Raw genomic sequence first — 70,746 nt, forward strand, 5'->3', positions numbered from 1 at the left:
GATTGGGCATGTGAGGAAGGAAGACCAGACTGTTGGGTAGGAGGAGAAGTTGAGGTAGAGGCTGACTGGCTGGTGGAGAATGTGCTGGAAGCATTGTCCGCCAGCCATTGTAACACCAGGTTCAGGCCTGGTTAGGGTTGTACCCTGCACCTTACTTAATGTGGCCATCAAGCCAGGGACTGTGGGGAAGCGCAATGCTTGCTGCTGCAGAGCAGTAGGCACAGTAGACGCTGTTGGTTGAGCGCAACCTTGCTCCACATCTGCATTTCCACGCCCCCGTCCTCGTCCCCATGCCCTTGTGCTAGCCTTATGCATTTTTCGCATTTTTTGATGTATAGTAATGGAAGATTATATAGATAATCTGTTTTCCCTTAGCCCAAACAGCAGCACAAGATGGGGTATTCCTGCCCCTGTGTACTGTTAGGACAGGTGGAACTTTTAATAAACTAACAAGTTCCCTCCCATAAAAGGCCCAGGAGACCTCCCCCTCCCTGTGTTAGTCTCCAAGTACCATATAGCATAAGACCGCATATAATTTTAACAAGCCAAGGGAGGGAGCTTTGTGCTGCTGTTTGGGCTAAGGGAAAACAGATTATCTATATAATCTTCCATTCCCCCTACGCCCAAACAGCAGAACAAGATGGGGATTTAACAAGTAATACCCCTTCTAGGGAAGGCGATCCTGACAGGCCGAGGTCAGGATTGAGTAACCAAAGGACTTCGCCTTGGAGGTATGCCAGTCCAATCTATAGTGCCTGGCGAAAGTCAAGTGGGAAGATCAAGATGCAGCCGCACAGATCTGGTCTACTGAGAGGGACTGCCTCTCTGCCCAAGACGCAGCTACCGCCCTGGTAGCATGGGCTCGCAAAAATTCTGGGACCGGCAGCCCCTGTGTCTGAAGGGCCACTGAGATGGCTTCTCTGATCCACCTTGACAGAGTAGCTTTGGACGCCTTATTACCCTTGTTGTGACCAAAAAAATTGACAAGTAGGTTTTCTGACCTGCGGAATGGGCCTGTCCGGTCCAGGTATATCCGCAGTGTTCGCACCAGATCCAAACTGTGCATTTTCTCCTCCCACTCCGAGGAAGGAGAGGGGAAGAAGGTAGGTAAGGTTATAATCTGGTTTATGTTTTCCACTGAGGGAACCTTAGGCAGAAAACCTTGAATAAACCTGAGCTGGACTCTGTCCGGAAAAAAAGTTGTGTATGGCTCTGATGCCACCAAAGCCTGGAGCTCTTCTACTCGCTTGGCAGATGTGATGGCCAGAAGAAAGGTTACTTTCCATGAGAGGTATTTGAACTCCACCTCTGTTAAGGGTTCAAATGGAGGGCCACATAGCCCTTGTAGGACCGCAGCTAAGTCCCATTGGGGGGCCGGGGGCCGTACCGGGGGTCGGAGCCTAGAGGCCCCTTTCTGGAATTGCCTTATGAGAGGATTCTGAGACAATCTAGTCCCCAATAGAGCGGATAGCGCCGAGACATGCACTCTCAAGGTGGCTGGGGACAATCCTTTGTCCAACCCTTCTTGTAAGAACTCCAGGACTGATTCAATGGACGATGTATCACACTGTCTCCTGGCCCCCCAATCCTTAAATACTTGAGCGATCCTCTGGTAACTGCGATTGGTTGAGTCCGCTCTAGAGTGGGCCAATGTCCTTAAGATGGCCTGGGACAATCCTCTGTCTCCACGTACGGTGCGGTCAACCTCCAGGCAGTGAGGTTGAACCTGTCCATATCCTGGCAGAGCTGACTGTTTAGAGTTACCAGGTTTTGGACACACGGAAGCCTCCAGTAGGTCCCTCGACTCATTAACATGAGGTGGGTAAACCATGCCCTTTTCGGCCAGAACGGCATGATGACAATGGCCGATGTCTGGTCCTGCCTGAGTTTCACCAACACCCTGGGAATCATTGGAATCGGAGGAAAAACGTATGCTAGTTTGAAGCTCCAGGGTATTGACAGGGCATCGATCGCCAAGGGATTGCCGTCCTGATACAGGGAGCAGAATTGTCCCACCTTGGCGTTGTGTTGGGTGGCCATCAGATCCACCTCGGGGAGACCCCACATCCTGGTGAGCTGTTGGAAAACTTCCGGGGACAGAGACCATTCGGCTGTTGTTATTAGTCCCCTGCTTAATTGGTCTGCCAGGACGTTGAGGTGGCCTTTGATATGCACCGCTGACAGCCGGGACAAGTTCTTCTCCGCCCAGGAGAATATCAGGTTGGTCACCCTCATCAGGGAGGGAGACCTGGTGCCTCCCTGTTTGTTGATATATTGAACGGCCGTTGAATTGTCTGTCCTTATTCTGACAGCCTTCCCCTGAAGGTGGGGAGTCAGAGTCCGTAGTGCCAGATAAATTGCCGTAAGCTCTCGCCAATTGGAGGAGCGAGTTTTCTCTTGTTGGTTCCAGGTTCCTCGTATTAGGGTCTCCCCCAGATGCGCTCCCCAGCCTGTAAGGGAGGCATCTGTGGTCAACAGGGTCCAGGAGGTCTGGACCGTGGACCTCCCGTCCTTGAGATGGGACCACCATTCCAGTGATCGACGGGTACTGATGGAAAGCTGGATAGGCTTCTGAAGTCCCGAAGGACTGTGGTTCCATACTCTCAGGATCTCGAGTTGTAAGGGGCGCATATGCCATAGTGCCCAAGGAACTGCCTCGATGGTCGCGGACATGAGACCTAGGACCTTTATAGCTGTCCTGATTGTAACCTTCCTGGTTCGGGATAGGTAGTGAACCGCTCGACCAATCTTCTCCTTCCGAGGAGAGGGCAGGGAGATCATCATACTGAGAGAATCCAAGTTGAACCCCAGGAACTGAATCCGGGTTGATGGAACCACTACCGACTTTTGCCAGTTTACCAGCCAGCCCAGCTCGCTCACGAAGGCCACTGTGATACCCAACTGTGTGGCCAAAACCTCCCTTGACTGAGCTTTTATCAGCCAGTCGTCTAAATAAGGGACAATAAATATCCCCTGGAGGCGCAGGGCGGCTATGACCGGGGCCACTACCTTTGTGAAGGTGTGGGGGGCTGAGGATATACCGAACGGGAGAGCTGTAAACTGGAAGTGATGTAATCTTCCGTTTAAATACGTGGCAATCCTTAAGTACTTCCTGTGTGGAGGATAAATGGGGATATGGAGGTATGCGTCCCTCAGATCCAAGGTGACGAATAGATCTCCTGGCTGCAGAAAGGGGAGAACCGACCTTATGGTCTCCATACGGAACCGGACCTTGCGGATGAATTGATTTACATACCTCAGGTCGATAATCATGCGCCACCCTCCGGTGGACTTTGGTACTAGAAACACGGGTGAATAGACGCCTTGACCCTGTTCGTCTAGAGGGACGGGTTCCAACGCAGCCTTGTCCACATACTCCTGCACGGATCTTTGAAGATGAAGCTGTTTTGTGCCCTGAAGAGGGCGGGTCCTCCTGTATCTGTCTGGAGGGGGGGATAGGAAGCTTATTTTGTAGCCTTCCCGTAAAAGCTGGAGAACCCATGGATCCTGGATATGATGGTGCCAGGCGGCTAGATGTAAAGAAAGCCGACCCCCCACCTTGGCCCTGCAGGCGAGGGAATCGTGATAGTCAGAAGGTGGATCTTTTCCCACCACCACGGGAGGAACCTCGACTGCCTCTTGGGCCAGAGGGACGCCCTCGAAATTGGCCTCTTGACATGCCTCTCGCGGGGGCGTAGCCACGAAAGGATCGTTGCCTGGATCCTGTTGACTGAGGCAGGTTCTTACCTTTTGAATCGGCCAAACCCTCCATTATCCGGTCAAGTTCACTCCCGAATAGCCTGCCTGGCTCAAAGGGCAGGGCGCATAAATTGAATTTTGAGGCATTATCTGCCTTCCAGGGCTTGAGCCAGAGGGGGCGCCTCGCAGCGGTAGACAATGCCATGGTTCTCGCTGCCAGCTTAGTCTGATAGAAAGCGGTCTCAGAGAGGTAGTCGGACATGAGGCTAATGGTTGTCATAGCCTTTAACAGATCGTCCCGATGGACACCGGAGTCGATGTCCCTCTCCAGATTTGAGACCTCCGATCGCAGCCTAGCGACTACCTCACTAGCCGCGATGCCCACCGAGGCTTGGGCTGAGGAAGAGGCGTAAATACGCCTCAGGGACCCCTCCGCCCTGCGATCCATCACATCCTGGAGGTTAGAGCCATCCTCCGCTGGCACTACCGTGCGTTTAGATAGTTTGGAGACCGCTATGTCAACCTTGGGCGGGGGGCCCCAGGAGCTGGACTGGGCCTCGGCCAAGGGAAAGAGCGCCCTAAAGCGCCTAGAAGCATTGAATGGACGCTCAGGGAACCTCCATTCAGCTTCAAACCTCTTGACCATATCAGAGTTGGCCCTAAAGGATTTGAGGGAGGTAGATGGAGTCTCCTCAGTAGCCTCCTCTACCTCCTTGGCCCGTAAGACCTTAAGCAACTTGGGCATCTTATCCACCGGGAAGACCGGCTTAGTTGGGTCCAGGTTGTCCTCTTCTGAGGAAACCTCATCCAAAATTTGCAGCGCCTCCATTGATGGAAGAGAAGGGGGTGATGACTCCATACGCGGTGTCTTGGACAGCTGAGAGATTGAGACCTTCATCTCTCTCATTGACTCCTCAACAAATTCTCTCACCCAACCAACCACGTCACGGACCGAAGTGTGAAGGGGGACCTCGGCACCCGCGACAACACTGGTAGGCATAGCCGTCCGGTAAATGCACCTCACACTTAATACAGGCAAGGTGACGACGTTTGCTAGAAGCTTTCCTCCTAGGATTCTCCGCAACAGAGGAGTAAGATGACATCTAAAGAGAAATATATTGCTCATTATTTCTCTTACCTTCAAGCTTCTACCCTCAGGCCCCACCAGGGGGCATACATCACCTTGGTTATGGTTCAGAAATCTCCAAACGTAGGGAAATTCAGCCTTCTGGTTCTGGTTGCCCAGGAACAGTAGGAACCTGCAAGCTAGAGCTGACAGGCAACCTACACTGGGCAAACCAGAGCTAAATAAGGGAAAGGGGGGGCGGAGTTATGTTAGCTCCGCCCTCTCCACCTCTCTTGCCCCCTACAACGGCTGGGGATTACAAACCCCCCCCCAGCCTAACATAATCACAGACTGAGGCAGGGGGGGGGGGGACCTGTCCCCCTGAAACAGCCTTCTAAGGAGGCACTGGGCGCAGAAACGAAGCGGCCTGGAGTGCGCATGCGCGAGCCGGCAAAGCCGCGCATGTGCGAAGCAAGTTCCCCCGCGCATGCGTGGTGAACAGCGGAAGTCCGCGGCGCACCCGATAGTGCCCGCGGCAGAAACTATAGAGCGCCGCAAGGTTCCTCTTCCCCCGGCCGCCGGCGCATCTCCACATCCAGGCGGCGGGGGAAGCGCGGCGGGCCGGAAGACCGCAGGACACAGTCCGCAGCACAACAAAGCATGCGCCGCAAGCCCCACTCCCCCCCCCCCCCCCCCAGCCGCCGGAGCATCATTACCCAGGCGGCGGGGGAGCAGAAAAACGAGCGGAGCAGAAAAGGATCCCCCTACCCCAGGTAAGACCCAAAGGGGGAGGGGGGGACCTTAGGAATCTGAAAAAGAAAAGAGATCTTTTAAATTGTGGGAGAGGAAAGGAGACCTCTCCCTCCACCTGTCCTGGTAACAGGACAGAAAAAAACACAGGGAGGGGGAGGTCTCCTGGGCCTTTTATGGGAGGGAACTTGTTAGTTTATTAAAAGTTCCACCTGTCCTAACAGTACACAGGGGCAGGAATACCCCATCTTGTGCTGCTGTTTGGGCGTAGGGGGAATGCCCTTTCATGGTCTATACTAGAGATGAGCGAGTAGTACTCGATCAAGTAGGTATTCGATCGAATACTACGGTATTCGAAATACTCGTACTCGATCGAGTACCACTCGCTATTCGAATGTAAACGTTCAATGCAGAACCAGCATTGATTGGCCGAATGCTATACAGTCGGCCAATCAACGCTGGTTCTTCTCCTACCTTTAGAAGTCTTCTCCTTGCAGCGTCCCCGCGGCGTCTTCCGGGTCTTCATTCACTCTGCCAGGCATCGGGCCTGGGCAGAGCCGACTGCACATGTCCGCTTGTAGTGCGTACATGCGCAGTCGGCTCTGCCCAGGCCCGATGCCTGGCAGAGTGAATGAAGAGCCAGGAGACGCCGTGGGGATGCTGCAAGGAGAAGACTGCTCGGAGGATCCAGCCCAACCCTCACTCGTGGACTTGGTAAGTATAATTTGATCGAACGTTGCCTACCCCTGAAATGATCATTTTCCCCCCATAGACTATAATAGGGTTCGATATTCGATTCGAGTAGTCGAATATTGAGGGGCTACTCGAAACGAATATCGAACCTCGAACATTTTACTGTTCGCTCATCTCTAGTCTATATGCCTCTGAGAAAAGCTGTTTTTCACGTATATAGCAAGAAGTAACTGCAAGATTCCTGCAATTTTTGGGGGGAACCCCTGAGAAAAGCTGGTTGGAACGTATATAGCAACAAGTAACTGTTCTGTATCCCTTTTTTCCACCGTCCATGGAAAGCTGGACTCTGAAGCTAATGCCTATCTCTCCCTATCTCTGACCGCACATCTGGCGAATATGGCGGTGGCCGTTCTTATAAATAGGAGGTCACGTTTTCGGCAGCCAATGGGTTTTTCAATTTTTTTAACTGCCTCCGTTGTCGTAGTTCCTGTCCCACCTGCCCTGCACAGTTATTGGTGCAAAAAACGTGCCAGGGAAGGTGGGAGGGGATACAAATTTTTACTGCGTATGCCGCGTGGTATTTGATTGGGAACAAATACCTCGAACGGCCTGATATTCAATCGAATATCTATTCGATTGAACGGTGTTCGCTCATCTCTATTTATTATTATTATCATTATTTGCACTGCGCACCGGCACTTTTCACTTTTTTTCTTTTTGTTCATTTTATCACTATGTCTATTATAATTGTATATGTGCACTTTTTATAATTCTAATTTTTTTGTATTTATTCAAATGATTCATTACACTTTGTCATCACATATTTATGCAATCTTTGATTATATTAGACTTCATATTTATTAAGCTTACACATCCATTTGTATTTTTTAATATGACCTAAATCGACATTGGACTATGTTCACATTGTGCAATTTTTACACTCCTTGTTATTTATGTTTTTATTTTGGTGATTCAATTATGGAATCATATATATATATATATATATATATATATATATATGTTTTTAATGCCTACATAACTACTTTTTGAACTGTTTTAGAATGTTGTTTGTTTTTACAATGCATTTTGTTTTGAGATACAGGAGCGTTATTTCTCTTTCTCTCTTCTTATCAATCTCCCCTTTGTCTCATACATACTGTGGGGAATCGTTCAGGTAGATGCTTGTAGCAGTGCAGGAAACAGACACTAGATTGCACACAAGTTCAGGCTTTATTCACTTGTAGTGCATACACTGCTTTTGCAAGGCCACAGGATAAACAAAACAAACCCCTTCTCGGCTGAGAAACTAACTTAAATGTAAGGAAACTTTTCCCTGACTATACAGGAGACTGGCTACCAGTCTCCCACCTTGGCAACAATAAGAGGTGGCACAGTACCTGCTTTGGAGGTCCGGTCTGGACAGTTCAACTCTGTCAGTGTGGTGCCACCCTGCTAGTCTTCACACACAGACTGTCATTAGGCCCAGGACCAAGGAGTTGATGATCCCGGACAACCACTAAACTTGAGGTAAGATAGTTGTATCCCCCATAACTAACCCTATTCACCAACCAACATAAAACACACGGTCAATAAAGACCTACACATGTACACTCTCACTCAAAAAATGTAACAACTGTAGTCTGACGCGTTTCAGCTGATTCAACAGCTCATCAGAGGCTTTAGAATATGTACGGTACGGTATGTCTGGACGAGCGTCTCATGCCCGCGGCCGGACGGCTACAGGCTGCATACTATAGCCGTCCGGCCGCGGGCACGAGACGCACGTGTGTCTGGATGTAAATATCTTTACACCGTCCAGTCTGTACACATTCTAAAGCCTCTGATGAGCTGTTGAATCAGCTGAAATGCGTCAGGATACAGTTGTTACCATTTTTTGAGTGAGAGTGTATATGTGTAGGTCTTTATTGACCGTGTGTTTTATGTTAGTTGATGAATAGGGTTAGTTATGGGGGATACAACTATCTTCCCTCAAGATTAGTGGTTGTCCGGGATCATCAGCTCCTCGGTCCTGGGTAGCTTTGTGTGTATGTGTGTGCTGGCGGGCATGTATCTTGACTAATGGGAGTTGAATTATCTAAAAGGGGTGCTTAGATGTGGAGATTATAGTAGTGACTAGTCACCCTAATGCACATTCATTACCGATCCCTTATGAGTCTAAGAATATAGGTATAAGGCCCGACTAGCTACCATTTACCGACCATCTCTAATGCCCTAGATTCTCAGGCTGGCAAGTATCAGCCCAGCTGTTGTTTCCTTTTTAAAGTATATCAATAAAAGGTAATTTTTAAGTATACTATTTTATTAGTTGTTGGTACTTTGCTGGCTCCAGGAGTGAAATGTGTGTTACTTATCTAAGACAAGTAGGTAACCAGGAAGAGACAAAGCCATAGGTGTGCAGAGGTAGCAGTCATTTCCAGGCTCTGGACACTGAGAGGGGTCCTAAGGCCAATAAAATATACCAGTATTCAAAAGGGCACAGGGCAAGGATAGCGGATCTCACTTTGTGGTGTAGACCCTATAGGTTTTAAACCCACAGCATGCTAATTATTGCTGCAGGTTTAATGCTGGACTTTCAGCCATTGCAACACAAAGTGATTTTTGTGATTTTTGCTATGACGCCTTGGAGAATATGCTGCTGATTTTGCCAGAAGGTAACACAGCAGTTCGTTCAAACATTCACAGACTAAGGGGGCGTTCACACTACCGTCGGTGTCCGACAGGTAGTGTCCGCTCAAAATCTGTCACAGACATTAGCTGTGTCCGTGACACCTGTCATTCATTTTAATGGGCATCGGGTGTGTTCTTTTGTACTCCATGCCCGTCCTTCCCTGTCCGCAAGTGAAGATGTCCGACTTCTCAAGCGGACAGAAAAACCCTACATGTCGGGTTTTTCTGTCCGCTTGAGAAGTCGGACATCTTTACTTGCAGACAGGGAAGGACGGGCACGGAGTGCAAAACAACGCACCCGATGCCCATTGAAATGAATGACAGGTGTCACGGACACAGCAAGTGTCCGCTTCTAATGTCCGTGACAGATTTTGAGCGGACACTAGGAGCGAACACTACCTGTCGGACACCGACGGTAGTGTGAACGCTCCCTAAGACTGGATTCAAATGTTGCTGCTGAAACTTGTGCAGTAGAACTGTGCTGCTTGTGTGCAGCAAGGTATGTTTATTAGATTTACAAAGCTTTACACTTTGTATTTATTATCAAGTAAAATAACTATAAAATTCACAAGATCTACGTGAATACTGTAAATAAGTAGAAGAGACATGCTCATTTCTTAATTAAATTGTGCTAATATTTTATACGGTTTCTTTGGAGAGCTCCAGGGTAAGCCCAGTGTAAGTTAAGGCTGCCATCTAGTGCCTGACACGATACTTCTAACTTATCAGATCAATTAAAGAGGTTTTCTGGCCCAAGTTGATTTTTTTTTTTTTTTTATACTGGGGGGCGGCATTAAACAAATTTTTAGACATTATTAGTAAATCTGGGCCACTGCATCTGCCACCAGGAATCTAGAGGAAGCTTTGTCACTTTTAATTAACAGTTGTGGGTTTCAGCACTGCTTTGGACAAGCCTAAAACTGGGTCCTTTCACTAATTTCACATTATGACATCATTCCTGGGACATTTGTGATTTGCACTTTTGCCCTAAAGGGAGAACCAAGGCTCATACTTCATTATCAGAAGAAAAAAAGAAGCCAAAAGGCAAAAGAATATATATATCACACCAAAAGTATAATATAAAATATAATAAATATTTATTTGAAAAATATAATCATAAAAGTATAAAGGGGATTATACAGCGGGGCAGATGATGCAAACTGCCAGACAGAAGACACAAAAAGACAAAAATGCAAGTACACCAACAATGTGTCAAACCATGTAATTATATAAAACAAGTTATACTGACAAATTTCCTACCCATATAAATATATGAGAGACAAAAAGTAATGCTGCAAGGTATCAGTGTAGACAACCCCCACTGAATATCCTACTCTAGTGGCATCTACATATAGCATACATAATAACTAGAAGGATTCAAGAAAGTGACTAAAAAGTCATATAGGTAAAGAGTAAACTACCAATACAGAGGATTTCTAGGTTGTCATAAGTGGAATTTTATAGGTGAAATACCTACACTGTACCAGAGCAAAAAGATAAGTATAAGTATCTAAATTACAGCATAACTAGTTAAATACCTGCGGTCATAATGGTAGGCACAAGTGAGGCACTTGCAAAAGGACAGATGCCCGAGACACCCTCAACGCGTTTCACCGTGTAGGCTTCTTCAGGAGGAATGTGCCAGGTATGTATAAAATAGCCTATTTATATATCCAAGGGGAAACGATCTAATGAGCGCAAACTCACATTGATGACGTCCTGCGAGTCCCGCTGGGCCCGCGCGCATGCGTCGGCAACGTCATTGACTTGCCGATCACATGACCGCAGAGTCCCTCGAGAGTCACGTGAGGCCAGCGCAATGTGAGCATGCGCGTCTGTCGTATACTACCTATACAGAAGTAACTGTATATGGCCAAATATGTAAGAAGAAAGAAGTGGCTAAAGTGCGATGAAAAGTGTAAGTGCAAGGGAATAACTAATTGTGGTAGCAAATATAACAGCATACAATAAATAATCTGTGTATAAAAAACATCATATGAATACATGAAGATTCATTACAAGTGAAAAAAACACAAGTGATATATAGCAAACATTAAAAAGTGAGTAAAAGAAAAAAATTTTTTTATTTATATATAACTAATACTATAAATAAATAATAAAATTGACTTCTGTGCTTCAGTAAGAAACTGTGAAGATAATAGAAAACCACTCATGGCCGAAAAGTATTTCCATATACGAAGAGAAGTGATGAAAAACTTCTAAAATGGGATACATCAATGACTTGGACCCCAAAATTTCAACAGGATATCGATGGAAGTTCCCCAAAAGAGGTAAGCTATTTATAAATACAAACAAAAATTAGAACATATATACAACCAGACACATAGGACAATAATAAAAACAATGGACAAAGAACAGTAAGAATAAAAGAAAAAGAAACGGGATCTGTTATAAAAAAGCACCAAAGTTGACTGATTCATTTAACCCATAAGGTGACGCAGTGTTTAAAGTAACAATCCACCTAGTTTCCTTACGGAGAAGTGCCTTTTTAAGATCACCTCCACGTGAACCTAGATGGATCTGATCAATGCCCCGGACTTTAAGTCCTGCTGGATTACAATTGTGATAATCCCTAAAATGTCTGGGGATAGGCTGTAATTTTTCCAAGTCAGATACTGTACCTGCTGATTTAATTTTACTGACATGCTCAGATGTTCGAATCTTAAGTGCTCTAGTAGTCATCCCAATGTAAATCAGATTACATGGGCATGTAGCGTAATAGATGACTCCACTAGAGTTGCAGGTAATATTATGTTTAATCTTATAAACATTTCTAGCAGAAGAGTCAGAAAAATTACATGTTCTTAACATATAAGGGCACATTGAACAGCTACCGCAAGGGTAGAAGCCCCACTTGGGGCCTTTTGAGCCAAAGGGACAAATTGGTTTCGATACATAATGACTCTCTACTAAGATGTCACGCAAATTTCGGGACCTTCTCCAAGTAATACTCAGAAATTTTGGAAGGATTTTAACTAAGTCTGGATCAGTGAGCAATATAGACCAACGAGATTGCAGAATCTTACGAATTTCGTACCACTTAGAATTATATGTGGTAATAAAACGAGGTTGAAGATCTTGTACATGACTGTCATTCGCCCGTGTCGTTTCTTTTTTACTTACCAAAAGCGAATGGCGTGTGGTGTTCCTTGCTCGGAGGTATCCTTTCCTTATATCCCTCCTCTTATATCCTCTGTCTTGAAATCTCTTGGTTAAATCTGCTGCCTGACCCTCAAAATCAGAGTCCTTAGAACAAATGCGCCTTGCGCGCAGAAATTGGCCCGTCGGAACCGCTTCCACTATTTTATGATAGTGAGACGAAGTGGCATGGAGGAGAGCATTTGTGGCCGTTTGTTTCCTGTGGATATTTGTGGAAACATAGCCATTAGACTCACGAAAAATCAAGAGATCCAAAAACTCAACTTGGACAGCGCTGTACCTCCAGGTAAGATGAATGTTCATATCGTTCTTGTTAAGGTCACTTAAAAAAGTTTCAAGCTGCGACGCCGAGCCCTGCCAGATGAAAAAAATATCATCAATGTACCTCGACCACTGGAGTACGGCGTCGAAACCTTGGATCTGTGGGACCACCTCCCTCTCCCACAGCCCCAGGAACAGGGGCTTCTACCCTTGCGGTAGCTGTTCAATGTGCCCTTATATGTTAAGAACATGTAATTTTTCTGACTCTTCTGCTAGAAATGTTTATAAGATTAAACATAATATTACCTGCAACTCTAGTGGAGTCATCTATTACGCTACATGCCCATGTAATCTGATTTACATTGGGATGACTACTAGAGCACTTAAGATTCGAACATCTGAGCATGTCAGTAAAATTAAATCAGCAGGTACAGTATCTGACTTGGAAAAATTACAGCCTATCCCCAGACATTTTAGGGATTATCACAATTGTAATCCAGCAGGACTTAAAGTCCGGGGCATTGATCAGATCCATCTAGGTTCACGTGGAGGTGATCTTAAAAAGGCACTTCTCCGTAAGGAAACTAGGTGGATTGTTACTTTAAACACTGCGTCACCTTATGGGTTAAATGAATCAGTCAACTTTGGTGCTTTTTTATAACAGATCCCGTTTCTTTTTCTTTTATTCTTACTGTTCTTTGTCCATTGTTTTTATTATTGTCCTATGTGTCTGGTTGTATATATGTTCTAATTTTTGTTTGTATTTATAAATAGCTTACCTCTTTTGGGGAACTTCCATCGATATCCTGTTGAAATTTTGGGGTCCAAGTCATTGATGTATCCCATTTTAGAAGTTTTTCATCACTTCTCTTCGTATATGGAAATACTTTTCGGCCATGAGTGGTTTTCTATTATCTTCACAGTTTCTTACTGAAGCACAGAAGTCAATTTTATTATTTATTCATAGTATTAGTTATATATAAATAATTTTTTTTTTTTCTTTTACTCACTTTTTAATGTTTGCTATATATCACTTGTGTTTTTTTCACTTGTAATGAATCTTCATGTATTCATATGATGTTTTTTATACACAGATTATTTATTGTATGCTGTTATATTTGCTACCACAATTAGTTATTCCCTTGCACTTACACTTTTCATCGCACTTTAGCCACTTCTTTCTTCTTACATATTTGGCCATATACAGTTACTTCTGTATAGGTAGTATACGACAGACGCGCATGCTCACATTGCGCTGGCCTCACGTGACTCTCGAGGGACTCTGCGGTCATGTGATCGGCAAGTCAATGACGTTGCCGACGCATGCGCGCGGGCCCAGCGGGACTCGCAGGACGTCATCAATGTGAGTTTGCGCTCATTAGATCGTTTCCCCTTGGATATATAAATAGGCTATTTTATACATACCTGGCACATTCCTCCTGAAGAAGCCTACACGGTGAAACGCGTTGAGGGTGTCTCGGGCATCTGTCCTTTTGCAAGTGCCTCACTTGTGCCTACCATTATGACCGCAGGTATTTAACTAGTTATGCTGTAATTTAGATACTTATACTTATCTTTTTGCTCTGGTACAGTGTAGGTATTTCACCTATAATATTCCACTTATGACAACCTAGAAATCCTCTGTATTGGTAGTTTACTCTTTACCTATATGACTTTTTAGTCACTTTCTTGAATCCTTCTAGTTATTATGTATGCTATATGTAGATGCCACTAGAGTAGGATATTCAGTGGGGGTTGTCTACACTGATATCTTGCAGCATTACTTTTTGTCTCTCATATTTATATGGGTAGGAAATTTGTCAGTATAACTTGTTTTATATAATTACATGGTTTGACACATTGTTGGTGTACTTGCATTTTTGTCTTTTTGTGTCTTCTGTCTGGCAGTTTGCATCATCTGCCCCGCTGTATAATCCCCTTTATACTTTTATGATTATATTTTTCAAATAAATATTTATTATATTTTATATTATACTTTTGGTGTGATATATATATTCTTTTGCCTTCTTTTTTTCTTCTGGTCTTGTTTTCTTGTTTAGTCCAGTATATGTGGACAGGTTGTTATGTTTGAGGCAACTTTCTATGTGATTACTCATACTTCATTATCCCTGGTCATATGTGTGGTATCATCACAAACTATGGAATCTTTCTAATCTACCCTTTGTATACGCACTGAATTATATGTACGTACCAAAAAACAAACACAAATTATCAATCAGGAATTTAATATTAGAAGGGACAGAGCAGTGCAATAAAAGTAAAATTTCATTTAAAAAAAAAAGTCAACAAAATAATTAAAATACACAAACTTAACAGTAGAGACAAATTCAACTGCAAAACCTTGTTCACTTGTAAAAAGTCTTAAAGAATAGAAGATTTGATGATCACTTTCAGTGGAATCCCAGTAGTAGTTTCTATTAGTCCTACTGTCATTAGTGTAAATGCAGCTTAAGCACCAGGTCATCATAGCATTTATAGCTAAGAAATTGCTTTCCTTTCCTCAAAACCAAATGGCCAAAATAAAATGTCAGGGCCAGGATGCACACAAAGGACATATTTAAAGAGGTTGTCCCATTAAAGACACTTATACCATATCCACAAGATGGGGAATGAGTGCCACATCGCTGTGCGTCTGACCACTGGTTCTCCCATGCCTTTTCCATGTGTGCAAAACACCACAACACTTGCGTGACCGAGACTCCATTCACTGCTATGGGGCTGCCGAAGACTGTAGTCCCAACAGCCCCTTTGCAGTAACTGGAGCATCAGTCATACAAGTGTATCAGTGATCGCTACTTCATTCACATGGAGGAGGCACAAGATGCTTCTCAGTCCCACAATCTCCTGACCACTGGAAGAACAAGAGGTGAGAGCACCGCAATATGACACTTATCTCCTATACGCTATGGGTAACTTTTTTTTTTTTTAACTTTTTGTCCTTACTAGCCGATTAGGTACCGTATAAAACAGTGCCAGAAAAAAGCTCTAGGCATAATGGACATTATCTGAACAAGTTGGCTACTTCTAAATATACAATACAATAAATCTATCTGTACCAAATACTGTAAATCTATGAACATTGGCTAAAAAGCATTTTTTTAGGGTTTTATTAAAAATACTGCACCATGTTTCACACTGCGTAACAAGCTGCAGAATCTGGTTCACAGTGACCTCCATATTACCACTTGGTCTGTCTTCACAAAATCTTACTGCATAAATGCTTAAGGGGATATTGTCACTCCTTGGGGAGAGACCACCATATAGGTGTGTGGAGACTTATTAAGCCTTTAGCACTCCACTTCGCAAGGGACCATGGGAAGAATATGCAAATCTGTCTTCCATGATGTAATTAGGAAGACAGCTGCTGCCTCAGTGTTGCAAACCAATAGAGGGCGCTCACTGGAATGTGCAAGCCTGTCTTCCCTGACGTAATTAGGAAGACAGAATTTCAGTAAAGTAACCCAATAAAGGTTTGCTCCCTTTAGCATCATGCCCGACCTTCCAAGAGGCCTTTGTTTTGCAATGACGCTGGGATTATTACCAGGTATAGTCTCTCAACCGAGGACGGCCGTTTCGATGTACTTGCATCTCGTCAGCCCGATGTAGAGAAGACTATACCTGGTAGAGGTGAGAGGCTTAGACAGGGTTAAGGGGATATTGTCACTACCTGCTTGAAAAATAAAAGAAACATAGTGTGTAATATTATATTGTATAACTGTTACAATAATAATAAATCAACAGGTAAAAAGGAATGTTCTGGAAATATTCCAGTACTCATGTCAGCAAGCAAAAAGGAGTATACCATAGCAATTGTTCAGAATCCGTTTTTCCCCACATACTTTGACTTTATTTGCCCTTGATGATATCCCTGAGGACCAGTATGTAGTGATCACATAGAACTACTATGTTTAGCATGGGATACTGCAGCCTCAAAATTTATAGAGGAGAGGTAACCTCTACTAATGACTATGTCTATATATTACTACAAAAGTAACAAAATGAATTGACAGGTCTCTACTGATGCAGTCAAGGTAGTTAAATCATGTAAAACTTAACCTTTACTAAAAAAAAAACCCAAAAAAACATTAACTGTCTGACAATTCCTTAGCTACTTGGGTATATGTAAACCCTCACATCTGAGTGTATACCAATACAAGCCCCTCTGTATGTAGTTTAATAACAGATACGCTTATTAAAGGGCTCAAAAACAATTTAGGTGTGAAGTAAACCAACTAAAAGGAATGTCTAAATTGGTCAAAGAAATTACTGACCAAGACCATAATAAATGTATGCAGTGCCCCATTTCCAAAGGCAAATGGCTTTTAGGACTGCCTTGCTGCATGTCACACAGCTCAAAACTCCCCGATATCCGATTATACAATACATGGGGGAAATACATTGGTAATCGCTGCTGTGCACTCCCTTGAGCTACACTCAGTGTTAGACATATTTAGACTCCGGATGCTCTTTTTAGGGCACGTGTCTGTTTTAAATAGAGATGCGTATATACTTCTGCCCCCTATATCTAGTTAGATGTAGTGCTGTTCATGTGGGATTTCTTTGATCTGTGTCAGCAATTTTTTTTGACTATAGATTGTTTATTTCAGGGAACCCCCAACTTTCCACAGGCTTTTTTAGTATGGGCATGCAAGAAGTGGGAATCAATTGTTATACTCATCCCCGACTTTAACTACAGTAATTGTCATATTTGGCGTTAGAAATGGGCACTACATACACTTATTATGGTATTTAAGTTTTACACGAGTTAACTTCTTTGACTGCATCAGTAGAGACTTGTCAATTCATTTTGTTACTTTTGGCATGGTTTTATTGCAATATAATTACAGTTTACATAACATATCAACTTTAAATTACAATTTTATCAATATTCAAGTGTAATTTATTGACCAATTTTTCTTAAAACAAAGTTGGGCCCTTACATATTAATAATTTTCTCATCACAAAGGGTCCTTCCTTTTGAAGGAACTCGCAATGATCATCTATAGTCTGTGGAGAAACCCTGCAGTAAGGCCATGCACACAACAGAGGCAGATTATAGAGCGGATCCTATCCAGCTCTGTGTTAGCAGACCAGAACAGACTCTTCCCCCCTACCCCCCATTGATGTCAATGGGGGAAGATAAATCACTTGCATGTCATCCAAGTATAATCCATTACAAAAATAAATCAATAAAAGAATCAGCCCTCATTCGGTTCTGTGCTTAAGGCCTGAGAACCCACCACTATGAATTACACAATGACCATTTACATCAATGGATGGACATGACAGGTCCTCCAGAGAGAGACGCCTTGTTGCAGCGCTATACTTTGCTCCAGTTTAGAAATAAAAAGAAACAAAACTAAAGTGCAATGTACAATCCTAACAGTACAGTGCACAATTTCTGCAAAAAGGAAAAATCTGAAGCAATTTGTTGCTTTTATACAAGATTCTTGTCCTTTGACCTGAAAATGATGTAATATTGCAGACCTCTGCTCTTATTTGCTTTCTGAAAATAGTGCCGAGAACAATTTTGCTCAGTTACACTATAGTACTCAATGACAAAATAAAGTGAGGTGAAGGTAAGTCACAAAAGGGTCCAAAGAAACTTTAGCTTTGCTTTATACAGAAGGACTAAAACTGGTCATACACATAACACTAGGCTCACACTAGCACTGGTTCTCAGTTGTTCAGGTCCATCGGTGGGGAAGACACACAAATATCAGAGAAGCAGACTGCTAAAACAGCAGTAATATGGGGAGCATAGCAGACCCCATTGACTATAATGGGGTATGTCAGGTGTCGTTTTTAAACTGAAACCTCCATTCAGGATTTTTTCCCTCTCCCGATTTTAGGGGAACTTTGCAACAGAGACTGACACAGATGTGAACCTAGGCTTAGATGATTGTTGAGACAGGCCAATCATGTATTGTGTATGGTGACCTCTAAGCCCTCCCCAACAGCAGATGTCAGGGGAGATAATGATTGGGCAATTATATTGCAATTACCCTATTCTTTTCTGCACAGAGATATAAGCCACCCCCAGAGGTGCATGGCAGTGGCTTTATCCCTTCTTACACTCAGCACAAATGTACTGCTCATTCGAGCTAAGTATGCAAGTGTGTCAAGGGTGAGACAGCTAGCAGCTGAATGATCATTGAGCTACTAGAAAAAAAAAAAAGACATATTTCTTCTTTTCGGCTTAGTTAGAAAAAATGCAAACAATATGTCTTAACACTGGATATTCGGAAAGCATTCATCTGCTTTAAGCTAATTGGTATAGCTGGTTCTTTGACTGCCTAATACTATTCAGACGACTGTGGTACAAAATGACAGTTTAAAAAAAATTAAAAAATATATATATATATATTTTATATTGTGAGAAGGTGACAGGCGGAGTGGTGGAGTCCCGTTATTTAAGCCCCAGGTTTCTGACCTCTGTGTGGTCCAGGGTGGGTCTGGAGTAGGCTTCAGCTCAGGTGTAGGTCAGAAGCTCATTACTGGCCCATAAAAGGCTGCACTTCAGGGCAGATTCAGGGAGTGAAAGGAGGCGTCTGGGTCTGTCCTGTTACTCTGAGCCTGGTGAGACTGCATCGTGCTAATTTGTTTGTTCATGTGGCTGGTAGTAAGCGACATGTAGTTTATTGTTACTGTTCAGTTAAGGACTCAGACGAGCAGGATTTTGTTTCAAAGCCTGGCCATAGATAGCTTGCTTAAAACCTTGGTCGAATGTGCATGGGTTTTGAACAAGGAAAGCTGCTCCCAGACTCCTCTGACAGCAGCTTATCTCCCTGATGAAAGAAGAGTCAGTAATCCAATTGACCTACCTTTATCTGCACCAACATCTGCTACTGGGGGAGTGTCAGCTCTGACAGTCAGCCAACATACATCTAATGTGTATGGAAGGCCTCAATGTAACTGACAGACAACAGCTCACTATTCTTTTTCCAAAAGTCTTTTTGGCTGGGTACCAGATACAACAGGTTCTGGCAGCTTTTTGCCACTTTGATCTTGGGAGTCAATGACAATGTTATGTTTATAAATGCCATAAACAATAACAATGACAGCTTGCATGGTAATACATTGATCCCTCGGCTAGATGTCACAGGGTCAGGTAACAAGGGTTTAGTTGCCATACATAGTTTAGTTGCCTGTCTACAATAAAAACTGAAATTAGTGGCAAAGAAACAGTCACAAAAGTAGAGATGTTCTACAAAATTATATTTTATAATATATATTTTTGGTGAAATGTCAGTGCCCCTGCATCATACCTGTTATATAATATTACAACACAGATTATAAATCTTGCAACAAATATTTAAAAATCTGCATAATTTTTTTTGCTATTCGCACAGAACTCACCAACTCTATTTCTCATTTATAAGACAATTCAACAAAGATTTGATCTTAATGTAGCACATAGAGAATGTCCAAAATGTATGAAGACATTGGTGCACAAATTATAGTAAATGGTAAGACAAGACACACATACATGTAAATAGATTTAGCCAGCTGGATTTCTGTACCTGATATTACCTGAATTATTGTTGCCTGTCAATGAACCATAAATAGAATTAGACTTCATTATAAAATCACTCTAAAAAAAAAAAAAATTTTACAAAAAAAAAAAAAGCAATCTTATTTACAATCGTATTAAAATTTGCAATATCCTATGAAATGGCTAAACCAATACAGCAGCTTCAGAAACGTGCTCAGTTTATTACATGGTGCTATTTACACTGTGCAGCTCACTATATTGTGCCAGAAGCTCAAACAGTCTTGTTTAAATGCAGGACCTGTCGCATAAACTCATAGGTGGTGAAGGCTACAGCCTGAGATGGGATACACCGGATGTAGTTGAGGGATAAGCCTCGGTAAATTCCTCTCCTTATGCCATGCTGTCTGTAGACATACTTAAGGGTCTGCAACATGGTCCTGGAAAAAAAAAAGAAAAAAAAAAAAGGCAACAATATTATTTTAATTGATTTATTGGGAATGGTTACAGTTTATAAGTTTATACAGATATATAAGACAGATAATAGTGATTGCAAGTGGCCAGGAGGTAGTCCATCAGTAATGCTTAAAGGCGTTGTCTCATCTCAAGGATCCTATTTATACTGCTAGCTTTTTTGGATTGAAGACTTTTCCTAAATACATTGCTTAAGCAAAACCACTTTGTTTGGCCACTAACTGAGATTATTCATTTCATAGTTTACACTGCATTTCCATAACCACAGACCTGGGGATGATATTATCACTCCGCCCAGGAAAAGTGACTTAGCTCCCTGCTCTCAGGAGGGAGGGGGAGCGGAGTGCTCAGGACTCAGCTTGTATTTCTGAGCTGTTTATCTCCCAGTTATCGGGTTGGCTAATTGAATTTTGCTGATAAGGGCTGAGATAGCTAGCCCGTTACCTCTGTATGTAAACACAGACCTAAAACAGAGTTTATTGCAAGCTGACTCTTGTTCCTGTAGCATGTAAATTTGGGATTCTCATCAAATCCAGGTCTGCTACATCAGCTTCATATTGTGCATGTTCCAGTGATACTGTGCTAATTTATTTACAACCATCCCTCATTACTGACTGCAAACATGTACTGCTATGAAGAGAAATAGCAGAGCTGGCTTTGTCTGGGAGACAGCAAGTGAAACCCCGTCCACTAATTCACCGAGAAAACCAGGAAGTGAACAGAGCATACAGCATGCAGGTTGGTGAACAAGCCAGTTGGGAATACCCCTTTAAAGAGGACCTCTCTGGGGCACATGCGGTGTGATACACCTCTACAAAGCCGACAGTGCGCTGAATTCTGGCTTTCCTGTCCTGTACCCCATGTGAAGAGCTATCAGTGCCGGTACCATAGCTCTTCACTATCAGAAGGGCGTCTCTTACAGTGAGTCAAGAATGCCCTTCCTCACAGTAGCGTCTATTGTGCTGTACTGTGAAAGGAGTACTATCAGGAGGGGGGGGGGCGTTCCTCACCCCTCTCACAGTACAGTGCTATAGACGCTGCTGTGAGGAAGGGTGTTCCTGACTGACTTTAAGAGACGCCCTTCTGACAGTGAAGAGCTACAGTACCGGCCCCAATAGCTCTTTGGCAGGGGCACAGAGCGGGAAAGCCAACAGTGCACTGAATTCAGTGCACAGTTGGCTTTCTAGAGGTGTATTACACTGCATGTGCCCCAGGAAGTAAAAGGTCCTCTTTAAAGGGATTTTAACATTTCAGCAAATCCATGTTATTGTTTGTATAAAGAAAACTTATACAATTTTCTAATATCTGGTTGCTTGATGTCATTCATTGTATAGTTTCAGTGGATTTAAAAAAAAAAAAAAAAAAAAAAAAAGTGGGTCCATCGCATGTCCAAGACCGATTTTTATCCACCAGAAGTAAACAAAGATCAACAGTAAACAGAACCCCTGCAGATCTAAAATTGATGGCCAATTCCAACTGCACTAAACACTCTCCAGCCCCCTTCTGTATATTTGGCTCTAGTAGACTCCTAACTGAAGCAGAGGGGAGGGTCTAGAGAGTAATCTGTGCACAGATCTCTGGGCACTACACATGAAAGGTCCTCTACCTGGCCACTTGCAAACATGGCACCAGGAACATTAAATATGGATGTTTTGGTCATAAACCCTGCATTACTATTGGATTGTCAGGTATGTTTACCTTGCTCTCCATATCCCCTATAGACACCTGTCAACAGTTCTGAGAAGTCAAATAGGTTACACTAGACTGCTGTCACATAAGTCAACTACAGTTAAATTAAACAGCAGTCACATGTGACCAATTTAATCTTCATCGGGAGCCCTGTACCATGCAAAACCTGCCAGTCAATGATGAATAATATTATAATTCAGACATTGATGCTCTGGTCCATGCCAAGAAAATTCTCACCATATGTACATTTAGGAATCTCCATAGAATAAGCTACTGTTTTACTGCAACTCGTGTAAACACTCACCGGCACTTCTCAGAATCTGGTAGAATAGCTGCCAGCTGCATTCTACGCCTTGTAACGTCCAATGGATAACTGCAGGGGACAGTCAAAAGAAAAAATAAAAGTTAAGGTCAGAACATAAAGTACAAAACCTTCAAATATTTAGTGCAATATTGGACATCCAACTTGACTTGTAGCCAAAGGCTGCTAACTTCTAACCAGAGCCAGGAAAGAGGCATTCCCGATTTTAACTGGAACATCAGTAGTGTCGATAAAATAAAACTATATAACAGTGCATCCCATAATTGGCAGCAACAAGGGGTTGTGTCATCATAGACATAGGTGCTGAAACTTGATCATATGTTGCCAATGTTTCATATACTGAGGTCTGAAAGCTGTGACCTCCACTGATGGCTAGAATGAAGTGGCAATGGCAAAACACTTTACCTTTAGTTGGCTCACTATGCAAAATCAGACAGGATACAAAGTAACATAATGCTTCATTTTGTTCTTTGTTCCCCAATCAGTGGGGAGTTACAAAAGGAGAACATATTTACCCAACCCCTACCCAACATCTGATGTACAAGTATGTTATAATTTCAGGTGGTGTATGGAGCTCGCAGCGCTCGTCCATAGACGAGCATTATCAGGGAGGGAGGGGGCGTTCCTCCCCGCTCCACAGCACAGCGCGATAGGCGCCGCGAGGCAGAAGGACGTCTCTGGCTAATGGTCAGAAACGCCCTTCTGACCATAGAAGAGCTACGGTACCGGACTGTAAGCTCTTCACACTGGGCACAGATCGGGAAAGCCGACAGTACGCTGAATTCAGCGCACTGTCAGCTTTCCGGCAGTATATAACACTGCATGTGCCCAGATATGGTGAAAGGTCCTCTTTAAGGCTGAGGCCCCACATTACTGAAATGTTCCTTTTTTGTTGCAGATTTTGCTGCAGTTTTTTGAGCCAAAGTCAGTAGTGGCATGAAAAAGAATAGAACATATACACAAAGCTCTGACACATTTCCTTTTTGTTAAATTCAGTCTTGACATTAGCTCAAAATAACAAAAATAAAACAAAACACAATCTTCAACTAAAAAAACGCTGCGTTTCCACAACGTGGGACCTTAGCCTAGAGGACTTTTCATGTCCTCTAACATTGTGAATGTAATATATCGCTGCAAATTCAGTTTTGTCATTATCTGCCCGGGTTCCAGGAGATATTGGTGCTGTTTGTTTCGATACCATTATAGCTGCACTGTCAGAGGGGCTGGTCTCACAGCTCATAGTAATCACTGCATCGTGAGGAACAACCCCCTGACAGTACAAGTCTATAGATGTGTACCATCCGGGTGGCATTCCTCACCATCTGGTGATGACACGGTCAGGCCAGCCCCTCTCTGTCTGTGCACTATTGGTAACGAAACAGCAGCAATAACTCTGCTACCAGGGCAGATACTGACAATGTGCTGAATTTAGCTTTACAGCGGTACACAACATGTACAATGATTGAGGCCACGGAAGGTCCTCTTGAAGGCCAGGGTGACACTGAGAATTTTTGTAGCTCTACTAATAGGTTTTAACTATCAAGTTACATCTGCAGTTCACATACATGAAATACGGTTGGCTGCAGCTGTCACTCAACAGCCAAAAACCAAAAGGTCTCAGTATTGTTACCCTCGCCTAAAACTGAATCTGAGATGTCATGCCTAAGGAAGTCAATTAGCTTTGTTACTACATGTTCAGTATGGCACTGCTTAGATGGCACTTTGAAGTAGAACAGAAACTTACGAAATGGTCTGGGCAATGGCCCCTGCTATTCCACCACATAACAAGCTAGCAGGGGTTTTCAGAACCATAACATCTGGATTGTCTGAAGAGGGCTTGCCTAGTAGTTCTGAAAAGTGTCGGAGTCCTGTGGTCTTCAAGGTCTCAAAGGTAAAGAATGAAAATCCTAGAAAATAAGAGATATTTACACTGTCAAAAGGGCAAGCAGCGACTATACCTTGTGTTATGGCTGTCTGAAGATGAGATGCATATTACTGAAATGACAGGCATAGTCACTACCAAATCATCCATGTGCTAGTTTAGTCACCTGTACAGGGTGCTAGAAGTCAGATCTGATATTAATGATCTGATATTAATGGCCTATTGTAAGGATAATCCTTATGAAAGTCAAGGTCTAAGCAGTCAGATGTTATTGGACATACGGTATATAGCCAACGCTAGCGTTGACCTTTACTTCAGTGTTATTTGTTTTCTGTTTTTGTTAGTTCGTTACATTTGTACACATGCCTAATTTTGTGTTTCCAGCTTTTTGCTTATAGCACTCTGCCTTCCGCACAGTAAGCTCTTCTCTTCGGCACATGTGCACTTTAAGCCTTGGATCGTTATGATAGTTTAACATCCCGTCCTCTTGCGACGTGCGATTTTTCTTTTGGTGCACTAGTATACTTTGGTTCTAGTTGCAGTCTCCATTGCCACCAATGAGTATGGCGCTCGCAGCTGTTCTGCATTTTTTAATTAAAGGCATGATACTATTTAAAGCTCACAAAACAGTTAAGTGTTGTCCCCTGATGAAGCCATCCGTGGTGAAACGCGCGTCGGGCGTTCCGGTCTTTGGTAGGCATATGCATTATTATTTTTGCAATATATTGTGTTCAAAGTCTTTCATTTGTTAATCTTTGTGTCATGCCATACTTGTAATGTCTTTTCAGCCTTGCACTCACTTCATTATTTAGCTACCATGCTTTCACTTGTGTATATGGCTACATGTGTGTATTCCCTTATGCACCTACACTGAGTTCTATCTCTATCAAGGGATATTGCTACTATATTATTTTTTTTCGTGCATATATTTTTCAGCTAGCTGACAAATTATTATAATATTATTGTTTTATACACCTTGTTACACTTTTGCATGTTTATATTTTACTGTTTATTGTTGCCTGCCACTCACCGTATTTTGTGGTGTGTTGGTCCTCCTACGTTATATTTAGCCAGTATTTTTGATATTTATATGAACTACAATTTTGGTGTTTTTTTTATATTTGATTATTAATAAATACAATATTTTTATGGTGATCCTGTCTTTTGACAATTTTTTCTTCAAAAGACAAACTGGCATGACGTAACAGACACAGAAAACATGTTCCAAGGTAATGATAGGTAATGTTCCAAGGTAATGGCCAATATCTAAAATGCAATGAAATGTAAAATCTAACAATAATAGTGCTTATAAAAAGTGCAGCAAAATAAAGTGCAGAGCTATACTGGGGGACTACAACCCTACTCATATAATAGACAATGAATAGTAGTATAATAATGATAATATATCCAAAAGTGTAAAGAATAAAGCGCCAGTTTTATTAGGGGAGTATAACCTCACTATAATATAATAAACAATAAATAGTAGCACAATAATGAATTAATAGTATAGTACAAAAAAAAAGACTATAAAACCATCAATAAAGAATCAATACCTGCGGCCATAGTGACAGGCAAGTATCCTAGGGAACAAGCGACCCTTGACGTACATTTCCCTCCTATAGAGCTTTATTCTTTACACCTTTGGATATATTATCATTATTATTGCACTAGAATTAATTGTCTATTATATGAGTAGGGTTGCAGTCCCCCAGTATAGCTTTGCACTTTATTTTGCTGCACTATTATACTTATAATAATACATTATTTATATAGTGCCAACATATTCTGCAGCGCTGTACAATTTGTAGGATTCAAATACAGACAGAAAGATACATTACAAAGAAAGTCATTTCATACAATGGGACTGAGGGCCCTGCTCGCAAGAGTTTACAATCTATGAGGTAGAGGAGGTGACACAAGAGGTAGCAGGGGCGGCATTCCTTATGCAGAGGTCAGACACTTTCGTAATAGAGGTTACTGTCATTACATAAACATAAGACTTTATGAGCCGTCGACAGTCGTGTCCTTTAACATGTGGATGGAGCTTGGACCTATGGAGTTAGCATGAGATGACATCATATCATGTGGGGAAATGTGGGAGTGGGGACAGAGGAGGGTTAAGGGTTTATGTTAGAAATTGTGATAGGCTTGTCTGAAAAGATGTGTCTTTAGTTTGTGTTTGAAACTGTAGAAGTTGGGAGTTAATCTGATTGTCCGGGTTAGAGCATTTTGGAGAACTGGTGCAGCTCGGGAGAAGTCTTGTACACGAGCGTGGGAGGTTCTGATAATAGAGGATGTAAGTGTTAGGTCATTGAGTGAACGGAGAACACGGGTTGGGCGGTAGACAGAGATGAGGGAGGAAATGTATGGAGGTGCTGCATTATGGAGAGCCTTGTGGATGAGGGTGATAACTTTATATTTTATTCTATAATGAATAGGCAGCCAATGTAACGACTGGCACAGACCAGAGGCATCGCTGTAGCGTCTAGCCTGATAGATGAGCCTGGCCGCTGCATTCAGAATAGATTGTAGAGGGGAGAGTTTAGTGAGGGGAATACCGATTAATAAGGAGTTACAGTAGTCAAGGCAAGAATGAATCAGAGAGACAATAAGTGTCTTTAGTGTATCTCTGGTGAGGAAAGGGCGTATTCTGGAGATGTTTTTGAGGTGGAGGTGACATGAACGTGCGAGTGATTCAACATGAGGGGTGAAGGAAAGGTCTGCGTCAAACATGACCCCAAGGCAGTGGGCCTGCTGCCTAGGAGTTATAGTAAGGCCTGAGACTACAATGGATATATCAGGGACAGAGCTGTTAAATGGTGGAAACAGTAGTAGTTGAGTCTTGGAGAGATTTAGTTTCAGATAGAGTGAGGACATGATATCTAAGACAGCAGAGAGACAGTCGCTGGTGTTCTGAACGCGTGCAGGGGTGATGTCACGGGAAGATGTGTAGACTTTACCATCTTCTTGCATTCTAGATTTTCGCCACTGTCACTAGCATTACCTTGGAACATGTTTTCTGTCTTTATTCAATTAAGCCAGTTTGTCTTTTTGTATCATATTTTATTTATTTTACTATATTTTGTCGATATTCTCAGATTTCCCCCTCCTTTTTTATTAGGTCCTACTGGTTGTTGTTAGTGAGACCCAGTGCATTGTATGTGAGGCATATAGGTTTAGTATTCTATATCATTTACTTGCCCAGATCAAAAAAAAACCTTTAGAAGTTTCCAGAGTAACATACCTGCATAAGGAGTCATTCCCACAATGGTAGGTAGAAGTCCTCTGTAATAACCACGAAGTCCTCCTTCCTGTAAAAAAAAAAAGTTACAAGATTTGGTAATACAAGCACTGCAGGGGTTTGCTAGGATATACCATACATTTACAGTCATAGCTATGGCTGTCATGTACAGGATATGAATAAGAGAAACTCTAAAAACTTGAAAGAAAGGGTATAAAATCTCTAAAATTTACATGACAAATGCTACAGATAAAGAACCCCACCCCCCTTAGTTGAATTGCTGGAGCACACAGACCCTCAATGCTGGTTTGTTGGGCACAAGCTTTACTGGAGAGGACAAAAGGTAAGGTAACCCTCACCAAAGGTAGGACAAGAATAAAAGATAAATAAAACAAAAAAATAAATAAGGTGAAGTGCCTCTTTAAAGAACTGCAGCGTAAGAAAATGGAGTACCTTTGTATAAATTGTTTTGAAGGTGTGTATAATGCCATTGTATCCCAGCTCTCCTTTTACTTGAAATGCTAGACGTGCTCGGACCATATCAAGTGGATAGGTGAAAATGACAGCAGTGATACCTGAAATATCAACAATGATAACTAGAACAATGTAACATACACAGATCCATATGCTCGTGTCTTAAAGAGGTTGTCTGGACGTATTTTTCTTATGGCTTATACTCAGGATAGGCCTTAAACTTATGATTGATAGGTGGCTAGCACCTGGCCCCTGGATCGATTATCGGCGACCATCCAGTACACCAGTGGAAGCAAAAAGCTTAACTGAGCATAGGCAGCAAATAAAAAAAAAAAAGCCTGGACAATCCCTTTAAGTGCATTGCTAGGTTTACATAGAATATATTGATATATTGATACTCTACCTGCCATAGATCCAGCCATTAATCTGTGCAAGTGTTCTGATTTCCCAATTTTTACGCGCAGGAACTACAAATACAATAAGTTAGTTAGTTTTCCATAAAAATAATGGATTTTGGAAAATCTAAAACTGGTTTAAGAACGGCTCATCTACTCTCAAAGCAGGCTATTCAGGACACAGCCACACATTGATAGTTGAAAGATAAAAAGCCTTATGTTTTAGGGTCCATTCACACGGAGTAATGTGCCACGTGACCTGGCACGTAAAAGCTCCCATTGATTTCAATGGGAGCCTGGATCGTATACGCCGCATTATTTTGCAGCCACAAAATCAATGGGAGCTTTTACGGCGCTCAAAATCTCACACGCCGTATACGTGCCAGGTCACACGCACGTTACTCCGTGTGAATGGACCCTTAAGAGTATACAAAGCAGACATTAGGACAAATTTATCAAGAATCTGTACCACTACTTGGTGAAAAATTTGCAAAGTAGCAGTGTCAAACTTTTTGATGCAACTTGCGCCTATTTTACGCTGCCTTTGCCACCTTCTAAAAAGTGAGCAAAGGCACCACTTGGAGAGAGCGAAGCTCTGTATGCTAGGAATTCAAAAGCTCTGAAAGCTATGAATGCATACTACCACGATATTGTTGTAGGAAAGAGATAGCCAACCTTCGGCACTCCAGCTGCTGTAGAACTACAACTCCCAGCATGCATATTTGTTCTACTGTTCTTGGAACTCCCATGGAAGGAAATGGAGCATGTTGGGAGTTGTAGTTTCACAGGAGCTGGGGTCCCGAAGGTCGCTGACCTCTGATTATAGGGGCAAGGTAACATATCTCGTTGACGAGAAAATAGTATTTTAATCTATATGCAAATGAGCAGTTTGGTGCACCATGGGCGTGACGGTCCTGCTCGGGTGCACTAAATAGCTCATTTGCATATTGATTCTAAGTTGAATTTTTTGACTCCACCTTGACAAAAACAAATGTATGTTCACTTTGTCACTAACAGCCCCTACAGCAAGATACAAGATAATTAGAAGAGATTTTCAATGTCAGACCTAAAAACATGATAAAAAGTGGCACATTTACTTGAACAGTTACTCAATAACTGCTGCATGTAGAGATATTTCTAGATTCACTCTAGATTTCAGCTGTATATGAGGAGGAGGCAAAGCCTGCAGTAATGTTACAGAAGGTTTATCATAAAGTTATGAACCGGCAGATTTTATAGTTACAAGGTTCACCACTGTGCAGAAGTTACGCTGAACAACAGTCAAACAACAAGCAACCTTTAGTCAATAACATGTTTTTATTCTATGATAAAGTGCTTAAAGCATTGCTACAATAATAAAGACTAATAAAAAAGGTTTTGTTTTTTTAAAAAACATGTTTTTTTCCCCCCACATTTTTTTAATGTTTTTTGAAGTTATCTTTCACAGTTTACTTATAAAAAAGTAATGTCTAAAATCTTACAGCGGCCTGGGAAAAGGCAGATAAATAAGGCAACATTAATATCTGTATAGTTTAATCCGCTCTTCTGTCCTGACATAGTAATAGCAGAATGGATTAAACAATAAAGACTGATCCGCTCTATAACGGACAATAACAAATGCCAAGGGACCCCACAGACTATAAATGGGGTCCGTTGGGGTCCTAAAAGTTAGCTCTTCGCATTTAGGCACTACTCCACTGATTTGGTGCCCAATATGCCATGTAGGCTCTGTACTTTCAGGTGGGCAGGGCAGTCTGCACATTGTGCACTTCTAGCATACGCAGCCATCATGTTGCTAGTTCACACTGTATAGTTTTCTGACGCTCCATGCTGCTGTGTGATTCCTGCTGGTGCTTTTGGTTCATTCCATGGGTTGGCACTCCCTACTTCTAAGTAACTTAGGCTCACATATGAACTTGTTAGGCTTTCGTGAGCTGATCCCTGGCTGCCCCTGCCTATTTACATCACCTCTGCCATTAGTTTTGGCTGTGCAATGTACATGTCTGTCTGTGTTATACTGATAGGTTTCCTGTTCTTGATCCATATTTGTATCTGATCTCAACTTGTTGTGGTTGTTTTTATTCCGTTACCTATACCTCCTGGACTCCTGTAGCCATTTGCCTCCAGTTATATGAATTTGTCTTGACCCCTGTGTAATTTTGGTCCATTTTACCTAGTTTCTGTGGTGCTCTGCACCACAGTACTGTCTGTCTTTTGAGCTGCTGCCAAAACTGGACCACCTCAAGAGGTATTGACCTGGTAGACATTCCTACAGCAAACTGTGTGTGTGTGTGTGTGTGGGGGGGGAGGGGGGGTCTCACAAGAGGTGGCTCCAAGCCAAACCAGTTTGGAAGCAAATCAAGTCCATAATCTGCTGCCGCTGACACAGGCAAGGGAGAGTGATTCTGAGCTGACAGTTTCCACCTCTGACTGGAGCTATGAATTTGAGCCCCTTACTTGCTCATTCCTAACAGTACAGAAACGAAGTAGTATATCAGGCCCCAAAACTGACTGTACTTATTCCTCTGGAACAATGAGAACCAGAGAGAAAATTCTAACTGTGCCAAAATCAGTGGAGCAACGACTATTAAGGTTAGGTTCACATCTGCACCTGGTCTCTGTTTGGGAATTCTGTTCTGCATTCTGCTTTTAAAATGCGGAGAGAAAGGACCTGCAAGGAGGACTTTTCTCTCTGCATTTTTAGGGCAAAAACCCAACATACCTCATTAAAGTGTTTTTAAGCAGATTAGGTTTCCGCTTGAGGTGTCCCCAAGCGGACCACAAAAATGGAAACCTGAATACAGGTATGAATCTAGTTTAACAAATGATAAGCACTGGAGCTGGTGAAAGGTCCTCTTTAAAGGTAAGTCCAGGTATGGTTATTATATAGAGTTTACATCATCTTATGGTGAACTTTACAGAGTTCTCCTTTGTCTTTATCAAAGGAACAGGTTAATTCATGCATTTTAGGAGAAATAACAACAACACAGAATTCTAAGAAAACATGCTTTAGAAGGGGTATTTCATAAAGAATAGAAGCATTTTTTTACAACACATGCCAGGAGAGCCGAAAGATCCTCTATTTGAAGCTTCAGATCACGGGTATTCAAGGCATTAAAGGGGATGTCCGGCTTTTTAACACTGACCTATCCTTACACTAGGTCATCAATATCAGAATGGTGTGACTCCAACTCTCAGCTGCTTGAAGGAGCCACATTGCTTGGGTTTTTTCTGCACTGGTCATTGCTTACACTGGTCCAGACACTGATCGTACTGTTTATCCCTAATTTTAGTGGTTCATGTTTGTCCCACTGTACACTACAGCTAATAGAAGTAGTTCAGCAGTATGTACCAGTGTCCAGATCAGTCAACAATAAAGAGGTTGCAGCATCAAGGTCACTTGAAACAGGTGATTGGTACAGGGGTAGGATGGCCTACAAATGTAAAATTGACAGCCTAATCTTTGGATAGTCGGATAAACCCATTAAAAAACATACAATACAAAGGTAATGGGGCATCAGTTACATTGGCCCTCATTGTGTTACACTGACATCATTAAAAGCTGCCAAATTGTTACATCATTAAAATGAGAAAATACCTTTTTATACTTGTCAAATGCCATAAACTGTATGGCACCATAGGGAAAGATCCTGACCATCATGGCTCCATTTCCTTTGTACAATCCCAAGAAGCCTTCATTCTTTTTGACAGCAAATATCGTGGATACAACTCCTACAAAAAAGTAACATTGTAAAAAGTAAATAAACTGATATATGGTGAATCTTAGGGCATCTCTTTCTGTTAGCTTCTGTTACCCAATGTCAATGAGCCCATTATGGTGTTCTTACCCAGGTGTCTGTAGTGGACATTTTGTGCTTGCAACAAAATCTTGATCCTGTCTAGAGGTGCAATGGTAGTTTTCGCACAGCAGCTTGCAACACCTATGTTAAAACAGACATAATAGACATGGAGAATATTGCTATTACTGAGAGCTGAGAGACCAAAGTTTACTACAATGCTTCATTTATGGACACGTGATCACTGCAGGCAACACCACTATGGACGACAACAACACTACTACCAGGGTCACATGTCCATGGACTGAACTTTTGCCATACAGTGACAATACATTCTACAACACATGTATGAAAAGATCATTAGGCCTACAATTGTTGCAGATACGAGGATCTTTGTGATTAGCACCCATAAACCCATGTCTTACTTCTTCTAAAGGAGAAAATAAGTGCCGCTATTTCAGTTATGTGGCTGCCTGACTGACAAAACAGGATACAATGATATGGTTCCAGTGTGGATAGAAAAAATATTTTTGTCAAATGGCTGGTACCTAAAAAATTGTTAAGGCTTATAATGGAAGCCATAACATATTGCTGGATCTGTTACAATAATTCTACCAGCACCCAACAGACTCTACTTGCTTAAAACGGTGTATGCAGGTACATGTCTCATCTGAACCTAGACCTTGGTGTGAACAGAGGCTAACGTAAAGGATATTTTATTATTATTATTATTATAATTTTTTTTTTTTTTAATTCAAAAAGGTTTTTAGTAAAGGTTTTTAAGGTGTACAACAAATATAAAATGCTGCAATAGACAAGGGGGGGGAAGAATAAGGGAGCAGGGGGGTACATATGATAGGAGCGAAAAGTGGCAGAAAAGACAAAGGTATAAGAAAAAGAAGACATAGAACACGTATAAAGACTAGAGAGGGAAGTTCGTCCTTAATTCCGAAGGCTTGATAAACGGCTAGGTCTGGCAACCTAACCATGGGGTCCAGGACTGTAGAAACTCTTATCATGAGTTCTGTTTGACCAACTGAGGAGTTCCTCAAACCTGGCCAAGAGGTTTACCTTGTTCACCCATTGTGAAGAGGTAGGAGGTGTGGTTTGCAGCCATTGCAGTGGGACAAGTGCTTTTGCTGTGGCTAGAAGATGTGAGACGAGGATATGTTTGGATGGGTGGTACTCAGGCGAGGGGGCAGAGAGAAAAATCATGGCAGGTGTAATTTCAAATTGTGGATATCCGAGCGACTTAATCACGTCACCAATGTCCTTCCAAAAAGGCCGAATAAGGGTGCAGTCCCACCAAAGATGCTGGTAAGTTCCTTCAGCACCTCCAGCATACGTTCATGGTAGCAAGCCCCTGGTGGCAAGCCCGGAATACTGATGGATCCTATTACAGCAAAAGAGGTCTGTCAGACTATATTGGTGTCCATCATATGATGGATCAGAAGCTGCTGTTATTTTCCTGCCTTATATGATAAATGTACTGGAGCACCTCCAGCATACGTTCGTGGTGGCGAGCCACTTAAGGTGCAGCAAGGAAGGGGTGCAATACCATCTCGACAAGAGCTTATAGTGATTCTCCTGCAAGCGTATGCATCTGGACGGGCCATGTGAATATTGTAAAATAGTGTCAATCACCGGATCTGAGAAGTTCAGACCTAATTCCGCTTCCCACAGAGCTATAAAACTTGGTTTATTGTAATGAATCAGATCGATGTAGCGTTGGAGGAGGCGAGACGTCTTCCGAAGGAGGGTGGTTTCAGAAACCATCAGTTTCTCAAATTCTGTTAACTTGGTCCTGAGTGCAAATTCCTTCAGCAAGAGATCTAGGCAAGCTTTCAAATGTCGTTCATGAAGGAAGGACACAGTAAAGTTTGGGAGTAAGGTGAGTATATCCGTAAGCGGAAGGAGGAGGCTCTCTGGAGACATGATGTCTCTAAGTGTTATATTGGCGAGCCTGCCGTATGGGGTTCTGTCAAGGCACAGCAGGTTGGGTAGAGCTTCCAGTGGCATGAGCATGGCAGGAGCATGGCAGGAGCATGCGCGAGACTGTTCCCAAGTTCCGCCCAGATGGACATAGGGTGTGTAAAAGGGGGTTAGATAGAAGGGAATTTCTTGACTCGGAGGTAGGGATCCAAAGACCGGGCAAAGGCGAGGGTAGTGTAGGTAATGTCAACAGGGTACCCTGTTGGTAGACGTGATCTAAGAGGGGCGGTTAATTCCAGCCACCAGGCCAGTTGTAGTATTTCCGAATGTCTGGAAGGCCTATACCTCCAGAGTGCTTCCTTTCCGTCAGTTTCTCCCAGGCAATTCTCGGGGTCTTATTTCTCCATATGAACTTAGAGTATGCTCTTTAATGAAGCAAAGAATGCGGAGGGAAAAGAAATCGGAAGTATCGCGATTTTGTATAAGAGTTTGGACAGAACGTATGTCTGTATTAAGCTTTTTCTGCCAAACCAGGAGAGAGGCAACATTGTGTAGGATGCTAGGGACCTAGTAACTTCGTCAAAAAGTGGGGGAAAATTTTGGCTATGAAGGTCACGAACATGGGAAGTCAGGTAGATACCGAGATATTTCAGACTGGCATTAGACCAGGCAAAGGGAGTGACAGCTTTAAGTTTCCTTGCCCTAGATGGTAGATCGCAAAGGACATATAGGTCGATCGCGGGATGCAGGGATCCCCGGTGTCTGCTTGTTCACAGTAGAGGCTGAGAGTCATCTCCGGACACTGGCAGGCGGGACTGCCGCAGCCCCAGCCTGCCAGTGTCCAGAGATAACTCTCAGCCTGCGCTGTGAAGAAGCAGACAGCGGGGATCCCTAGGCAGCCACAGAACGCTGCTGTCTCTTGCTCTCACAATCCGCCTGGCCCCACCCACATGTCCGACCCCTCCCAGACACGCCCACCTGTCCCCACCCACAGGCCCGCCCCAGCCCCGCCCTAATAGATCTTTTGCCTTGGTCAGCTAATAAAGTAGCTCACACGCTGAAAAAGTGTGAGCACCCCTGATGTAGAGAGTGAGACATTCAGGACTTCGACAAGTTGGCCTTGTATTGGGACACAGTTCCAACATAAAAGGATATTCACTCAAAGATATCAATTTATTTATGCTCATATTAAGACAATTAGACCTCCATTAGAGTGATAAATGGCACCTTCAAAAAGCATCTCGGCATAAAAAATATATTTGGTTAGAGCATTACAGGTTATTCGTTTTTACAGGTTATCGCTATTAGATTTCTAGAGATGGGTCACTGATCCATGGATTCTGCCAGTTTTGTGGCCGAGAAGGAATTTTTCATCTAAGTTGAAAAAAATAAAAAAACTATTTTCTATCTACCTGATTGGGATTTTGTCATCCTCTCCATATTGAAGTACAGTAAGCTGAAAAGGATGGACATTGGCCTTTTTTCATCCTTTCAAATCATGTAACCAAACCAAGTGGCTTTTAACAATCACACTATGGTCTCATGCACAAAGCATTGACATGTACATGGGGTACAGAGGGTTGTTGTTCTGTGCATGGTGCCTGCCTGAGCAATAACTTGAATACCCTTGTAATACAACATGTAATGGGGCATGGCACATTTTCTTCCCTTTGCACTTTCAATAGCATGAAAGGGTATGTTCCCATCTGCATTGCAGGCTTAGAAGTCTGACACAGATTCCATCAAAAAAGACAGACTAAATAGTATGGCAAAATGTGGGACATCATGACGGAATACTGATGGATCCTATTACAGCAAAAGAGGTCTGTCAGACCATATTGGTGTCCATCATATGATGGCTCAGAAGCTGCTGTTATTTTCCTGCCTTATATGATAAATGTACTGGAAGGGTAGTATGCCCGACATGGGTCAATAGCATGTCCTGTCCTCAACTCTGTTGAGTTGGTATGCATAGTACTTTTATTTCTACTATATAGAGAAGTTCAGGAGACTGTTCTTCCCTATACAGACATCTAGCACAGATTTTTTTTATTTTATTTTGTTTTTACAATGGAAGCCTAGGGGTGCCATATGCCATCACGTCTTTACAGTAGCCTATGCCGGAAGTGAATATGTCCAACAGAACATAGGAACACTGGGTCACAGAGCCTAATTTTCTTAGGTCTACAAAAGTGACCTAGATATAAAGATATCTATACAGAGAGCTGTATTTATAGCAATAACTACTGTATATGTACGAATTTTGTAGTAGCATGCAGGTATTTTATACTACAACTGCATTTCTTTCAGTGTTTCAGACGTTTGTTTCTGGTTTAATAAACTTCTATTTAGCCTCATATAAAATATCACAACTTATTCTTATTCTTAGATAGGAAAACTTATTTTACCTCCTGCCACAAAAGACCGAACCAAATAGAAGTCTTTGTATCCAGGGTTTTGAAGCCGGCTTTTAGGCGGAGTAATAGCTGCTTCAGACGTCATCTTTATCAATAATGCATGTTTCCTTTATCGACAATATATTGAAGATTACTGGAAAACAAGATGGAAACAATGTTAATATATTTTTCAAAACAGAAATATATACTCACATATGGCTGATGATGTCATTCAATTGGGCTAATCTAGGATTTGGCAATTAATTGCAAAATAATTGAAAGTCTGCTTAATTAAATCATACTGAAAGGCAAAATAAAAAGCATGTTCTATCTATGTGGATGGGATACCCCATTCATCTACTTCCACATGGATTTGATAACAGAATATACCCCTAAATCCTCACCAAATACTGAATGTGTGAACAGAGCCTAAAAATACATCACAAAGGTCAGGGAGCTGTGTACACTGGCTTTCCCACACCAAACCATTTTTTCCCTATTGGATTACTTGCAAGCCATCAATGGAGGGTCACCAATCAGCTCCCTTTCTTATTATCTATAGGGGAGAGCCACTGGTAAGAGCAGCTTACACTTTGTTGGACTTCGACCAACCATGCATCACATGGTGACACATTTATCACAGTTCCTTTTAGGGCAGAGGTATAGTCAAATACAACTAGCCATAACAGCTGGACCTGGAAATGTACTGCAAATGTGAGCCATAACAGCACCTTCACATGTAACTGAATTTTATACAATGGAAAGTCTGCAAGTCTACCATGCAAATTTTGATGCACATTTGACCTGGAATTGCAAACTGTGAAAACTGCAGCAATTCTACTACATATCCACGTCAATAACTGCACGAAAGACGCACAGTTTTGCATTGAATTTCTTGTACCCCTAGGTTTCATCCACATGAAACATAGGTTCTTTCACTACAGATTCTTGCCATGATTATGCAACGAAATCTGGACATTACATTCCCACGACCATGTCCACTATAATGGGAGTGTTAGAAAAGGGCACAGAATGAATGGATGGAATCTTTTTGGCCTCGTTGAAATGTTTGTATCCATGGATGACAAGCAGTGGCCTCAGCGTCCACAGGAAAGGACATGTCAGTCATTATCTCTGCGGTCATGTGCAGCGAGGACTTCCATTGGGACAATCCCCAGGCATCGCTGGACTGGACAGTGGAAGGGGACACTGTTGCTGCATGCAGCATGAGAAAATCCCATTACCAATGTAAACAAACATGGTGGAAGGCAGCATGCATCTTGTATACTTTAGAGTCAATGAGAATGAATGCAGACGGGTGAAGGAGGCTCAGTCTTAATCTGCTAGTCAACTACCATAAATGTCCGTTACTCTGAACGTTCATATTGGCTGTGAGAACATCCCTTTACAAGCAGATTTCTTACTGATTTGCCATGAAATTCATTCCATGCATTGCTATGTACTTATTCTATACAGCTTACTCAACAGCTGAATATCTGCACCTCTGTGTGAAGGGTAGCTTAAAGGTGACCTCAAGAGTTTCGGTCTAAATCCCATAAAGACAAAAATGTTTAGGTGCAGGTCAGACATCTCTCCAGTTAAAACCAGTTTGGAATAATTGACCTGAACGTTTAGGGTAAAATAAACACGTTTTGCAGCATGCTATCCATTTCAGTAGATGTTACAACATTTGCTGGCAACCCAAAATAGAGGATAAGGCGTATTACTAGTAATGGCTTACACATCACAAGGTTATTCAGGCAAGGTCATAGAAACTAAAGCCACAGAAACAGCAAACAGTCAACACAATCCAGTCTGTAGCAATGAGATATAGGTAACACTCTGCAGGAAACAAGGAAAGTACACTGGAAGTACGGTGTGTGAAAAGCGAGCAATATTTGTAAACAAATGCTGCCATCTCCTTACGTTGTATGCAATATACATGGAAAGTCGCAATTAACACAGTACAATAGCCAAATACATACACAATATCTATGGTGGCGCTCACTAGCTGGTAAGACTAGTCACTATCACTTCCCAGCATGTGCCATACTTTGAGGGATATTCCAGACAACCTGGAAGGTGCCCTATAAAGCCTTGTGCCATGTGGCACCCTAGGCAATAAACCTTCACAGGCAGAATATATACCATAAATAATAAGACAGTAACAAAACCTGCCCATAAATAGTACACATGTCTTACCAGCAAGCTAAGACTCAGGAAGTGACGTCACATATCGGGCACAGCAAGGGCTCTATATTGGGCAAGATCCGCTCCAGTTACTAGCCTGCTGCGCTCCATTACCTTGGGTGACCGCTCTGGGCTGCTTGTGTGACTGACTGGGACAAAGACCAATGCTTCGCCGCTCACCCATAACCTCGGCGCATTCACCTTACAGACGTAGAGTTCACGAGTAACTACTCAGAATAGCAGACATTTTGTCGGAGACTGAATATCATTGCAAGTAATGAAAAAGGCATAGCCAAAATGGCGGCGGAGTGCGGACACTTTGCATATCTATAAACGCTACACAGTTAATTGTGGGCGTAATATTGTTGGCGTTTAGGGGTGGGGAGGCTTATCCGAGCACGTGACGGGATGTAAATACGGAAGTAGTGCGCCGCAAGCTGCTGGGTGAGAGTGATGCTCAGGTGTGAATGGTGACGTAGAGGTCGGCATGTATTTACTGATCTGTGTATTTTAACGAGGGGACACTGTGCCTTATGTGTAATATTCTGATTGTGTAGATGACCATACATTAGATTTAAAGAGGTTTATCCACTTATATGTATAAGTGGAGAATAAGTGTCTGATAACTACGTGGGCTCAAGAGTGGGGGTCCCTGGGTACATGCACTGCCATCACTTCATTCACCTCTATAGGACTGATGGAGGTATCTGAGTACAGTGATACATCAGTCCCAATGAAGCGAATTGAATGGTGGACCCTCCATTCACATGGGGCACATCCCTTGTCTTGATTGCTGTGGGGGTCAGAGTGGTTAAACCACCAACATAGGGTTTCATATGGAGACTAGGTTAGTTAAGGGGTTAATATCAGCCTTTGGTCTAGATACTAAAGGGCTGAATGCTAATATTACTTTCGGTCTGATAAAGTGGTTAAAGCAGTTGTTGAATACAGCCCCTTTAATGTAAGCGTCCCTGGGGGTCTAGTGAGATGTTATGGAGGGAAAGAGGTAGTTGTAATACATTGTATACACAAAGAACAGGTTGGACTAGTATAATTAGCATGATTGGTGGCAAACTTGTAACAATAGTTCTGGCACATGGCGATTGTTGGGTAAGAAACTGAAGAGAAGTCGCATCCCATTAAAGGCTGAGGGGGGATGTGAGCTCTCTAAACAAAGAAGAGTGTAAAATGGCTGCAGGCATGGGAGCACATGGCCTTTGAATCCAAAATGGAGGTTACACAAGTTGCCATCCTCCACACTGAGATTTTACATTGATTACATTATCCTTAAAGGGGTATTCCCATAACCCTTGTTCACCAACCTGCAGGCTGTCTGCTTTGTTCACTTCCTGGTTTTCTCGGCACACTTTCACTTCCTCTGCTATGTTTGCAGTCAGTAATGAGGGATTGGTTGTAAATGCATTACCACAAGTAAGAAGCTGATGTAGCAGAGCTGGATTTGAGTCAGCTTGCATTACATACAGAGGTAAGGGACTCCTTATCTCAGCCCTTATCAGCCAAATTCAATTAAACCAGAATCAGAAATGCTGGAGCTCTCACCTCCTCCCCCTCCCCTATCTGAGGAGCTCCGTTACTTGTCAGACATTAACAGCTCAGAGCTGCCGAGTACTCAGCCCCTCCACCCCCACTGAGAGCAGGGAGCTACATCACTTGGGGACTGAGCAGATAAGCCCAGTGGCCATAGAAACTGAGTGTAAACAATGAAGTGAATAAATTAAGATAGCAGATAAAGCAATGTATTTAGGAAAAGTCTTAAATCCACATAAACTAGCAGTATAGATAGGATGCTTTTCATGGGACAACCCCTTTAAGATGGGGACCTTTGCAGAACAGCTATTTGAATCTTGGCGCTGTTTCTGCTTCAAAGGCTATGTGACATCATGATCATCGGTCACATATCCTGATCGCAGTTCAGTCCCAATTATTTGAATGGGCTGAGCTGCAATACCAAGCACATCCACTGTACAAATACACAGTGCTGTATTTAGTAAGTATCGAAGAATCTGCAGCGCTCACCCTAATGTTGTATCCTCTCCAAGCAACTGATCAGCCAGGGGACCCGGGTTTCGGACCCCTACTGAGTGCGCTCTCTTTCTCTCTCTCTCTCTTTCTTTCTCTATTTTTTTTTCTATACTCTGTATAGCAAAACATAAAGCCCAAACCTGTAGGTAGGACTCAGAGAGAAAACCTCTGCGGCCACCATATATTAGTATGGACCCATTGCAGTCTATAGGCTGCATTATTTGTACACTGATATGTAATATATATCTAATATAATATATATATATATCTTTCCAGCGCAGTATAGAAAAGCTGGACTCTATTCATATGGTCGATATGAATAGGGTTTTTCTGTAAGAATCCTACACTTTATGTATTATCCATGCTCTTATATTATTCTTACATACTACAGAGTGTGCACAATATATAAGTAGACTAGCCTCTGCCCACGACTTCGTCTGCGTGTTGTTGTCGGGGATGAGCTGCTTATATTTAGCGAAATTTGGTTGGCGATGATCCGCTTGCGCCCGCGTCTCAGCTCTGCTACATCTGTGCATATGCACAGCAGACCCAGCAGTATGTACATCTCTATGGAGAGCAGAGCAAGCTCTGCTACAGCGCTGCCTCAGCTCTGCTACATCAGGCAATTTGGATTATAGGGGGTTGTCTTCTGGCAGTGTGTCTGCTTCTGTGCTAGAAATGGCTGAACGGCTGTTGCTGAAATTTGCCACAGTTCGCCCCCCTCCATCAGAGGCCGAACATCACATTCCCCCGTCTTACGCACACAAAATCTAAATCCCATATACTCCTTGTTCCCACACACAGCCTGAATGTTGTGTATTCCCCTGCCCTTCCATTTGACTCCATTGTGAGCGGCTTCCACACTGCCCAGTTCAATCCTATATAGCTCCACCCACACCATAGTGTGATCCTATCCGAAAACGGCTCAAGGACCTGTGCTGACATCATCAAGGGTCCTTTAGCATAGTGTGAACATTAAATTGTTCATAGCAGTTGCAAAGTCATGTCTTTTGTCGGGCTAAAAAGTAGCCTATGTTTCAATCCAGATTACAGTCTATGTATGTGGCAAATTTCACGCAAATTCATTCAGCCGTTTTTGCGTGATTGAGGAACAAACATCCAAACACACAGGAAGGATATTAGTAGGAAGGATTACTCCTCTCTACTATGTGGCCTGTGACCCTTTAGGCATAGAATTTTACTGCAAAATATAAGAAAAAAGACTGAAGTTCCCAAGTTCAGGGGCTCTTGTCTGCAATGGTCATATACTTTAGCCAACTCCTGTGTTCTTGGGTTTGGGTACCCCATTTTGTGGAATACGGTTATATGTCCACTTGGATGTGGCATCTCAATTCTGCAATATTAAACCCAGACACTTGAATAAATCTTTATACTGTGTTCTCAATATTATTTATGGAGCTTTTGTATTCCGAGTTTATGTAAACGACATGAACCCTTTCTTTAATAGGAAGTATTGTTTTTCATCAAGACTAGTACAGGGCATTTATTAATATGGCAGAACCAGGGGGAGCGGAGAAGTTATCTTCAGACGAGCATTCAGTAGCACCTCCTGCATCTCAACTTCCAATGTCACACGGTAAGACATGAAGTTATTTGCTCTTTATCATTTCCTTCAAGATACAGTAGCTGGTATATAGACATGCACCCAGGTCATATTGAAATAAAGCAAAACCACAATTGGTGGATCAATCTCTGCTATTGTATAAGAACGGTGTTATAATCCAGAACAACAACTTTCCCAGACTTGCTCTTGATCACAATTTATAAAGAAAATTGTGGTCTCATGTCTCCAGTGTGTGGCAAGAATCAGCTCAACCTGATCATTTGCTAGGGGGGGCTACAATTAATTCTTAGTTTGTCCATCTCTACTATTTCCTGTGCTTCTTTCTAGACTTGTTTTGTAAAAAAAATCAGATTTAAAGTCTTTTTACTTTGGCATACTAATCTTTATAAATATATCTCTCTCACTCACTTTAGATGATACCACAGTGGAAACCGCAGAAGAGGCAGTGGAGCCACCAGAAGCAGATATCAATGAGCTTTGTAGGGATATGTTTAGTAAAATGTCATGTTATCTTACTGGTGAGCTAATAGGTAAGTGGTATTTTATAACTATGTTTATCACCACCCCCACCGATTCTAGTTCTTTTTTTTTTTAAACTGTCATTTTTATTTTTTATATTTTGTCATGCTTATTTTTATTATTATTATATATTTATTATTAAGAGTTTTGTATACATAACAAATAAGAAAATATTCAAATAAAGACAGAGGATCAAACAATCGATCAAACATAAGAAGTAAAGACAAAAGTCCAAAAAATAGGAAAGGGGGGGGGAGTCAGAAACCATGAAGTATGCAATATGAGTCCCAGGTAGACCACACAGCCTGGAAGAACTCCAATGTGGGATTAAAGGGATCCTATCACTCAGACATGATTTTTTTCTAAGTACCATGTCGGAATGGCCTTAAGAAAGGCTATTCGTCTCCTATCTTTCATCGTTTTCGTCGCCGCCGTTCGCCTACAATCCCGATTCTTGTCAGTATGCTAATGAGCTCTCTCGCAGCACTGGCAGCGGGCTCCAGCGCTCAGACAGCACTGGGGGCGTCCCCAATGCTGCGAGAGAACTCTCTCCAGCGCCGCCTCCTCTTCTTCAGCAGTGTCATCTTCAGCCTCTTCTTCTGGCGGTGGCTTGTAACTTCTAAGGCCTTGGGCAGAGCAGACTGCGCATGCCCACAGGCCACGAGACAATAGCCGCTTCCAATACTGTGCAAGCGGCCATTTTCTCATGTCCTGTGGGCATGCGCAGTCTGCTCTGCCCAAGGCCTTAGAAATTACAAGCCACCGCTGGAAGAAGAGGCTGAGGATGACGCTGCTGAAGAAGAGGAGGCGGCGTTGGAAAGAGTTCTCTCACAGAATTGGGGACGCCCCCAGTGCTGTCTGAGCGCTGGGGCCTGCCCCCAGTGCTGCAAAAGAGCTCATTAGCATACCGGCAATAACCAGCATTGTAGGCGAATGGCGGCGCAGAGAAGACGAGGAAAGGTAGGAGACGAATAGCCTTTCTTAAGGCCATTCCGACGTGGTACTTAGAAAAAAATCATGTCTGAGTGATAGGATTCCTTTAAGGGATGCAGTCAGAAATTCCAAACTACGCACATCTTTTATTCTAGAAACAAGGTCAGTGTGATGGAGGGGAGCGTCTCTTCCAATGAAGAGCTATCAAAGTCTTGGCAGCTGTACAGAGGTATAGGACCAACTTTGAGGTCTGTTTGCCCAGTTGTCTAGGGGGAAGGTTAAGCAGGTAAACAAGAGGATCCAGTGGGACACCTTGTATAAATAGGGCTTCAGTGGCGATTCTAGTTCTTAGCATCTGTTAATAGCTGCTGCTCCTCTAATTCCAGCACAGATGGAATTTTCTCTCTAGCCCCCGCCATTCCTTAGCAACAAGCACAGTTAGTTTTGATGCTAGATGTGCTATTTAAGTTTGTAATGTCAGAAGGGCAGTGTCAAGCAGGGGTGGGATACAGAGCTCCAATCAGAGACGGCCAGCGTCAGAGTCACACTCCTTGCCTACTTTTGCTTGACAGTGCCCTCCTGATAGTACAGAGCCTGAATATCATATCAGGCACCAAAACTAACAGCACTGACTGCTCAGGAACGGTAAAGACTAGCAAAAAAATTCCCAACTCTGCCAGAATCCGTAGAGCAGAAGCCATTAACTTATGTAAAGAGTTGGTTCACAAAAAGTGTTTTTCTCTTGTGCAACTAGTGTGTTGCAGTTGAATGCTCACCATGTGATTTTATGTCTGGCCTGATGCAGATTTTTCTCATCAGATGTAGGAGTTGTCATGATATAAATAATAATTAGAACAAATAATGCTATTTATTGTTTCACTAGCTGAACGGCATGAACACAATGGTAAATCTGGTAAAAACTATTTAAACAGACTTAAAATGGGTTAATAGTGAGCAGAGGGAGTGGGCGTTCCTCCCCGCTCCACAGTACAGCGCGATAGGCGCTGCTGGGCAGAAGGGCGTCCCTGGCTGACTGTCAGAAACGGCCTTCTGACTGTAAAGTGCTACGGTACCGGGACCGATAGCGCTTTACCCGGGGCACAGATCGGGAAAGCCGACAGTGCACTAAATTCAGCGCACTGTCAGCTTTCCAGCAGTATATAGAACTGCCTGTGCCCAATCTGATGAAAGGTCCTCTTTAAGTCTAGTGCCTTATTTAAAGGGATTCTATCATTGGCTATAGTAATTTTTAACTAAGCATATATTTGAATAGCCTTTAGACGGGCTGTTCCAGACATACCTTCTATTCAGTAATCCTCCCAGCCGTTTTTAAATTAGGCCACTTTTATTGATATGCTAATTAGCCTCCACGGTGCATCCGGAAGTGTCTGTGAGTCTCTGAGCACTTCTTGTGTGATTATGTAAACAGGGGGGAGGTGAGAGCAAGGAAGGCTGTTGAGTCAGCAGCAGCCTCCCTGCTGAGAGAGAATCACAGACACTTCCTGAGTAGAGATGAGCGAGTACTGTTCGGATCAGCCGATCCGAACAGCACGCACCATAGAAATGAATGGATGCACCTGGTACTTCCGCTTTGACGGCGGCCGTCCGCTTAACCCCCGCATGCCGGCTACGTCCATTCATTTCTATGCGAGCGTGCTGTTCGGATCGGCTGATCCGAACAGTACTCGCTCATGTCTATTCCTGAGTGCACTATGGAGGCTAATTAGCATATCAATAAAAGCGGGCTAATTTAAAAATTGCTGAGAGGATTACTGAATAGAAGGTATGTCTAGAATAGCCTTTCTAAAGACTATGCAAATATATTCTTAATTAAAAATCACTATAGCCAATGATAGAATCCCTCTAAGCCCCCAACTTGACAGATACACCTGAATTATTTATTAATAGGCTCAGCCCTCTAATATTTCACTCGTGCACCAAAATTGAAGTCTATGACACTCAGGATAGCATAGCTTTCAGGTGTAACTCATTCCAGCTTTTTGTTGACTTAGCTGTCATTTTGTTGGTTTCTGCTAATTTTCAGTTTCTCCTCAATTGCTGTTTCAGCCACAAGTGAAGACTACAAACTTCTAGAAAATATGAATAAGCTCACATGTTTGAAATATATGGAAATGAAAGATATTGCTGGAAATATTAGTCGAAATCTGAAGGACTTGAACAAAAAGTGTAAGTACAGTTAAATGTTGATTTAATTTATTTTCCAGCAACAATAGCCAACTAGATTTCTCAATGTTGAGAAGCCAATCTTTTTCCAAACAGCCCAGACATAAAGTAGCCAAACATATTAGTCTTTGGTAAACCAAAAGGGCAACAATTGGTTTCCAAAATATTGTGAATGACTGTTCGCAACATGTTGGGCATTTTTGGAAAAAGAAGAATGTTTGCATGATCCACCGCTTGAGGATAGTTGTCAGCCTACTTGGGGCACATTCTCCAATACTGTCAAACTTTGCACTGTCTTAAACTAATAAACTTGTTTGTAGTTTTAGACCTATTTATAAATCTGTTGTATGGACCTTCATGAATATGGAGTGTTTCTAGAAGCTCCAAAATTATGACTTGGATGCCATCTAACTAAAAGTGTTGAGCTCCACCATGAGAGAAATTATGTGGCACAAAATATGTAGACAAAACATTTAACAGACAGGCGGTAAGGAACAAGTATTTGGAACATACATCAAAAACCCTATAATTTTTGGCACAACAAAATCATCTCTTGATTATTGAGGAGACAGATATGAGGAGCACAATGAGAATTTATGGCGCACTAAGTCGTAAATTTATACATTTACACCATTTTGTAACTTGGTTTGCTTTGCTCAAGAAAATCTCCCATTTCTCTTGATCATCTTTGACATATTTCAGCACCTTCACTGGAGTCCACCTGAGGTAAATTCACGGAATAGGATATGATTTGGAAAGACACCCTTTTGTGTTTACTACATCTCATAGGTAGGTGACAATGCATATCGGAGCAAAGCCCAGACCATGGAGAGGATTATGTGGAGGAAAGGATTTGGAGAAGGTTATAAATAATTTCTGCTGCATTGAATGTTTCCAAGAGCACAGTGGTCTCCATAATTCTTAAATAGAAGAAGTTTGGAACAGATTGAACTCTTCTAGAGCTAGCCACCCCACCAAACTAGTAAACATAGCAAACAAATAACTGGGGGAGAAGGGCCTTATTAAGGAAGGTGACCTGGGACCCAATGGTGACTCTGGCTGAGCTCTAAAGATCCTGTGTGCCGCTGGGAGAAACTTCCAAAAGGTCCAGGTCTATCAGTTTATAAGTTTAGCAGAAGAGACCAGGCCAGTTCCCAGTGTACAAATGTCTGCCACATAATGGACACTGCCATTTTAAATGGTATAATGAAATATGTACAAACTCTACATAATGGTAAACAAACCCATATAGAAGTAGATCATTCCATAATTAGTATATTGTTAGACTAGGGCTGGGACATTTTTGCCTAACTGTTTCTACTCTTAACCCTTCAATGATATACCTATATGTCCTTGCATTTTTAGGCAGGTAGACAAAATTGTGCAGCTGCAGAAATGGGAAGCCGTTTGGGGGCTGTTTCTATAGCTGGAGCTCTTATAGGGAAGGCAGGGACAGTTCAGTACCATCCATGCCTTCCCAATTTCTCTGTACTCAGCTACGGGAGCTGAAATGATGCAACTCAACTTCCAGTCTCACAGTCACATCACTGCTCAAGCCAGGAATTACACAAGGTGGACCCAGATCAGCTCTTCAGTACAATATAGAAGGCTGCATTCCTCCTGTAACTGCGGCCAATGTATTGGTTACAGGGGAAACCAGCATAAAAATCAAATAAATTCCTACTTTCCCCCCCACAAAGCTCTATTATGACCTCATGGGAGGCAAAAACTGTAATTGCTAAATAATAGAATATAACAATTAATAAATCAAAATACAAAAAAAATAAAGTGAATACAAAAACCTACCATGGCCATGTCACAGGTTCTAGCCCACAGCACTACAGTAAGTATCTTTTTTTTTTTTTTTTTTTTAAATTTTAGTCGACTATGTGCTGTAAATAAAAAAAAAAAAAAAAAAAAAAAAAAACAACAAGAAACGATCATGTGTCCTTGTCCAGAACAAGGGAAAATAGCTGGGGCCTGTACTGGCTAAAGAAACTAAAAAAGTAACTTGAGAAGGCGTCTGATACATTTAATGAAGTCTTCATCATCCTACCACCCAGCTGTTGACCACATAGAAGAAGCTGTTTATCTGGGCGTGGAGGAAAAACCTGCATAGAATACCGTATATACTCGAGTATAAGCCGAGTTTTTCAGCAAAGTTCTTGTGCTGAAAAAGCCCTCCCCGGCTTATACTCAAGTCAAGCAACCAACCGCAATAGTAATGTATAGAATCTTCCATAAAATAGTGGGAAAAAAAACAACTTTAAAAAAAATTTAATAAAAAAATAAAATAAAAGTTCTAAATCACTCCTTTCCTTAGAATAAATATAAATGTAGAAAATTACTGTGAAACACTTACACATTAGGCATCCCTGTGTCTGAAAGTGCCCGGACTACTGAATGTAGGGTATCTGCAGTGCTCCTGTTCCGTCGGGAAGGGGTTAATAGGAGCACTGAAGATATGCTATATTCAGCCAGGCCGAATTCCAAGTAGGGGGAAAAAAATCCCAGTCCTCAAGCTCAAGGAAGGGATAGACAGACAACCAAAACACCCCCTCCCCTTTCCCAGCACCCAGCAACTACTTCACCCAAAAACTCCGACCATTTTAATTTTTGAAATTTTCCAGTAGCTGCTGCATTTCCCTCCTAGGCTTATACTCGAGTCAATAAGTTTTCCCAGTTTTTGTGGTAAAATTAGAGGCCTCGGCTTATATTCGGGTCGGCTTATACTCGAGTATATACGGTATGTCAGTCTTTAGAGTGGTTCACGATCACAATTTTGATGAAAATTAGAATTGTGCTTTTCTGAAAAGGTAAATTAATCAAATTTAATTTGATTTAAAGGGGTTTTTCAGTTAAACTGAAAATACCTGGGGGAAGAGCGGGTAATGTAGTAAAATGAAGAAGAAGAAGAAAAAAAATTGTTACCCACTGATCCATTGTTGTGTTGTTACCCCATTCCATCCCATACCTGCACTGATCTGGCCAGACATGAAGGGGCTGCAGCCAGTCACTGCGGTCAGTGATCACATGTTGGGTACCAGTGACGTCACTGCTAGAGATGAGCGAACAGTGAAATATTTGATATTCGTTTCGAATAGTCCCTCAATATTCGACTATTCGAACGAATATCGAATCCCATTATAGTCTATGGGGAAAAAATGCTTGTTTCAGGGGAAACCACTATTCGACTCAGGAGGGTCACCAGGTCCACTATGACACCTCAGCAAATGATGACAACACCTCTGGAATGCTACTGGGACAGCAGGGTCAGCATGCCTGGGGGCATCTAACAAGCCCAAGTCACAGTTTTAACCCACTATCACAGCCTATCAACAAGACACTTTCCACACTCAAAAAAACCTCTATGAAAGTGGAAAAATACCTGGAAACCTTCTTTCCTCCCCAATTGTATGGACAGAAACCCAAATTTTAAGCGAAAGAAACATTAGCATGCGCTCATCACAATCCCTGACTTGATAGACGCGTTAAGCAAGGTACAACACTGAACAGGACCGACCACCAGGAACAGGTGTTATAATGGCTAGCGGTTAATGCTTACAGCTCCTTATCCACCAGCCAGTCAGCCACTACCTCACGTCCTCTTCCTTGCCAAGAGTCTGGTCCTCCTTCCTCCCAACATGACCAATCTTCCCAGCACAGTCATCCCACATTTCCCCCCTCCCAGGAGATGTTTTCAGGTCCTTTAACTGTCCCTCACTCAGTCCAACCACTTCACCAATCCCAGGAGCTACCAGACGACTGTGTGTCCTGATGTCCAAACATTGGAGCATCCGCCATCTTCAGCTGATTTAGTTGTTGTGGACCAGCAACCCGTGACCCTTAACGTGAGCCCTTCAAAATTAAGTTAGAGTCCCTTAAGCTGATATATGCTCAATATATCTAGCCTCTGTGTATACAAAAAAAACCCATTTGTATACATCACAAAATGCGTAAAGCTAGCGCTAAGGGACGAGGACGTGCCCGGGGCATGGAAATGCAGCTGGGGAGCAAGGTTGCGGTCAAGTTACAGCTAGAGGCAGAGGACTGTCCAGAGGAACAGGACAGCTGCTTCACAGAAGCCAGGCCAGAGCCAGCAAGGCCCGAGATTTTCCCTGTGCTAGCCACTCGCCCATGTTGGCCACCTCGCTCGATGTTGTGTAGATTTTTCAGCATATGCGTGGAGGACAAAATGAGTGCGTTTTGCACACTGTGCAACTCAAAACTAAATAGGGACTCTGAGAATAGCAACCTGAGCACCTCAGTGGGAGAGAGTAAATGCAGGACAATCGTCGGCCGGCGTTGCCGACACTGCCTCTTCCACTGTTTCCAGAGCTGGTGCTGCAGTCCAGACCACCAGCCTGGACACCTCCACATCTGCCTCTGACACTTTGGGGAGTTCACCCTCATCTGCCCCTTTTCCTGCCTCTGCTCCTTTCGCCTGCACCATCATGCGCCTCTTCCCAGCATCTCCCCATCTCCCAGGCGTTTCATTGCAGGCAGAAGTACAGCGCAACCCACCCACATGCCCAAGCCTTTAACGGGCTCATCTCAAAACTGCTGGCCCTGGAAATGTTGGCGTTCCTGCTAGTGAAGACTCAGGCCTTCCGTGACCTGATGGCAGCTGCGGCACCTCGCTATGATGCCCCTAGCCGTCATTCCCTCTGTTGGTGTGCCATCTCCGCCTTGCGCCAGAACGTGTCCCCTAACATTAGTCGGACCCTAAGTTCCGCGTTTTGCTGTAAGGTCCACTTGACCACCAATGCATGGACAAGCGCCTGCAGTCAGGGATGCTGCTTCTCTGTAATGACAAGCCGGGTGAATGTAGTTGAGGATGGGCCCAGGGTGCAAACTGGGATGGTCTATCTCCTTTCCCAGCCCAAAATTCCTGGCAGGGCCTCTCTGAAAGCCTACGCCTCTGCTGCAACCTCGACCACACCTGCGACCTGTAAGTGCTTCAGCACTGGGGTGTGGAGACGTCAGCAGGTTGTGCTGAAGCTCCTCAGCTTGGCCGACAGAAAACACACTTCCCCCGAGGTTAGGGATGCCATCCTCGATGTGACTGCAATGTGGTTTCCCCCACTGCACCTGGACCCAGGCATGTTTGTGCATGTGATAATGGCCAGAACCTGGTAGCAGATCTGGAGCTTGCCAGACTCAAACATAGTCCACACATGGCCCACGTTTTTAACTTGTTGTTGCAAAGGTTCTTTGAAACCCACACCATTGTGCCTGATATACTGGTCAAAGTGCGGCCATTTTCGTAAGTGAAAAGTAGCCTCTACTAGGCTGAAAACATTCAGCGCACACTCCAGTCATCTTCGCACCGTTGGCTGACGGAGGAAGACGAGGGGGATGAAGTGGCATTTGATGTCACTGTCCCACACGAGGCTTGAGGGGAAGTTCAGTGTATCCCATTGCTTCAGCACGGATTGTGTGAAGGGGAGTGGAAAATGGAGGAAATGGAGAGTGACCCTTCCAGTTGGGGGCAGCAAATCATGCCAAGTATAACACTGGCATACATGGCTTACTTCATGTTGGGTTGCTTTTCAAGAGACAAAGGCATAGTTCACATCATGGAGAGTAAACCTTACTGGATTTTTGCAATCCTCGACCCCCGGTATAAGAAAAAAATCTCGTCTGTCGTTCTGGTAGGGGAGAAGAAAAATCGCATAAATGATTGCCACAAGCAACTGGTGCAGAATATGATGAAAATGTTTCCATAAGCTCTCGCTGGCGGCAGAGAGGAGATTTCCTCCAAGAGGATAACAGCTGCCATCCGGTCCACAACCACCAGGGAAACACTCTCCAAGGTCTCGGACACGTTAAGGACCCCCCCACCCCGGCCAAACTACCGCCACTGAGGGGCCTAGTGTCATCAGGAGGGAAAAGTATAGGCAAATGTTGTGTGAGTACCTGGCCAACCAAAGCTCTGTCCTCTCTGATCTCTACACGTATTGGGTGTAGAAGTTGGACCTGTGGCCCTTGGGGTGAGTGGAGGCTTCCCCCAGCTGAGGTTTGGGTCAGTTTGGCGAGGGGGTGCAAGTACGCCCCGCGGTTAGCCTTTTTGGTGTCATAGAGTGTACACAATGAACCCCAACTGTCACTTGCAGAGTCACTCTTCTGCTTGTAACTGCATGATAGAACCTGCGTGTCTATGCTCTTTTGAGTTAGAGACAGTTTGGGGCCCCTGCCTTTTAAGTTTATGTCCCATTCTTTTGCTTCAGCCCTTAAACAGAGATGTTATTTTGTGCCCATTAGTGCCAATTCAGCCGTGCCACCCCCAGGATTGATTCTTTTACCTCCCTTTTGGAGTTGTCACTTGCCCCAGCAGCGTATACAGTGTCAGACCCACCATTCAGCTTCAGCCCATAAACAGAGATGTTATTTTGTGCCCATTAGTGCCAATTCAGCCGTGCCACCCCCAGTATTAATTCTTTGACCCCCCTTTTGGAGTTGTCACTTGCCCCAGCAGCATATACAGTGTCAGGCCCACCATTCAGCTTCAGCCCATAAACAGAGATGTTATTTTATATTTAGCTGTATACCATTTTTATTTGGGAGTGGAATACAACCAGGAAAGCTGGATTCAGCATATATATACTATACACAGATTTTCTGTATACCACTTAGGTTTTTGGGGGTATACACCGAGGAAAGCTGGACTGAGTGTATATAGCCTGACTGAATTGCTGTGTATCTTACTGAGGTTTTGGGGGGCACACCGTGGAAAGCTGGATTGAGCGTATATTAACTCCTCTCCCTGCAGTATAGCTCTGAAAAGAGCGGTTCTTGTTCAGTTTTTCCTGCCTAGCAGAAGCTAATCCCTCTCTAGCCCTCAGCAGATCTCTGTCCCTATCTCTTTAAGCCGCAAAATGACATGAACATGGTGGCCACTATTCTTATAAATCGGAGGTCACCTGATTTCGATAGCCAATAGCTTTTTCCTATTTTTTTATAATGTTGTTGTAGTTCCTGTCCCACCTCCCCTGCCCAGTTATTGGTGCAAAAAAAGCGCCAGGGAAGGTGGGAGGGGATACAAATTTTTACTGTGTTTGCAGCGTGGTATTCGATTGGAGTCCGATATTCAATCGAATAGCTATTCGATTGAACGCTGTTCGCTCATCTCTAGTCACTGCTAATACTTCGCTGCTAGCCAACATATTATGGCTGAGGTTTGTGACTGACCTATGACAGAGCAAAACAACAAACACTCAGATACACATGTGAACATAACGGAAGACTCCATTCAGATTACGTTTTTTTACATCCATTTAGCAGATCTGTTTAACAGATGGAAATTGATGACCATCCATTTATTTAGAGATCCATGGATCCGTTTCTGTTCGTTTTTTGAACCGCCACAAAATTATGGTACACTACGTTTTTGTCTTCATCTAAAAAAAACCCTGGTGGGTTTTTTTTTTTTTTTTTTTTTTTCCTTTTTCTTTAACATTGATCTTATGTAAATGCATGGCCATCCATTTGTGTCTGGTTTTTGTATGCTTTAAACAGATCTGCTAAACGGATGTTTAAAAAAAAAAGTGTTCTGAATAGAGCCTTAGGCTAAGCCCCCACTGGATGCCCCACAGCCAAAAGAGCTGCGGGAAAAACTGCAGCGACAACGCATCACGGTTCTTCCCGCAGCGCTTTAAACATTAAGTACACCGAGTTTTTCTCCCCTGACTTTCTGGTACAATTATATCTATGTGGAAACCGCCAGAGTTTCCTTAGATATAATTAACATGCTGCCATTTCCAAAATCGTGGCAGTTTTGGAGATCGTGATGTGTCTGCACCGTGGTTTTTACCACAAAGTGGGCATGGGATTCACTAGAATCCCATCCACTTTACACTTATTATAAAACGCTGCGATTTTTCCCGCATGGTGTTTCTTTCCGAGCCCTGGCCTTAGACAAATAAATATCATCAGTACTAACATGACATCTAGTGGTAGGCTAGGATCATTGCAATCTATCTATTATCTATTGGACTGAGCTGACCATGTGACCGTATGCTTCTCAGGATACATTCATGCAAGATACCATGTTTTACTGCACACAATAAATGCCTGTTCAACACATCATTTTTTTTTTTCTTTTGGGACATATTTTATGGGGAGCCTATAGTCAGGCTGTTACCTAGTAAATGGATGTCCCCTGTGATAGGATCCTTTAGTTCAGCATTTTTGATCCTCTATCACGGAGTAGTATACCGTATATTTTATATGTACAATGCATGTTTATTTATTCATTTGTATATTCTAGCAGTGAACACATCTATACATGTAAAGATTAACTAATGCATATGACATTTATCATGACCTGGCACTGGGGAAATAATACTATTTTTACAATCCATGCATTTATAATTCTGCTTACATATGTTTATAATATTAGTACAGCAGACCCCTGTATACTCCATAGAGTGGTATAATCTATGAATCACTCTAAATAGGACTAAACATGATGTCAGTCATGTCATATGTGAAGGACCGTATGGGCTTTATGTAAATGCTTGAAGTATAAATATACATTTATCATACAGAGTTGTGTGTAAGACCACTCTCATGAAAGCCTTCCGGAAACCCACTAAAAGATCTCTCTAACTGCAGCTTGTTCCCTCCCATGTGAACAATGGTGATCTTTAGAAAACTATGTATTTCCATCTTATCACACATACTATCCCAATTTGTGAGAAATATATTGGATATTCTTCATTAGTGATTATTATCGCTATTGCGGTGCCATAATGTGAGAAGCAGTTAACATATTTCACGTTAAAGTTCAGGTATGGACAGGATGAGAATAGTATAAACCTTATTGATTGTTTTTTGTGATACAAGTGTTTAGAACAACTTTTTTTAATGCTGCAAACTGTATGTTGGTTCATGTCTTAGCCATGGTGCCAGTTCATGAGGAGTACATGAGAGTGCGCATATCACACCTCATCCCTTCTTAAAATAAAAAAAAAACCTTGGTGTCCACTGTAGTTAGGAAGATGATCTATGCCTCTGCCCTCCTATCCTTGCACGCTGTCTGCTCCGCCATACTGGCTTAGGTGAGACACTATAGCTGAGGAGGGGAAGACTTCAAATGACTGTATCTTGGAATCTTTAGCACCTAGCACTGCTATCCCACTACCATTTTAAAGCGGTCTGGTTCACAGTTCTAGTTTTTTTACAACTGAAGATACAGCCAGGTAAAGGCACAAGTGGGAGTATATACTGGCATCCCCTACTCTCCCCTATGTCTTGAAATGGCTGTATCTACAGTAGTATTGCAGCTAGAAAAGAGAATCTCCGCATTAAAATGGTACCAGGATTGCAGCTCTCTGTGCCATACAGCTTTATACAGAAATAGAGCTGTTCATAGTAACACTTGAAGTGCCTTGTTCTCAGGATATTTTAGATATGTCCATGGCAGTGCAAACATTAAAGTGGTTGTCAGAGTTTAGTAAAAAAAAAAAAAAAAAAAAATGGCCAAGGAGAGGAAATGTGATAATATAATCATTGTACCACTACTTGTTAGAGGGATTTTCTGTGCCAAAGATATCAATGATCTATCCTAAGGACGGATCATCATTATTAGATTAGTGTGGTCTGACACTCCGACCACCTGCTGATCAGCTGTTCTCAGTAGCTGATACATAGAGAATAGACTAGGAAGCAGCTCCATTCTCTATGTAGTGGTCAAACCAGGTACTTCACCCAGTTACCTGACTATGAGCTAAGTGACTTCGTTCCACCACAGCACAGTGAACAGAACTGTCTGATTCCTTCTCCATTCTCTGTGTATCATCTGCTGAGAACAAATGATCGGCAGGTGTTCTGAATGGCGGATTCCCACCTTCTGGTGTTGGTGGTTTCTCTTTAAGATTGATCAACAAATTTTTTGGCATGAAAAACCCCTTTAAATTCCCTAGCAGTGCTACCGCTCCAGTAATTCCCACTTGTTATCATTTGCTTTACTGTTGTAATGATGTGTCCATATACCAATCTGACCGCTGTAACCTCAGCAGTACTGTATATGATACAACACTGCCTTGTCTTGTCCTTCACACTCTAGCATCCAATATCTAGTAAAATTGTTCATTTTTAATGTGAAAGACCAAAATTAGAAATGTATTTTATGAATAACATATCTGAGATATCCTATTGCTTTTGTCCTGTAGATGCAAGTCTCCAGCCGTACCTTGAACAAATAAATCAGATAGAAGAGCAAGTGGCAGCTCTGGAAAATGCAGCCTACAAACTGGATGCCTACTCAAAACGATTAGGTAAGGCAATGTTCACATCTGCACCAGAGACTTCGTTCCAGTGTCTGATGAAAATCAAAGGAGAAAAAAGACCTTTTTCCTCCTCCAGTTTCAGTTTAAAAAAGATGCGCACCCAACAAACCCCATAATTGTCAATGGGATCTGTGGGGCTCTTTGTGTAACTGATGATTTAGCGGTCCGCCTCTTCGTTGTTTAGGTTTTCCATAAAAAGGTATGTTGCTTAAAAGGTTTGTCAAAGATTTTTAAAAATATAAAAGGCTTTAAGAAAAACCGAAAAAAAACCTCATTCGTACCTGGTAACTTCCCCTGCTTCTCCAGTGCCTCCACTTTGGCGGTTCCCGTCAGTTTTATTGACTTGTCCTACATTGAAAATGCGCCATGCATCACTTGTCTCAGTGGTCTTGTGCAGTACATGGAGGTATCGCTGGTGGGGCCAGTCACCGACTACAGGAGTTACAACATTTGGATTGCTTTCTCTTATGCTTCACTATATTGCGGTAAATTTTTGATGCAGCTTGCAAGTGAATGAAGCAGCTAAATAGCATTATTATTATTATTTTTTTTTTTTTTAATTTTATGTTAGAAGCTTGAATATACACTATCTTGCCTTCCCCCAATAAGATTTGAGGATAACTGGAGGTGCATGTTAAAAGGTTAGCCCACATACATCACAGATAAATTTATGATCGCTGGTTGTCCAGCTTCTAGGATCCACAATTCATGCTACCTCTATCAGTTCCATGGAATGGAAAATGGTGCACCATCCGGCCTGCCAGTCATCAGTGGGGTCTCATGGTAATTGTATGGACACAGCTCAAGTGATCACCCTGATGTAATAGTACATGAAGGTATGCAAACAACCAATGCTGCAGGACATGCTGTAATGTAAAGCTGTGCCAAGTACTTAAAGGGATTCTATTATTAGAATCCCTTTTTCAGCTAATACCACGTCGGAATAGCTTTAACCACTTCAGTACCGGGCAATTTGTGGTCCAGGACCAGACACATTTTCGGGATTTTTGTATGTGCGGTGTATGTATACACAGCGATCGAGAAGGCAGGGAAGGGAATAAACCTTCCCTGCCATCTCTCTGGGAGCTCCGGCTGAAGTTACAGCCGGCTCCCAGCTTCAGTAGCTGCACGATCTCCGTGCAGCTGCTGTGTTCTGATTGGACGTACCAGTAAGTCCTGTCAGAACTAGGCAACCACTTGCCGGACGTTTATAATCTATGGGCGGTCTGGAAGTGGTTAATAAAGGCTATTCGCCCCCTACCTTTGTAATTTTGCTCTGGCCGCCAGTCCATTGATATTCCTGGATGGTCCTTTGTGTCGTCATTGGCTGGCCGAGCCTGCGTTCAGAATGGAAATCCCGCTCCTGTTCAGTCAGTTCTGTCATCGGGCTTTGGGCGAGCCGACTGCGCAGATCTGTTTGGCCATTTTACTGTGGCCGCTTACAGGAATAGTACACTCGTGTAAGTGGCCACAGTAAAATGGCCGAATAGACATGCGCAGTCGGCTCTGCCCAGAGCCGGATGGCAGAGTCAACTGTGCGGATTTCCATCCCGAACACAGGCAGGACGCGGCGAACCGGGCAGAGAGGCGCGGCTGAAGAAGATGGAGGCGTTGCTGGAAAGGCTTCAGGGGAACACCCCTGTGCTGTCTGTAGACTTATTTGCATACCGGGAAAAACTGGAATATCAATAGAATGGTGGCGCAGAGCAGAATTATAAAGGTAGGGGACGAATAGCCTTTCTTAAGGCCATTCCAACATATTTCCTCAAAAAGGGATTTTAATGATAAAATCCCTTTAAAGGGTGAAAAAAAGTCTTTATGCTCAAAATAACAAACAGTTCTACTAGGGAAATATACTGGTCAGGCCGGAAACTGAAGTCAGGTGATATACTTACCATATAGCAGGCTACCTTTCCTGCTTGGTCCTACCTCCTGCTAAATGTCTTTGAAACAATAGTAGAAGCTGCTTCACTTTACCTGAACAAAGATCAGGTCAACATAGTAGTAATGCCTTCAGTCTTTTTCAGTTGGATCCAGTGTAAACAATCCTATGTGAGGCTCCTGGATGATACATTTACATACACTGATACATTGAAGCAAATTGTCATTTATTTTGGCTTGCAGTGGGTTTTCAGGACTGGATACAAAGTAAATGCTCAGCTGTTAGTAATATTAAAGACATTTTCCTGCAGAGACAACCTTTGTCTATATGCCCTAACATTTTCATCTAGGCACACCCATTTTACATGGATGGTCAGTCATCTTAAAGAGTACCTTTCAACACCTCCACTAACTCCAGTTTTTCACATCATTTAATACATACCGCTCCACTGGTTCTGACACAGAATTTTTTTCTCTAGCCCCCACCATTCCCGAGCAATAACTGCCATTAGTTTTGGTACCTGATCTGCTATTTAGGCTCTGTACTGTCAAGTGGGCAGTGTGACTCAGAGCTCCAATCAGAGGCAGCCAATGTCAGAGCTCTGAATCACACCCCTTGTCTGATCCAGCCTGACACCCCCCTTCTGACAATACAGAGCCTGAATACCATGCCAGGCACCAAAACTAACAGCACTTATTGCTTGGAGTTAGAGAAAACATTCCAACTGTTCCGAAAGAGTGGAGAGACATCTAATAAATGATACGGAGAGCTGAACTTAGTGTAGGGGGTGGGAGGTCCTCTTTAATGTAATTTTACATTTCGTTACTACAAGAGCTGCCATCTATAATCCTGAGGGTGTTGTCTGTGCTGGTTTACAAGAACGTTTACATCCACAGACAGCAAGCAGAGATCTTCAAAATGGTAGGGACTAAAAACACAAGGAAGGGGATTTATCAAATTGGTTATGTCACTTTTGTAGCATAAAATAGATGTAAATCGGTTCTTTGCAACTATTTAACCCCAGTAGCAACTAAAATAACTGCAAACGTGGTGGGGCTAGAGTGTCACTAACTGTGCAGACAAGTTTGTCTCATTTCATAAAACATGTGATTCTGGACCAAAATGTAATGAGCTTTAAAATGTGGCTGCTTTATGCCTGAAAAAACTCTCTAAAGTTCCTACCACTAGGTGTCTCACTTCTAGCTAAGTTGCAGTTCACTCCCTGTTGCTAGCTAAGGTGCGTCCATACGATAAGCAAGATGTTTTCACAGTGAGTAGAGGGAGAGGTTCGGTTCTGTCTTCACTCAGTGAATTCAGAAGGGAGGAGCTAATTCTCTTCACATCATGTCTGCAAACTGCTTTCTCTGTACAGAGGACTGAACAATCTGCACATCTCACACGTTACAATATAAGAAAAGTCAATTTACAATGTACTTGTATCTACTTCTTGCTCCGTGTGCGATTACAGATGGGATCTTATTCACAGACAGCAAGCAGCTTTTCTGACTGTGCTCATAGATTGTTGTTTTTTTCCCCCTGAGTTTTAACTGTTGAACTGCATGTATTTACAATCCAGTGTCCCTGCATCTCCTACAGTATATTATGTTCACTTAGCTCCTTGTTTGTTATTGTAAAGTTACTATTAGCAGAATTACATATAAAAAAAAAAAAAACAATAGTATCAGTAAAGGATAGAGGAATTGGGCAGGTTGCTCCTTATTGTACACACCTCAAGTATCAGAGACCAATGCAAAATGTGCTGCAGTCATAATATGATTATTAGAAGCAGAAAAATGAAAGCTTATATAGTCATAGAACATACTGCCCAGGATGACCCTATTTCGACTTTTCATGATTACTTATGAACCCTTTAAGTCATAGTAGCATGGAGAATATTGCTACATATTGCTTGTGACTGTACATGAGAGTGTCACCATCGTTGTCCTGTGATGCACTATGATCTAGAGTTGCCATAAGATAAAACACAAAGCTGAAGGTTAGTACTTTCCCCTAGGCATCAGATTGTTCTTCCTCTGTATAATTTACATTGTACAGACCCGTGCACATAAGACAATATGCATTACATGGCACAGATCTGTAACACACACTGATGATACTTGCACTGTTATCTGTTATATTATGCTTTAGTAATATTTTTAGGAAGAGTTTATTATTTGGTATTGTTTTCTTCTCTTACAGAAGCAAAGTTCAAAAAACTGGAAAAACGATAGACACCTAAAGATACATATCCACATGCAAAAGTCCTAATGCCAAAGGAGGATTCTTACATCAGTATATCAGCCTCAACAACGCTTTTTACTAGAAACTATTCAATATAAGCTTATTAATAAAATCACTATAATGGCTAACATGCTTTCATTAAATTCTATAACATATTGGGTACAATCAGATATAAGTCAATGAATTATGCAATGCATCATGGAGTTTAGTATAAGTGAGAGGAGATGGTTAAAAGGCATCATACCCAATTCATTACCCATATAGGGTATTGGAGTAAATATTAAGCCCTATGCATACGACTGAATCTGATGTGGGGCTGAGTTTTCAGCAGAATATCTCTCCAAGGGTCATCCAAGTGCATTCCACTCTCTATTCTCTTCTTTGGGGCTTCTGACACAAAGTCGGTGACACAAAGTGGGATAGGCCCTGCTCTATGTTCAACGAAACATCAGGCATCCCCTTGGAAGAGCATTGTCCCGCACACTTGGCCCGTGTTCATTAGTCCTTAGGAATAAGTGTAGGTTGACTTCTAGCAGTGTTGATCCTAGAAATTTCTGAATAAAATTGACATCTGGGTCTTTACTAGTTGTGGGTGTGCTCCTACATAACCTGACATTGTCCATTCAGTGTCGACTAAGGTAGGACATAGCCTTTCACAGATTTTGCTGTGGTTTTTCGAGCCAAAGCCAGGAGTGGATCGAGCAGAAAGGACAAATATAAGAACTTCCCAAAATATTTCCATTCTTGGCTTTGGCTGAAAAAAACACAGAAAAATCTGCACCAATAAAAAAAGCTGCGTTTCCACAACGTGGGATCTCAGCCTTAATTAGGATTTTATGTTACTTTACGAAAACAGTGAAGAAGACAGCCACAGTGTAGTGGAACCACAGATACATAAAGTCAGATACAAGAGTGATTACATAGTTATTACATCATAGCATATTGCTTGCACAAGACCATTGTCTAGCTGCAAATAAAAGAGTTTATTGGTAGATTACATAACAGAAATTAAATAAAGCAAACTAATAGCTATGGACAATAACTAAAACAAAGATGCCCCCCCAGTTTAATCATTCTGTGGCTCTCAATATCTAATTTCCTCCATATTCTTCACCCACTGAGTAGCTTTGTCTCTATTCATTTCTATGCCCCTATATGTGAAAAGCTTTAAGCAGCCTAGAGTCTCTTTCAGGCGCACTGTATCGTCCCACTATGTATATTGAAAATGTCTCCTAATGTCTGCTATCTCCTGGTAGGAGTAGCCTAATTCGATGAATACCTGCCAGCCCATAAATAGTTGTTTGGGGCCCTTTTCCTTAAGCCATTTGATACTAATCGGATGTTGCAACTGGGCAATAATCAACCATTGTGAGAAGAGGCACCTCAGTGTTACCAGCGATATTACATAACTCAATGGAGGGGGGAAGAGGACTTGTTTCTTCCCTACTGCGCTTTGTATTTTCCAGATCATGAAAAAGCATCTCCTTAGGAGTGATGGACAATTGTAATTTCCACTACTGGGCAGGCTGTTTGTCTCTGAGCACTCACAAGCCCCGTGCCAGAGATTGGTAAGTGCTGTGTCACATTTAGTGCGTGCTGCTATCCTGTACAGGTAAGCTGGCCAGGCAGATATGTTGAATCCATAAACTGCTTTGCTTATGAGTTTCAAATATTTTCTCACCATAGTTCATTTATTAAAAACTTTCTAATATTGTCTCCCAGTTTCTTTATCCTGCACCCATCTCTCCCAAGACTTGAATATGTATTGGGTTTATTACCAAGAAGTGTATCAAAGAAGTATTCTACTTTGTCTTAATGGGCTGAGCAAACCCCGGGACTCAGGGGGCCAGTATGTCCTAATAAGTTTTTGGCTTCTTGTGGTTTTCTAACGATGTGTCTTAGGAAGAGAATATTTCATGGCTATAAAGGCAAACCCTATGTTAGAACTGCTGATGCAATTCAGTATTACAATTTCATTCAAAAATATATTGAAATCCAATTTCCTAGAATAAGATTCAGCAGTATAGATCTTTTTGCATACTACTAATACCAGTGAGCTATGTGAAGACTCCAGTAAAACCCGTATTTCAATTAAATAAATGGTATTGGGCAATGTATTTCAGTGCTGAAGGCAGAGTGCAGTTCAGTAAAGATCAGATTTCACTTGACCGGTTTTGATTAAAACGATGTTTTTTCACTGGTTATATATGATCGCTCCATTCGTTTCTCAGGATTAGCCACATCTTGGGGCTAGCGTCACATACGACTTAGAGACACTGATTTGAAATAAGTGAATCAAATATTTGTCATGGAGCCTTTGGTTGACTTTATCAGGATGGTCCTGAGCTGTTCAGTGCCATGTAATGGTCAAGAAGAAGGCTACAACAGGGATGAATTTCTCGAGAAGATAAACCTGCACTACAACAAGGCAAGTAGTGTATTTTACAAGTGGACTATGTGAACTATACAATGGTAGATTTGTTTGCCTTATAAATTCCTTGGTGGTGATCCGCCAGCATGTCTCAAGTTTCACTGCATTGTTAAGCAAAATTTGTATTCTAGAAGGAATAAAATGACTTGCATAAGGATAGTTATATTCATATTAAATATATTATGAGAAGACAAGATATTCAGTACTTGCTGTGACATCCTATGTAGAATGTAGCAATATAGACAATTTCTGTCATATTGAAATATAGAGCAGAGTCTTACTCTCCGCCAACTCCACTGGACTGGATATGATAAGTGTACATGTCATTTTAAAGTATAGGCTGCAACTATAACTTGGATTGATGTATACAGAATACTCTATGTGGATAAATAAGCTACTGGTTAGTCAGAGAGAGATTCTTAGTTTAGTTTTTTTTTCCTTTTTCTTTTCATGGCATAGGAGCTTATTTGAAGTGTACCTCCAATTAAAAGATTATGGGGATAATGTTCCTCCTTAAGGAGAAACCACTGTGAGAGAGTGAAGGGTGTGGTCTGGGAAGACAGGTATGTCCCAGCCAGGCAGCTAAAGGGTGTTTGGTAGAGGCCCACACCAGGGAGGTCAGCTGGCTAATCAGGCCCTAATAACAGTCTGTGTGTGAAGACTAGCAGTGCGGCACCACACTGACAGAGTTGAACTGTCCAAACTGGACCTCCAAAGCAGGTACTGTGCCACCCGTTGTTGTTGCCAAGGTGGGAGACTGGTAGCCAGGCGTCTGTATAGTCAGTGAAAAGTTTACTTACGTTTAAGTACATGGACTGAATGAATGGCTGTCTCCCACTTAGCTTTGGGCATACCTCCCAACTTTTGAAGAACTGAAAGAGGGACAAAATGTGCACCGCGGCAAATTTAGCTCCACCCACTTTTATGTTGACTCCGCCCATTCTCATTCATTTTTCATGTGCCCCCACACAGTATAATCCTCCTACAGTCACCCATAAATTATGTCCCCCCTCTATCTCTCCCCCAGCTTCATATACACCCTTCATCTGCCCCCAGTTTCATGTCCTTCCTCCATCTCTGCCCCCAGATTCATGTCCCCTCCATCTCTGCCCCCAGATTCATGTCCCCTCCATCTCTGCCCCCAGATTCATGTCCCCATCTCTTCCCCCAGATTCATGTCCCCTCCATCTCTGCCCCCAGATTCATGTCCCCCCATCTCTGCCCCCAGATTCATGTCCCCCCATCTCTGCCCCAGTTTCATGTCCCCCCTCCATCTCTGCCCCCAGATTCAGGTCCCCTCCATCTCTGCCCCCAGATTAATGCCCCCCCATCTCTGCCCCCAGATTCATGTCCCCCATCTCTGCCCCCAGATTCATGTCCCCCCATCTCTGCCCCAGTTTCATGTCCCCCCCATCTCTGCCCCCAGATTCATGTCCCTCCATCTCTGCCCCCAGATTCATGTCCCCCCATCTCTGCCCCCAGTTTCATGTCCCCCCATCTCTGCCCCCAGATTCATGTCCATCTCTGCCCCCAGAATCATGTCCCCCCATCTCTGCCCCCCGTGTCATGCCGTCCCCTCCTTCATCTGCCCCCAATTTCATGTTCCACCTCAATGTCTACACACAAAAACCACTTATACTCACCTTTTCTTAACTCCCCCGCCGCTCTCTCCGCAGTCTCGCTAACACCGTTGTAGGTGCGATGTGACGCCATCACATCATGCCTACACAGCCACTAGCCGGAGTGCAGCTGCAAAGCAAGGAGCTGAGCTGTGACAGCTCCTTGCTTTAGTCACGTATGTATTCAGCTCAGATCTGCGTCCTCCAGATGCAGATCTGAGTTGAAATCGGGACATACCTCACTCCAACCGAGACCACGGGACATGTCACAGAAATCGTGAATTTCTCGCGGAAATCGGGACAGTTGGGAGGTATGGCTTTGGGGGATAGAAATAAAAATTGTATTGAGCTTATATAGCTAATTGAATTGCTGTGTATCCCAGGTAGGTTTTGGGGTTACACACCGTGATTATCTGGATTGAGCGTACATAGTTTGACTGAATTTCTGTATATCCCTGTTAGGTATTTGGGGGGACAACGCCTGCAAAGCAGGGTTGAGCTTATATATCTGGACTGAATTGCTCTGTATCCCTATTTTGGGGGGACACCGCCTGCAAAGCTGGGTTGAGTTTATATATCTGGACTGAATTGCTCTGTATCCCTGTTTTCGGGGGACACCCCGTGTAAAGCTCGACTCCTCTCCCTGCAGCGTATAGCTCTGAAAAAAGCTGTTGTTTTTCTTCCGTTTTTACCTGCCTACTAGAAGCTAATGCCTATCTAGCCCCCAGCAGATCTCTTTCTCTCTCTCACTGCAAATGTCACGAAGATGGCGGCCTATGTTCTTATAAATCAGAGGTCACATGTTTTCGGCAGCTAATGGGTTTTTTCAATTTTTTTCAATGCCTCCGTTGTCATAGTTCCTGTCCCACCAGCGTTCGCTCATCTCTAATCAGGAGTACCCAGAGGTCTTGTTCCGTCAGTTATACCTGCAGAAACCCTGGCATTTTCCATGTAGGTATAATAGGGATAGAAGGTCCGCAGAGGAAAACAATGCGGGATTGTGATGAAAAATATGTTTGTTTTTTTAAGCATTTGCTACACTTTGCTACATGGTGCCTTAGTCTTAGTTCTCAAACTGTGGGTCGCGACCCCGGCGGGGGTCGAACGACCAAAACACAGGGGTCGCCTAAAGCATACCAACCAACCGTCCCGGTCGGTGGGAGGTATGTCCCGGTTTCAACTGATCGGCGCCCGGAGGACGCCGATGAGTTGAACACACAAGCAATTAAAGCAGGAGTTGTCACAGCCAGCTCCTGCTTTAACGCTGCGCTGCGGCTTCTGCATGTGTAGCCGCGATGTGATGACATCACATCGCGCCTACAACAATATGAGTGAGCGAGACTGTGGAGAGAGGGGCAGGGGAATGTTTGAAGGTGAGTATAAGTGGGTCATTTTTGTTTTAAATATTATGCTGATATATAATGAAGGGGCCCATGAACCTGGGGGCAGATGAAGGGGGGGGGGACGACGGCATCACACTGGGGCAGATGAAGGGGCGGGAATGGTATGACACTAGGGACAGAGAAGGAGGGACAAGAAACTGTGGGCAGATGAAGGGGGGGGATGGCATGACACTGGGGGCAGAGATGGAGGGACATGAAACTGTGGGCAGATGAAGGGGGGGGTGGCATGACACTGGGGGCAGAGATGGAGGGACATAAAACTGGGCAGATGAAGGGGGGGTAACGGCATGACACTGGGGGCAGAGATGGAGGGACATGAAACTCTGGGCAGAGATGGGGGACATGAAACTGGGGCAGAGATGGAGGGGGGACATGAATCTGGGTGCAGATGAAGGGATTATATGAAAGTGGGGGAGAGATGGTGAGGGGACATATAATGTCCGGATGACTGTAGGAGGATTATACTGTGTGGGAGCACATGAAAAATGAATGAGAATGGGCGGAGTCAACCTAATAGTGGGCAGAGCTAAATTCACCACGGCGTGCTGCTCGTGCCGCACATCTTGTCCCTCCTTCTGATCTTCAAAAGTTTCCGATGGCTTTAGCCGCTGAGAAGCCGCGCTACTGTCTGCAGCAGTGCTATTCAGCTGGAACGCGCGCTGTTATGGACGCTTGTGCCAAACTGAATGGGGTCACCGCAACATGAGGAACTGTATTGCGGGTCACTGCATTAGAAAGGTTGAGAACCACTGGTCTAAAGAAAGAACTGTTTTGTTGCCCATGGCGACCAATCACAGCTCAGATTTAATTTTCAAGGATAGAATACAAAGTGAAAGCTAGGCAGTGATAGGCTGCTAAGGGCAACAGACAATATTTGTTTTATTTACTTTCCTAAATCACCCCTATTATTTAACCCCTTAGCAACCTTTGACGTACTATTACGTCATGGACGCGAGGTACTTTGCGCACCATGAAGTAATAGTACGTCATGGTGATTCCGCCCGCTCACTAGCTGAGCGGGCGGAATCGGAACTGAGTGATAGCTGTTACTAACAGCTATCACCCTTTTCCATAACCTCCGGTCGGTACTTTTACCGATCGGAGGTTTTAACCCTTTGATTGCGATGGTCAAACATGACCACCGCAAACAAAGGGTGCCGCGATCTCTCTCCCCCCCCGCCGGCACCCCCCGGACCGAGATCGGGGGGTGCCGGTATCTGTAATACGTAGTCTGGGGTCTGGTTAGTGACCCCAGACAGCCCTGAGCACTCACTTACCTGGTGATGCTCCCGGCGTCTTCTGGAAGTGAGTCTGTGCCGTCCGCACAGCTCACTTCCTGTGTCTAGAGTGAGACACGTGCAGGCTGTCACTGCAGCCTGTGTCTCATTCTATAGTAGAGAATCAGTGATGCAATCATCACTGATCCATGTGACCCATAGGGACACAAGAACAAGTAAAAAAAAAAAAGTGTAAAAAAAAAATAAAGTATTTGAAAACAATTAATAAAGTTATAAAGTCCCAAAAATCCCTTTTTTCTATAAAAAATGAATTATGTAAAAAAAACACAAAAAATTAATAAAAACAATACATATTTGGTATTGTCGCGTCCGTAACAACCTGTACAACAAAACTGAAACAATATTTAATGTACACAGTGAACGGCGGTAAAAAATAACGGAAAAAACCCGCCGGAAGTAGTGATTTTTCGCCATCTCACCTTACAAAATGTGCTATAAAAAGTGATCAAAAAGTCATATGCACCCCAAAATAGTACCAATAAAATGCACAGGTTGTCCCGCAAAAAATAAGCCCTCAACCAACACTGTCAAGCGAAAAATAAAAATGTTACGCCTCTCAGAAGATGGCGATGCAAAAATCACTGATTTATGTCCCCAAATGTGTTTTTGTTCTGCAGACTTAGTATCGCATAAAAAAATAACATAAATGAGGTATCGCCGTAACCGTACCGACCCGCAGAATAAAGGTCACATGTTACTTATACTGTACGCTGCATGGCGAAAAATGTAAAAGGTAAAACTCAATACCAGAATTGATTTTTTCTCTTTTAAATCCAGCAAAAAAAGAGTTAATAAAATGTAATCAGTAAGTTTTAGGCACCCCAAGATGGTGTCATTACAAAATACATCGCATCCCGCAAACAACAAGCCCTTATATGGCCACGTCAGCAGAAAAATAAAGAAAATATAGCCTCTACCAATGTGAAGACAAAATCACGCAAAATCGCCAAATCATTAGAACACAACTGGGTGCGGCAGGCAGGGAATGTATAAGCAGTGTGAGCGAATATCAGGGGACACCCTATATTTACAGCTTATGAGGGAAAATATACCAGAAGTGACCCCCAAAGTGACCCCAGTGTGACTCCCCCAATCATAGGAGCTACTGGGGGTACAGTAGGGAATTTAGTGTCTGCAATGTCCTCCGCACCGCTTATACATTCCCTCTTCGCCATCCGCTGTGCAGTCACGTCCGGGATACTAATACTACACTACACCCCCTGATAAATTCTTTTAGGGGTGCAGTTTTCAAACTGCGGTCACTCCTTTGGGGAATCCACTTTTCTGGTACCTTACAGGCTCTACAAACATGACATGTAGAGATGAGCGAACACTAAAATGTTCGAGGTTCGAAATTCGATTCGAACAGCCGCTCAATGTTCGTGTGTTCGAATGGGTTTCGAACCCCATTATAGTCTATGGGGAACAGATACTCGTTAAGGGGGAAACCCAAATCCGTGTCTGGAGGGTCACCAAGTCCACTATGACACCCCAGGAAATGATGCCAACACCTCTGGAATGACACTGGGACAGCAGGGGAAGCATGTCTGGGGGCATCTAACACACCAAAGACCCTCTATTACCCCAACATCACAGCCTAACAACTACACACTTTACACACTCAATACCACATCTCTGACAGTAGGAAAACACCTTGAAACATGTGTATTTGGCACTTGCAGTGAGGAGAGCTTGTCACCAGCAGTGAATTTGGCCCTTGTAGTAAGTTGAGGTTGGCACCAACATTTGTTTTGAAAATCAGGGTGGATTGAGCCTCTAACCAGCAGAGTTTGGGCAAATTCATGGTGGAGGGAGCCTCTAAACACCCCAGTTTGGGCAAATTCATGGTGGAGGGAGCCTCTAAAAACCCCAGTTTGGACCAATTCATGGTGGAGGGAGCCTCTAACCAGCCCAGTGTGGGCAAATTCATGGTGGAGGGAGCCTCTAAAAAACCCAGTTTGGACCAATTCATGGTGGAGGGAGCCTCTAACCAGCCCAGTTTGGGCAAATTCATGGTGGAGGGAGCCTCTAACCAGCCCAGTTTGGGCAAATTCATGGTGGAGGGAGCCTCTAAAAAACCCAGTTTGGACCAATTCATGGTGGAGGGAGCCTCTAACCAGCCCAGTTTGGGCAAATTCATGGTGGAGGGAGCCTCTAACCAGCCCAGTTTGGACCAATTAATGGTGGAGGGAGCCTCTAACCAGCCCAGTTTGGACCAATTAATGGTGGAGGGAGCCTCTAACCAGCCCAGTTTGGACCAATTAATGGTGGAGGGAGCCTCTAACCAGCCCAGTTTGGACCAATTAATGGTGGAGGGAGCCTCTAACCAGCCCAGTTTGGACCAATTAATGGTGGAGGGAGCCTCTAAACAGCCAAGTTTGGACCAATTCATGGTGGAGGGAGCCTCTAAAAACCCCAGTTTGGACCAATTCATGGTGGAGGGAGCCTCTAACCAGCCCAGTTTGGGCAAATTCATGGTGAAGGGAGCCTCTAAACAGCCCAGTTTGGGCAAATTCATGGTGGAGGGAGCCTCTAACCAGCCCAGTTTGGACCAATTAATGGTGGAGGGAGCCGCTAAACAGCCCAGTTTGGGCAAATTCATGGTGGAGGGAGCCTCTAAAAAACCCAGTTTGGACCAATTCATGGTGGAGGGAGCCTCTAAACAGCCCAGTTTGGGCAAATTCATGGTGGAGGGAGCCTCTAACCAGCCCGGTTTGGACCAATTAATGGTGGAGGGAGCCTCTAAACAGCCAAGTTTTGGGAAATTCATGGTGGAGGGAGCCTCTAACCAGCCCAGTTTGGACCAATTCATGGTGGAGGGAGCCTCTAACCACCCCAGTTTGGACCAATTCATGGTGGAGGGAGCCTCTAAAAACCCCAGTTTGGACCAATTCATGGTGGAGGGAGCCTCTAACCAGCCCAGTTTGGGCAAATTCATGGTGGAGGGAGCCTCTAAACAGCCCAGTTTGGGCAAATTCATGGTGGAGGGAGCCTCTAACCAGCCCAGTTTGGACCAATTAATGGTGGAGGGAGCCTCTAAACAGCCAAGTTTTGGGAAATTCATGGTGGAGGGAGCCTCTAACCAGCCCAGTTTGGACCAATTCATGGTGGAGGGAGCCTCTAAACAGCCCAGTTTGGGCAAATTCATGGTGGAGGGAGCCTCTAAAAAACCCAGTTTGGACCAATTCATGGTGGAGGGAGCCTCTAACCAGCCCAGTTTGGACCAATTAATGGTGGAGGGAGCCTCTAACCAGCCCAGTTTGGACCAATTAATGGTGGAGGGAGCCTCTAAACAGCCAAGTTTGGACCAATTCATGGTGGAGGGAGCCTCTAAAAACCCCAGTTTGGACCAATTCATGGTGGAGGGAGCCTCTAACCAGCCCAGTTTGGGCAAATTCATGGTGGAGGGAGCCTCTAAACAGCCCAGTTTGGGCAAATTCATGGTGGAGGGAGCCTCTAACCAGCCCAGTTTGGACCAATTAATGGTGGAGGGAGCCGCTAAACAGCCCAGTTTGGACCAATTCATGGTGGAGGGAGCCTCTAAAAACCCCAGTTTGGACCAATTCATGGTGGAGGGAGCCTCTAAAAAACCCAGTTTGGACCAATTCATGGTGGAGGGAGCCTCTAACGAGCCCAGTTTGGACCAATTAATGGTGGAGGGAGCCTCTAAACAG

General features: G+C 43.2%; 2 protein-coding genes across 9 annotated transcripts; one reads left to right on the forward strand and one right to left on the reverse strand.

Moving 5' to 3' along the window:
• Positions 1-19,626: 19,626 nt before the first annotated feature.
• On the reverse strand, positions 19,627-38,860 carry SLC25A16 (solute carrier family 25 member 16). 2 transcript variants are annotated; one of them, XM_075258253.1, is made up of 10 exons: positions 38,757-38,860; positions 36,465-36,606; positions 32,176-32,268; positions 31,926-32,059; positions 28,336-28,399; positions 27,912-28,033; positions 27,462-27,528; positions 24,080-24,242; positions 22,318-22,386; positions 19,627-20,290 (listed from the first exon to the last, which is right to left on the reverse strand). In XM_075258253.1, the coding sequence occupies exons 2-10, from the start codon at positions 36,556-36,558 to the stop codon at positions 20,125-20,127; spliced, it is 972 nt and encodes a 323-aa protein (XP_075114354.1). In that variant the 5' UTR covers positions 36,559-36,606; positions 38,757-38,860; the 3' UTR covers positions 19,627-20,124. The 2 variants fall into 2 exon arrangements, with proteins under 2 accessions (XP_075114354.1, XP_075114353.1); XM_075258252.1 differs by having other exon boundaries at positions 19,628-20,290; positions 38,655-38,860.
• BLOC1S2 (biogenesis of lysosomal organelles complex 1 subunit 2) lies at positions 38,813-60,638 on the forward strand. 7 transcript variants are annotated; one of them, XM_075258263.1, is made up of 6 exons: positions 38,813-38,865; positions 42,154-42,282; positions 42,684-42,800; positions 45,790-45,909; positions 56,082-56,186; positions 60,280-60,570. In XM_075258263.1, the coding sequence occupies exons 2-6, from the start codon at positions 42,198-42,200 to the stop codon at positions 60,309-60,311; spliced, it is 459 nt and encodes a 152-aa protein (XP_075114364.1). In that variant the 5' UTR covers positions 38,813-38,865; positions 42,154-42,197; the 3' UTR covers positions 60,312-60,570. The 7 variants fall into 7 exon arrangements, with proteins under 7 accessions (XP_075114364.1, XP_075114366.1, XP_075114367.1 ...); XM_075258265.1 differs by lacking the exon at positions 38,813-38,865 and adding an exon at positions 38,896-38,916; XM_075258266.1 differs by lacking the exon at positions 38,813-38,865 and adding an exon at positions 38,992-39,086 and having other exon boundaries at positions 60,288-60,638.
• Positions 60,639-70,746: the final 10,108 nt, after the last annotated feature.

Source organism: Leptodactylus fuscus, chromosome 10, assembly GCF_031893055.1.
Source record: "Leptodactylus fuscus isolate aLepFus1 chromosome 10, aLepFus1.hap2, whole genome shotgun sequence".
NCBI classification, from domain to species: Eukaryota; Metazoa; Chordata; class Amphibia; order Anura; family Leptodactylidae; genus Leptodactylus; species Leptodactylus fuscus.

Excerpts from the sequence above, each read along its gene's own strand:
- BLOC1S2 (XM_075258263.1), top strand. The coding sequence starts at position 42,198 with ATGGCAGAACCAGGGGGAGCGGAGAAGTTATCTTCAGACGAGCATTCA. Across the intron at positions 42,283-42,683 it reads TCAACTTCCAATGTCACACG|ATGATACCACAGTGGAAACC; the intron begins GTAAGACATGAA and ends CACTCACTTTAG. Across the intron at positions 42,801-45,789 it reads TCTTACTGGTGAGCTAATAG|CCACAAGTGAAGACTACAAA; the intron begins GTAAGTGGTATT and ends TTGCTGTTTCAG.
- SLC25A16 (XM_075258253.1), bottom strand. The coding sequence starts at position 36,558 with ATGACGTCTGAAGCAGCTATTACTCCGCCTAAAAGCCGGCTTCAAAAC. Across the intron at positions 22,387-24,079 it reads GCCATTGCCCAGACCATTTC|TTATCCATTGGACGTTACAA; the intron begins GTAAGTTTCTGT and ends TGTCCCCTGCAG. Across the intron at positions 20,291-22,317 it reads CCAGATTCTGAGAAGTGCCG|GACCATGTTGCAGACCCTTA; the intron begins GTGAGTGTTTAC and ends TTTTTTTTCCAG.